The sequence below is a fragment of the Bufo gargarizans genome, chromosome 10 (genome assembly GCF_014858855.1).
Source record: "Bufo gargarizans isolate SCDJY-AF-19 chromosome 10, ASM1485885v1, whole genome shotgun sequence".
NCBI lineage: Eukaryota > Metazoa > Chordata > Amphibia > Anura > Bufonidae > Bufo > Bufo gargarizans.
The window spans coordinates 94,752,143-94,824,231 of record NC_058089.1 but is presented as its reverse complement, the minus strand read 5'-3'; the positions used below and the strand labels follow the sequence as shown (position 1 = coordinate 94,824,231).

The window sequence follows — 72,089 nt, the reverse complement described above, 5'->3', positions numbered from 1 at the left end:
CATCGTCATATAAAGTGTATAGCGTGATCAATGCAGTGATAATATCAATATAAATGCATGATTACCAATCAACATATAAAGTGTACACAGTGCATATCAATCACAAGTTGATTAAAACCTTAAAAAACGTCGGATGAGTCACGTTAAGTCGTAGAGACATAGTGGAGTCTGCTGGCGTCTGGAGAGAATATGGGAACCACCGTAAAGATGGCCGCTATCTATCTTTCTTGCAGGGCGCATGCTCATGCCCATACAGGCCGGCAAGTTCCCTATACAGAATTACAGAGACACACTCATAGTGTTCAAAGCTCCACAGTTTCAGCAGACAAAAGCTGATCCGCAAACGGAAGATCAGCGGGCAACCACCAGTCTCCATGCCGAAATGTCTGTATCAGGGGGGCATCACGGAGTGTCAGACCGCATACACCTCCCTCTCCAGACCTGTCAGCATATCCGCTCCATGTCATAATCCCACTGCACAGGGGCGTAGCTAGAACTGACTCGGCCCCACAGCCAAATTTTGTATGGGGCCCCCCCTCCAAGACTATCCTGGCATCCTATATGTTCATATGTAAGGGAGAGTTCACATCACATTTTTGCCATCCGTTTGATGTTTACATTGGAAAATGGGATACAAAAGCGCAGCACACTACGCTTTTGTATCCTGCAAAGTCTGTTAAAAAAAACGTATACATTAACGTGTAATATTTTTGGATGGTGTCAGTCTGAGTCACCTGTTAACATATACATTTTATGTATACATTACCAGGGGTCAATGTCAAGTACTAGAGACAGAGAAGGGAGGCTGCAATGTACAGGGCACAGTATAGTATAGGGGGTACAGTACAGGGCAAGGGGGGGGACGCACAGTGCAGCATAGGGGGTACACTAAAGGGCAGGGGGGACAGTACAGCATAGTGGGCACAATACAGGGCAGGGGGCACAGTGCATTATAGGGGGTACAGTGCAGGGCAGGGGGCACACACAGTGCAGCATAGGGGGCACAGTGCATTAAAGGGGGTACAGTACAGGGCAGGAGGCACACACAGTGCAGCAGAGGGCAGGGGGCAGAATACAGCATGGGGATCACAGTACAGGGCAGGGGGCAAAATACAGCATAGGGCAGGGGTGGCCAACCTTACATACACAAAGAGCCAAAAAAAACTAAACGTATGACTACCAGGAGCCACAAGCTATACATTTACACACAGTCACCGTATTTTTCGCCCTACAAGATGCACCTAGGCTTTAACAAAGAAAAATAAGATAAAAAACATATTTTTCATCTGATCTGAGGTTTGCTAAAAATATTTTTTTCTTATTGTTCGTTAGCAGAGAAAAAAATAAAAAATAAATAAATATATATATATATATATATATATATATATATATTTCATCAGACCTCAGATCAGACTCCTAAATCAGATCCCCAATCCTCATCTGACCTACAATAAGATCCCCAAACCTCATCAGACTTCCAAATCAGACCCCCAATGCTTGGATCAGACAACACAAATCAGACTCCCAGTGTCAGACCCTCAGTGCTCAGATCTCCCCCCCACATACTCAGACCCCCCCCCCCATGCTCAGATCTCCCCCTTCTCAGATCTGACTTCCCCCATGCTCAGACCTGACCTACCCATGCTCAAACAAGACCCCCATGCTTAGATCTGCCCCCATGCTCAAATCTGAACCCTCATGCTCAGATCAGACCCCCATTGCTAAGATATGGACCTCCCCCCCCCCATGCTCAGATCAGACCCACATTCTCAGTTCTATAATAAAAAACAAATCTCTTCCCTCTCCTGATCAGGCACTGGGCTCCTGCTCGGGCACCTGCTACTCTGCAGGTCTGACACGCTCTCCACTGTGACCTGATGAGCACAATGTCAGGTCATAGTGCGTGTCTCCACATACTACGTTCTCACACTGTGTGCATCAGGACGTAGTGGAGAGCGAGCTGGAGCTGCAAAGTAGCAACGGTGCCCAATCAGGAAAAGAGATCTGAGCCTGGGGTGGAGAGTGCTTCCTGGCTTCACAGCTAGAGCCTCACTTGAAGAAGCAAAGAGCCGCATGTGGCTCAAGAGCCACAGGTTGGCCACCCCTGGCATAGGGGGTACAGTACAGGGCATGGGGTATACACAGTGCAGCATGGGGGGTACAGTACAGGGCAGGAGGCACACACAGTGCAGCATAGGGGGTACAGTACAGGGCAGGGGGCAGAATACAGCCAAAACATGCACCTAGAAATGCTCCATTCACATGCCCTACCTCAGGAGACGATAGTTCCTAGTGGGCAAAAGGACCTTTCATGATGTCAGGAGCACATGATCAGTCACATGAGTGGGCGGAGTCAGGCTCCGGGCTGTGCAGGAGATTGTGTGGATATGACTGCGCTGGCATGAAAAACTGCATTAGATAATCAAGACACTTGGTGTCAGGCTGCCGGGTGCCGGGCCCCTTGTCAGCTCGGGCCCCGAAGCAGCCACTTCCCTGGTAGTTACACCATTGCTGCCAGCATAACATTCGGGGCACTGGTCAAAACATCCGGGGCTCAAGCCCTGAATGTTTTGACCTAACGACGCCCCTGCACGGTATTAAGAACTTTTGATCAGGGTCATTTGGGTAGTTTGTGTTGTGATTATGATTTAAAAAGAGTAAACACAGTTGTTTGACAATAAATGGCTTCAGCCAACCACTGACCATGAGTGAAAGGAAAGTTTTTGTGCTATCATTCATATTCTCTGAACAATGGTTAAGAATTCATAAATTCTTCAAGGGTATGTAAACTTATGAGCACAACTGTACTAAGATAAAGTAAGTAACAGTCACCAAGAGTCGTCAAACAGATGGGCCAGCTCCATATTGACCAGCACCCAAGATGGCACTCGGCTGAAACCCATACGATACAAAGAGAGGTGATGGTAGCAAGACACCTTGCCCTGATGATGTCTTACATGGAGCTCTTTCTTCCATAGCTGTGTTTTCTAGTCTCTTGGCCCCTCCTAGCCCCACCTAAAGGTCAGTATGAATGTACAGTTACTTCATACTTCAGGAAGGCAGCCAGGTCTCGGACATCTCTAACCATTTACATTACAAGGAATTAAAGAGGAAGAACCAATTAAAACCTTGCTTTACACTGGCTATACAAATTTTTTAATTACATGCAATTACAAAAGTATTTAGATTCAGGTGCTGGTTTGAAAAATGTAGAATGTGTTTTGTGACACAACATCTTTAAGTCTGAAGAGCATATTAATAAAGAACTATACTTAGAAACCTGATTTTATGAAGACATTTCATATATAAGTGTGTGATAATTATTTCGCAACACTTGGAAGCTAACCCAAAGAATTCGTAAACACATAGTAGTGCTCTTATAATGTACAGGCATCTAATATCTAGAAGCAAGCTTTTCACAGACATGGTCTGATACTGATATCAAAGCAGGCTTCAGCATATCCTACCACTCCTCCTTCATAAAGGAACTGAACAGGTAAACCATAGGTGACTGGACGGCATCTTCTGATACTGTTGTTCTTCTGTCTTTGCTGAGGTAATAACTGAGGCTCACCTCGTGTTCGCAACTTTTTGAACACTACATGCACCGGCCTCGACACTTTCCTGAAAAGGGGGTATATGACAAGAGCGGGACAGTGCAGGACCAGTGGTCTCGGCACATTTCTCTTCATTTGTGCCGGTTCTGAGCTGCTGTAGATTTCATTCAGTCGCAGAGACTGTCGGAGGATATGCCTAATATATGACAAGGCCTAGACCTCATCATAAATTAGGCTCATTCTCTGGGTGCGCAGGAGATTTCAAAGAACGGTGTAAAATGCCAGTCTTTGATAAATCTCCCCCTTTGTGTTTAGTTGATTTTCTGTTCATTTTTGTTCATGGCGTGACGAGAAAAGTTTTTGTTCTGTATGTTATAAGATGTTGATTGTTAAAGGTCTCCAGAGTAAGGGCTCATGCACACGAACGTATTTTCTTTCCGTGTCCGTTCTTTTTTTTTTTTTGTGGACCGTATACGGAACTATTCATTTCAATGAGTCCTCAAAAACAAAACGGAAGGTACTCCGTGTGCATTCCGTTTCGGTATGTCCCTATTTCCGTTCTGCAAAAAAATAGAACATGTCCTATTATTGTCCGCATTACGGACAAGGATAGTACTGTTCTATTAGGGGCCAGATGTTCTGTTCCTCAAAATACGGAATGCACATGGACTTCATCCGTATTTTTTGCTGATCTGTTTTTTGCGAACCGCAAAATACATACGGTCGTGTGCATGAGGCCTAAGACGTATCAACCATTCAACTCACACAAAGGACGCTGGTTGTTTGGATAAACTCTGCTCTAACTGATGACAATATTTTGGAGGTTTCTCAGGCAGCGAAGCAAGTCTCCATGTTGTAAATGAGCTTCCACCCCCAGTGTACATAATTCCCATTGGATACGGTATATTGAAAGATGTTTCCACTCTGTCATATGAAAAAATCCTTCAACAAAACCCTCATTGTTCCAACCAAACCCTAATCTGCTGTATCTACTTGAGGCCCACCTGCATATACTCCACACAACTGCCTTTCTATTACTATCATATGACATTGTATGTCCGGTTCTTTTAAATCTTTTTTCTTTTTTGGTGGAAGGAGTAGTATATACCGTATAATTGGTGGTCACATGCTAGTGAAAGCCCCTGATTGAATGCCCGAATGTCTAATGGAAGATGGAATATAAAATAAGAGAAGTTAAACTGACCATGGAAAAAAATTAAAGTGGTCCCATGTGGTGGTCCAAATTAAGAGATGTTGGGGCCAACTCAGGTAGGTGTTGCCAACACAATTAGGTAGGGTAGGCATTAACATAATGCAGCATAAAATACCACCCCACCAGAACCATATACCACGGTACAGCACAAAATACTGCCCCAACAGCACTAAGTAGCAGCACAAATTACCTCCCCAGAAACTGCCCCCTCTGTGATGGCCAGTGCCAGCTGCCACACTCTGTCCTCCTCTTCCTTCTCTAGTTGTCTCTAATTGAGATATGAAGAAGGGGGCTGAGGAGGTGAGTTGTGGGCCACAGCGATGAGCCATTCCTACCCGCAGCATACTGCCTGGTTTTATAGTGCTACTAAACATACAGGAAAATAGAGCACTGTATACCTAGTACATCCAGTGATGTCTCTTCTGATTGAAGCTGTTCTCTATCCTCATATTCTCCATTTAGACCAGATCTTCATGACTACTTCTTTCAGCTGTATCTCGCAGTTTGCCACACAGACATCTTAGGTTCCTCACTTTTCCATCACCTTCTACCTTCTCAACACAAAATCCCTGTCTTGGTGCCCCAAGAGTGTCATCCTACTGCTACCACCAATACTGTGCCCACTATTCTCCTCAGTGCCACATATGCTATACTGCCATACAGATAGGCTCTGGCCCTAGCTGTAGTGCCATATAAAATAGTTGTGTCCTCAGTATAGTTCTCCATTATAGTGCCCCAGGGGTAATAATGCCCCCATAGTACACCAGTAGTCATAGGCGGATTGGTCAAAGACCTTACAGGGAAATTTCCCGGTGGGCCGATGCCCAGGTGGCCACCCAAGCCCTGCTCTCTGCCTCTGTCCGGGTACATAATGAGCTCTCAACAGTAATTAACCCTGTGAGAATCAGGTACTCATGTGCCCAGCCAGCGACCGCACATACCCTTCTGAATTGAACTGCTGTGGCCCACATCTCACCTCCTAAGCCCCCCTGCTCCATGTTTTAACAGAGACAACTGCGGATTTAGGACAGAAAATGGCATCTATTTATAGACAACTCGGTGGGACAGCTTTTGGGGCAATATATTGTGCTGCACTGTGGTATATAGTCCTGCTGGGATAGACCTACAACATGGGGCCACTTTTAGTTTTTTTTTCCAGGGCCATTTTAAGTTCCCAGTCCGCCTCTGTCAGTAGTAACATACTCCCTAAGTGTGGCTTCAGTAGAAATAAATCCCCCTATAGTGCCCCCAGTAGTCATAAAGCCCCCTATATTGGCACTAGCAGAAATAACGAGTGCCCCCCAGTAATAATAAGGCTTCCTTTAGTACCCCATGTATAATAATAATGCTTTATAGGGCCCATAGTAGTAATAATAATAATAATGCTTTAGTACACCCAGTATTATTAATGCCCACAATAGTACCTCCAGTAATAATAATACCCAATATGCAGGCTGAGATGCCTACATCCCAACAGAGGTAGTCATGATGATGTCATCGATTTGCAACCGCTTGCACCATTCTTACACAGCCTCGTAAGTTTCAGGCCTAGTGGCCTGTTGTCCTGCTCCACTCACTGTTCAACTGTATCGCTGCCCTCTGGGCACTGACTGGGAACATAAGTGCTTGATGCTCCCACATTTAATAAATGGTGGGTGTGTCAGGTTGTTATGCACCTGGCCGGCTGCCATGAGAAGGGTCCAGGCATCCAAAGGTCTATGGTTTATGGACAGTCTGGACCTGGATGTAGTTTGCAGGGTGGAAATGTAATACATTTCAGCCTCATTCAATGTGCTCAATATTAATTCCCAGGACTCGTGGCTGCAATTAATTCCAAGAGTTTTAATCCATTAAAATGTTAGAGATTGGTAATCACCAGCAAACAGCCACCGAATATTATTTCTCTTGACAATGGTGCAGCAATCCAATATGTCTAGGTCTATTCAGTTTTTCTGCCAAAAAATACAAAACTTGGAAAAATCAAGCAATGACTATATTTTAGTGATTTCATTGTGATTGTTGAGATTGATTTTAGAAAACTAAGACGCCAAGAAGTAATTGCTGGCACTTGTTACAGGATGTGTTAAGACATTATTGCTAAGGAATGTTATAATTCATGAAGTGAGACAATAAATTAGACACATCAGAGCAATCTATCCATTATCCATCCATGTATCCATTGTACTGTCTAGTCTAGAAAAGATAAACCTTAACATTAAGGACTTAACTGTAGTGATTAAAGGGGCTGCAGGTACATCTGGTCCCTGGAACCAAAAGGGCCTGAACCGGAACCAAAACGGCCTGAAAAGGTCCTTCCATCTATGTGAAGAGACCAGGTCTACTATAGATATGTGATACAGTAGTTTAGGGGCACTGGGGTCAATTACATTGCCATAAGGTGCCCAAATAACACTGTCCAATAGATAAACTGCCATTCAGTTGACTACAAGCTACCTGGTATCGCTCGAGTTAGGCCTGACAATTGTAGTTTTCATTGACATCCAATCCGCATCTTTTGCGGATCGATTCCGGACCTATTCATTTCAATATGGCTGGAAAAGGTGCAGACAGCACACCATGTGCTATCCGTATCCTGATGTCTGTTCCGTGGCCCCGCAAAAAAATAAAATAAATAGAACATGTCCTATTCTTGTTCGTTTTGTGGACAAGAATAGGCATTTGAAATATACTGCAGGACCTGTGGAAGGAAGAAGCTGTGGTGCTCACTAGAACTCCAATGAGCACCACAACCTCTTAACAGCTTACAAAGCACAGTACTGTCCATTTGATATCAGCTGTGCTTGGTACGAAAGGTCAGCCTCATTTACTTGAGCTGAGCCTAGACCATGTGACCGATGAACATGACATCACATGGCCTAGAAAGAGGCCTAAATGCCTCTTGGAACAGCTGATCGGCAGGGGTGCCAGGAGTCGGGCTCCCGCCGATCTCATATTGATGACCTATCCTGAGAATAGATCATCAATATGAAAATCGGAGAAAACCCCTTTAAAGATTGGCTAAGTTGTCCCAATGTTCACCTCTAGTGTAACCATTGTCAGACTAGGGTTTTTTGGGTCCACCAGAGAAAATGACTTAGAGTACCTTCTTATGTCCTATCATATGCCATACATTATTAGCTAGGCATTATCAGACTAGGGTTCCTTGCGTCCACCAGAAGGAATGATTCTGAGGACCCACTTGGGGCCTATAATATAAGGTCTAGAAAGGTTGTTTATAAATCGACTCCTAATCATTAGACCCTGAATGTGGTTGTCTTCTGCTTGACCCTTATTCCGTCAGAGACCAGGTCCACAAGGCCAATCCAACCCTGACTGTAAATTTTGGATATCTAGTTACAGGGCCGGCATCAGCACCCGGCAGACCTGGGCAAGTGCCGGGGCCCACTGCTCCTGTGGGGGGCCCATTGTGCCTGCTCACTCCTGCAGCTGTGTCCTGCTCTTCATTAAACTGCCTGTTCTGAATTCTAGGGCAGCTTGCGCCAGCAATGCAGACAATTTTTTCCACGTGCACTACTGGGGTGAGTGGCCCCAAGACTCAAAACAGGGTAGATGGAGTTTCCTACCAGGCTAAAGGACCTTCCTGATGTCATCCGCCCACGTGACCAGTGGGGGAGGAGCCAGAGGAGCAGAGAGCTGTGTTCCTGTACGGACAGGAGCCTGGCTGGAATGTGGTGAGGCCTAACTGTGTGTCTGTTCCTGTGTGTGTCTGTCCCTGTGTGTGTGTCTGTCTGTCTGTTCCTGTGTGTGTCTAAGGCATTGCTTAGATTCCATACCACAGTCTAGCCAGTGCCTAATTGGTTACAGTTTAGACCACTTTCTGGTACATGTTAATAATTCTGTTTTAAACCCCAGTCCATGTCCCCTCTGTACTGGGAATCAGTGGGAGTCATATTAGAAGGTAACAAAAGGTTGGAGCATAACTAAAGATGGAATTCCCTTTTAATGTCCCCTAAAGGTGGCCACACATTAGATAGAAGTTGGTTGACAATCTCACCATTGCACAGGTGTCTGTCCATATGTATGTGTCCGTCCCTGTGTGTGTCTGTCCCTGTGTGTATTTGACCGTCCCAGTGTGCGTGTCCTTGTGTGTATGTGTCTGTCCTTGTGTGTATGTGTTTGTCCTTGTGTGTATGTGTCTGTCCCTGTGTCTGTGTGTGTGTCTCTTCCTGTGTGTGTGTCTGTCCCTTTGTGTGTGTGTGTGTGTGTCTGTCCCTCTTTGTGTATGTGTGTGTCTATCCCTGTGTGTGTGTCTGTCCCTGTGTGTATGTGTGTATCTGTCCCTGTGTGTGTGTGTCTGTTCCTGTATGTGTGTGTGTCCCTGTGTGTGTGTCTGTTTGTGTTAATGTCTGTCCCTGTGTGTATGTGTGTGTGTCTGCCCCTGTGTTTGGGTCTGTCCCTGTGTGTGTGTGTGTGTGTGTGTGTGTGTCTGTCCCTGTGTTTGTGTGTCTGTCCCTGTGTGTCCGTCCCTGTGTGTGTGTGTCCGTCCCTGTTTGTGTGTCCCTATGTGTGTGTGTCCCTGTGTGTATATGTGTCCCTGTGTGTGTGTCTGTCACTGTGTGTGTGTGTGTGTCTGTCCCTGTGTGTCCGTCCCTGTGTGTGTGTCCGTCCCTGTGTGTGTGTGTCCCTATGTGTGTATCTGTCCCCAGTGTCGGACTGGGGAACCTAGGGCCCACCAGTAAAATTTATTTTGGGGGCCCAGCATATGAATACATTCAAATATAATAAATAATCTAACAAGTTTTTTATATGAACATAGGCTGTTTGAGGTGCTGTACATTGAATATATGTATGTAGTGCAGTAAGCCTGTTGTGCTTTGTACCACATGTGCAGGGGGTGGGAGACTAGGGGCCCACCTTGCTCAGGGGCCCACCGGGGGATTCCCCTGTACCCCTGTGGGCCAGTCCAAGCCTGTCTGTCCCTGTGTGTATTTGACCGCCCCTGCGTGTGTGTCTGTCCCTGTGTGTGTGTCTGTCCCTGTGTGTGTTTCTGTCCCTGTGTGTATGTGTCTGTCCCTGTGTATCTGTGTGTGTGTCTGTCCCTGTGTATCTGTGTGTGTGTCTGTCCCTTTGTGTGTGTGTGTCTCTGTCCCTGTGTTTGTGTCTGTCCCTGAGTGTGTGTCTGTGTGTGTCCCTGCATGTGTGTTTCGGTCCCTGTGTGTGTGTCTCTGTCCCTGTGTTTGTGTCTGTCCCTGTGTGTGTGTATCTGTCCCTGTGTGTATTTGACCGTCCCAATGTGTGTGTGTCTGTCCCTGTGTGTGTGTCTGTGTGTATCCGTCCCTGTGTGTGTGTGTGTATCTGTCCCTGTGTGTGTCTGTCCCTGTGTTTGTGTCTGTCCCTGTGTGTGTCTGTCCCTGTGTGTATTTGACCGTCCCAGTGTGTGTGTCCTTGTATGTGTGTGTCTGTCCCTGTGTGTGTGTCTCTCTCTCCCTGTGTGTGTCTCTCCCTGTATGTATGTGTGTCTCTCCCTGTGTGTGTGTCTCCCTGTGTGTGTGTGTCTCCCTGTGTGTGTGTGTGTCTCCCTGTATGTGTGTGTCTCTCCCTGTGTGTGTGTGTATCTCTCTCTCCATGTGTGTGTGTGTCTCTCTCCATGTGTGTGTGTGTCACCATCACCATGCCCACAGCGTTCCTATGCCTTGACGCCACTGCATCAGGACGTTCTATGCGGAGCAAGAAGAAGAAGATGGAAGAGGAGGCAGCGTCGCCAGCATGGAGTCGGTGGGATAGACACAGGGAGGCACACTAAGGATGTAGGTAACACTACTACATGAACTACACTAGTGTTATCTATGGTTTTACATAGGACTGCAGGTAACATTTGCACATTATTAGCACTAGTGTCACCTGTGGTTTTACTACTACATTTTCTGTAATCAGACTGCTGTTACATAGGACTGCAGGTGATATTGCAGTGGCTGGGTTTGGGGTGGCCCCAACGCTACGCTGGGTCCCCTGGACACTGTCGAAGTGTCACCATGTGTTGCTGCTCTCCGGAAGGGATGATAAGGCATGGTGCACCCCAATGGGAAAGAAGTCCAGAGAGTCAGGGTCTGCAGTAAATCAGGGTGCTTCTTTACTGGAGGAATCCAGGTACAACATAATACAGGCGAGGCACAGGGCTGGCTTCTCCAGTATCCTCCCTGGTAGAAGAAGGGTTTGATGCTGAGGAAAGGCCAGAGCTAGCTGTCCCTCTTTCTCTTCAAAAGGTTGGTACCCTGATCAAAGGCTGGTGATCCATGGTCTGTGGCAGGTTATCCTCGTCTCAGCGTCTTCTTCTGGTCACTCAGTAGTCTGGCAGAGTCTCCCCTCCAAGCACTGGTCCCTAACTGCAGCACACTAGGGGCTCTGACTGCTTCTCCTTTTATACAGTTTTTTCTAGACTAGAACCTTCTAGTAGGAGGGTGGAGTGGAGAAGCTCAGATAGCTTGTTTCAGCTCCTGTCTGGTATAGACTTACATTAAAGGCCCATGTTCTAACTTCTCAGCTCTATACCCAAAATCCAGGTGACAGGTTCCCTTTAAAGCTTCAATGATACTCAATGGTAATGACACAGCAGGTTTTTCAGACAAAATCAAGTTTCTAGACATAACAACAGAGCTAAAACCAGACATTTAAAAGGTCAGGCTGTCTGCTTTTTGGTGGTAAACAAGTCTGTGTTTTTCCCTCCAAAACATGGTCTTCTTTAACCCCTTATTGCCCAGCGCCGTACATGTACGGCGCAACCGGACGTTACTTAACACCCAGCACCGTACATGTATGGCACAAGGTCTCTGGGAAACGATCGGGGGGAGCGGCGGTACCATGCCTGCTCTTACCGGCAGGCAGCCATGCATGCTGCTGCACCGCTCCCCTCCAGCAGCTACAAGCGCTGCGATTGGCCGATCAATTAGACCGCCACATTGCAGTGCAGGAAGCTGTCAGAGGCATCGGGGAGGGTCGGGAGGAGGTCAGGGGGAGGTGGCAGGTGCTGAACAAGTCAGCATTGGTCACCTTCGAGGTGAGGCAGGGGACACCAGTGTTTTGGTTCCCCTGCTAGCGCTCCAGCCAATGGCAGCGCTATAGCTGCACAGGAAGAGGCAGAACTTTTTTTTTATTGCAGAAAATACTATTTTTTGTGCAGCAAAGACTTTTTTTGTGCAGAATACTTTTTTTAGTGCAGAAAATACTTTTTTGTGCAGAAAATACATTTTTTTACAGAAAATACTTTTTTTGTTTACAACTTCTAAATGTAATTTCAAATTTATTAAAAGCCCATTCATGTGTTAAACCCTACATACACACCCCACACTAAGTAAAGGTTAACACATTTCACACATCGCACCCCAATAAAATAAAAATGGCCCGTCTGTCCCAACGTGTATCATCCGCTGATGAGGGACCCTCTAGAAGGCACCCCAGGGTAGCAGAGGAGGCAGCCCCCCCAGAGTGAACCCTTATCAACCCCACCCCCTGACGAATATCAGCCCCAAATTCCAGAGTTTGTGGGAAACTCTGGAATCCAAATTGATTGCACGGGCTTCACAGAAAGATTTTCTCAGAAGATTTTATAAATATGATGGTGACCAAAACTAATTTATATGTCCAGCAATTTATTTCCCTGAACCCTACTTCGCCATATGCTAAACCCCTAGATTGGACCCTAGTAAGTGCAGCAGAGATTATGACATTTTGGGGACTTGTGCTGCATATGGGCATTGTAAAAAAAACAACCATTAGGCAATATTGGAGTTCGGACATTTTCTACCAGACTCCAATTTACAGTCAGACCATGACCCGGAATCGATTTGATTCAATTTGGAAATTCCTACACTACAATGATGATGCACAGTGCCCACCCCAAAACGACCCAATATTTGACTGTCTGTTCAAAGTTAGGCCTGTCATTGACCACTTCAGCACCAAGTTTGCTGAGGTGTACAACCCCGATAAAAATGTATGTGTAGATGAGTCCCTATTTCTGTTCAAAGGGAGGATTAGATTCCGCCAGTACCTGCCTAGCAAACGGGCAAGGTATGGCATAAAGATATACAAACTTTGTGAGTGTAGCTCCGGGTACACCCACAAATTCCGCGTTTATAAAGGAGGTTAGTGGGGAGATTGTGTGGGAGCTACTGCACCCACTGCTGGATAAGGGTTACCACCTCTATGTGGATAACTATTATACCAGCATACCCCTATTCAGGTCCCTAACTGCCAGAGATACTGTGGCTTGCGGCACAGTGCGCAAAAATCAAAGAGGCCTCCCTAGATCCCTGGTAGGGCAACCACTGAGAATAGGTTAAAGTAGGGCTCTCCTCCATGATAACATGCTGATGGTTAAGTACAAGGACAAGAGGGACGTCCTTGTACTGACCAACATTCACATTAACGCCAACTCCCCTGCCCCTGTAAGTGGTACCACAACCACTACCCCCAAACCAGTTTGCATCCTGGACTACAACAGGCACATGGGAGGGTGGATCCATACAGTGACACACGAAAAACGTGGAACACAAAGCTGGCCTTACACATTGTACAGGTGGCAATGTGCAATGCATACGTGCTATTTCATTCTGCAGGCCACAGAGGAACTTTCCTTCAATTCCAAGAGGTTGTAATCAAGGCCCTAATTTTTTAAACCCAGGCCGGGGAGGGTCCCAGTACTTCAGGAAGTTACGGTGCCCTTGTTGTACCAGGGCAACATTTTCCAGGTCAAGGAAGGTAAGGACCCAAAAAAGATGCAGGGTGTGTTCGAAAAGGGGGATAAGGAAAGACACCATTTACCACTGTGAAACCTGCCATGAAAGACCTGGCCTGTGCATGCAGGAGTGTTTCAGAATTTGCCACACATCCATGGAGTATAAATTTAATTTCATCCTTTATGCTCCCTGTAATATTTCCACTTTATATCTCTGATTTAGTCACCTCGCTTGCATATCCACTTTCCAACAACCACTACATATTTTTTTCTGTGAGACAACCAAGCCCTTTCCACCCCTTAAAATGTTCGTACAGGGATGCACTTTCCAAAAAGGGGTCACTTCTTGGGGTTTTTTAATTTCTGGGGACCTCAGGAATTTTTTAAAATCCAAGTCTGTTTATTCAGGCCAGCAAAAACCATATATTGCACTTTGTCTCTAGAGCCCTGCTGTGCGCCCATACAGCAGGCTACAAGCACAAAAAGGGGAGAAAATGGGGAACATATACTGGGGTGCATTTTCTCCTTTAACCCCTTGTGAAAGTGAAAAATTGTGGTCTGCTAGTAATTTTTCATTTTTACATATGTGTGCTTAGAAATCCTTTCTCTAGTATTTCTGCCTTCTGTAACACCTGTTTGCTGAAAAGTACCCTTTCCAACACTTACAATGTTCGTACGGGGGTGCTCTTTCCAAAATGTGGTCACTTCTTGGGGTTTTTCATTTCTGCGGACCTCAGGAACTTTATTTAATGTTACATGGCACCTAAAATTCATGTCTGCCAATTCAGGCCTGTCAGCAAAATTTATATATTGCTGTTTGCCTGCTGTGCGCACATACAGCAGGCTACAAGCACATATGGGATGTTTCCTGAATGGGGAGAAAATGGGGAACACAACCTGGGGTGCATTTTCTCCTTTAATCCCTTGTGGGGGAAAAATTGGGGTCTGCTAGTAATTATTATTTTTTGTCACAAATATGAGGTTTGAAATTCTTTCACAAGTATTTCTGTCTTCTGTAAGACACCTGCATGCGAAAAAGTACCCTTTCCACCACTCAAAAAGTTCGTACGAGGGTGTTCTTTCCGAAATGGAGTCACTTGTTTGGGTTTTTCATTTCTCGGGACCTCAGGAACTTTATTTAATGCGACATGGCACCTAAAATCCATGTCTGCCAATTCAGGCCTGTCAGCAAAATTCATATATTGCTGTTTGCCTGCTGTGCGCCCATACAGCAGGCTACAAGCACATATGGGGTGTTTCCTGAATGGGGAGAAAATGGGGAACACAACCTGGGGCGCATTTTCTCCTTCAACCCCTTGTGAAAGTGAAAAATTGGGGTGTGCTAGTAATTTTTCATTTTTACAAATGTGTGCTTTGAAATTCTTTCACCAGTATTTCTGCCTTCTGTGAGACACCTGTTTTCCGAAAAGTACCCCTTCTACCACTTGTTCGTACGGGGGCGCTCTTTCTGAAATGTGGTCACTTGTTAGGATATTTCATTTCTGGGGACCTCAGGAATTTATTTAATGCGACATGGCACCTAAAATACATGTCTGCCAATTCAGGTTAGCAAAATCCATATTTAGCTGTTTGGCCATGCGCCTATACATAATTTTTTGAGCACATATGGGGTGTTGGCGTGCATTATGTCCTGTTACCCCTTGTGAAAGTGAAAAATGTGGGTGTAAAGCAACTTTTTCTGAAAAAAAATTGTAATTTTTCATTTTCACAGCCAAGCGTTTCCTAATTCTGTGAAACGCCCAATGGGTCAAAATGCTCACTACACACCTTAAAATATTCCTTGAGAGTGTAGTTTCTGGACTGGGGTCACTTTCTGGGGGTTTTCATTGTAGGGCCACGTCAGGGTGTCTTCACATTCGACATAGCTCCCAAATACCATTCCAGCTAAATCCGCTCTCCTAACACCATATGGTGCTCCTTCCACTCTGAAGCCTGCTGTGCGCCCATACATCAGTTTTTAAGCACATATGGGGTGTTGGCGTATTCGGGGGGAAATGGGAAAAAAATGTGGGGTGCATTTTGTCCTGTTACCCCTTGCAAAAGGGAAAAATGTGTGTGTAAAGCAACTTTTTCTGGAAAAAAAAAAAATTTCATTTTCACACCCAAGCGTTTTCTAATTCTGTGCAACACCCGATGGGTCCAATTGCTCACTACACACCTTGAAATATTCCTTGAGGGGTTTAGTTTCTGGAATTGGGTCACTTTTGGGGGGTTTCCACTCTAAGGGTACCTCAGCGTGTCTTCATATACTACATAGCTCCCAAAAGCCAATCCTGCAAAATCTGTCCTCCAAAAGCCCTATGGCGCTACTTCCCTTTTGAACCCTGCCATGCACCCATACATCATTTTTTTAGCACATATGGGGTGTTTGCATAATCGGGGTAAATGGGGAACAAAATGTGGGGTGCACTTTGTCCTGTTACCCCTTGTGAAAGTGAAAAATGTGGGTGTAAAGCAATTTTTGGGGGAAAAATGAAAATTTTTCATTTTCACAGCCAATCGTTTCCTAATTCTGTGAATCGCCCGATGGGTCAAAGTGCTCACTACAAACCTAGAAAAATTCCTTGAGGGCTGTAGTTTCTGGAATGGGGTCACTTTTTGGGGGTTTCCACTCCAGGGGTACCTCAGGGTGTGTTCAGTTGCAAGATTGTAGTTTCCAGAATGGGGTCACTTTATGGGGGTGTCCTCCAAAAGCCTTATGGCGCTACTTCGCTTTTGAACCCTGCCATGCACCCATACATCATTTTTTGAGCACATATGGGCTGTTGGTGTATTTGGGGGGAAATGGGGAATAAAATGTAGGTTGCATTTTGTCCTATTTCCCCTTGTGAAAGTGAAAAATGTGGGTGTTAGGCCTCATGCACACGACCGTTGTGTGCATCCGTGGCCGTTGTGCCGTTTTCCGTTTTTTTTCGCGGACCCATTGACTTTTAATGGGTCCGTGGAAAAATCGGAAAATGCACCGTTTTGCAGCCGAGGCCGTGATCCGTGTATCCTGTCCGTCAAAAAAATATGACCTGTCCTATTTTTTTGACGGACAACGGTTCACAGACCCATTCAAGTCAATGGGTCCGTGAAAGAACACGGATGCACACAAGATTGGCATCCGTGTCCGTGATCCGTGGCCGTAGGTTGCTTTCATACAGACGGATCCGAAGATCCGTCTGCATAAAAGCTTTTTCAGATCTAAGTTTTCACTTCGTGAAAACTCATATCCGACAGTATATTCTAACACAGAGGCGTTCCCATGGTGATGGGGACGCTTCAAGTTAGAATACACTACAAACTTTGTACAAGACTGCCCCCTGCTGCCTGGCAGCACCCGATCTCTTACAGGGGGATATGATAGCACAATTAACCCCGTCAGGTGCGGCACCTGAAGGGGTTAATTGTACTATCATATCCCCCTGTAAGAGATCAGGGCTGCCAGGCAGCAGGGGGCAGACCCCCCCCTCCCCAGTTTGAATATCGTTGGTGGCACAGTGTGCACCCCCCATTGGGCCCCCCGTCCTCCCTCTAGTGTAATAAATCGTTGGTGGCACAGTGTGCGCCCCCCATCGGGCCCCCCCTTCCTCCCTCTATTGTTATAAATCGTTGGTGGCACAGTGTGCGCCCCCCATCGGGCCCCCCGTCCTCCCTCTAGTGTAATAAATCGTTGGTGGCACAGTGTGCGCCCCCCATCGAGCCCCCCCTTCCTCCCTCAATTGTTATAAATCGTTGGTGGCACAGTGTGCGCCCCCCATCGGACCCTCTCCCTCTATAGCAGTAACAACATTGGTGGCAGTGTGCGGCCTCCCATCTCCCCCCCCCCGATCATTGGTGGCAGCGGAGTTCCAATCGGAGTCCCAGTTTAATCGCTGGGGCTCCGATCGGTAACCATGGCAACCAGGAAGCTACTGCAGCCCTGGTTGCCATGGTTACTTAGCAATAGTACAACAGTAGAAGATTCATACTTACCTGCTTGCTGCTGCGATGTCTGTGACCGGCTGGGAGCTCCTCCTACTGGTAAGTGACAGTTCTTTAGCAATGCGCCGCACAGACCTTTCACTTACCAGTAGGTGGAGCTCCCGGCCGGACACAGACATCGCAGCAGCAAGCAGGTAACTATGAGTCTTCTACTATTGTACTATTGCTAAGTAACCATGGCAACCAGGACTGCAGCAGCGTCCTGGTTGCCATGGTTACCGATCGGAGCCCCAGCGATTAAACTGGGACTCCGATCAGAACTCCGCTGCCACCAATGATGGGGGGGGGGGGAGATGGGAGGCCGCACACTGCCACCAATGTTGTTACTGCTATAGAGGGAGGGGGGCCGATGGTGGGCGCACACTGTGCCACCAACGATTTATAACAATTGAGGGAGGAAGGGGGGGCCCGATGGGGGGCGCACACTGTGCCACCAACGATTTATTACACTAGAGGGAGGACGGGGGGCCCGATGGGGGGCGCACACTGTGCCACCAACGATTTATAACAATAGAGGGAGGAAGGGGGGGGCCTGATGGTGGGCGCACACTGTGCCACCAACGATATTCAAACTAGGGAGGGGGGGGGGTCTGCCCCCTGCTGCCTGGCAGCCCTGATCTCTTACAGGGGGATATGACAGTACAATTAACCCCTTCAGGTGTGGCACCTGAGTAGTTAATTGTGCTGATCACGGCCCCCTGTAAGAGATCGGGTGCTGCCAGGCAGCAGGGGGCAGTCTTGTACAAAGTTTGTAGTGTATTCTAACTAGAAGCGTCCCCATCACCATGGGAACGCCTCTGTGTTAGAATATACTGTCGGATCTGAGTTTCACGAAGTAGCTCATATCCGACAGTATATTCTAACATAGAGGCGTTCCCATGGTGATGGGGACGCTTCAAGTTAAAATATACCATCGGATTGGAGAAAACTCCAATCCGATGGTATAAAAGAACTCCAGACTTTACATTGAAAGTCAATGGTGATGGATCCGTTTGAAATGGCACCATATTGTGTCAACATCAAACGGATCCGTCCCCATTGACTTGCATTGTAATTCAGGACGGATCCGTTTGGCTCCGCACGGCCAGGCGGACACCAAAACGACTTTTTTTTCATGTCCGTGGATCCTCCAAAAATCAAGGAAGACCCACGGACGAAAAAACGGTCACGGATCACGGACCTACGGACCCCGTTTTTGCGGACCGTCAAAATAGAAAATAGTGTGCATGAGGCCTAAAGCAACTTATTCTGGAAAAAAATGAATTTTTTTTTTTCACAGCCAATTGTTTCCTAATTCTGTGAAATGCCTGATGGGTCAAAGTGCTCACTACACACTTTGAAATATTCCTTGAGGGGTGTAGTTTCTGGAATTGGGTCACTTTTTTTGGGTTTCCACTGTAGGGCCACCTCAGGGTGTCTTCATATGGGACATAGCTCCCAATTACCATTCCAGCTAAATCCGCTCTCCAAAAGCCATATGGTGCTCCTTCCACTCTGAAGCCTGCTGTGCGCCCATACATCAGTTTTTGAGCACACATGGGGTGTTTCTGTAAACTCCAGATTCAGTGTAATAGATGTTGAGTTTTTTTTTTTGGGTGTTAACCCTTGATGTGTTGCAGAAAAAATAGATTACAATTTAAACTCTGCTAAAAAATGTGAAATTTTATTCCCATCTTCCTTTAATTCTCGTGGGGCACCTAAAGGGTTAACAAAGTTTGTAAAATCAGTTTTGAATAGCTTGAGGGGTGTAGTTTCTAAAATGGGGTGATTTATGGGTAATTTCTAATATGTAAGCCCCAGAAAGTGACTTCATAACTGAACCGGTCCTTAAAAAATTGGGATTTGGAAATGTTCTTAAACATTTTAAGATTTGCTTCTAAACTTCTAAGCCTTTTAACGTCCCCAAAAATTTAATGTCATTTTCAAAATGATCCAAACATGAAGTAGACATATGGGGAATGTAAAGTTATTTAAATATTTTTGGAGATATTACTATCTATTATAAAAGTAGAGAAATAGAAATTTTGAAAAAAAATTATAAATAAAAATGCAATTTTACCCCTGTCATGAAGTACAATATGTGACGAGAAAACAATCTCAGAATGGCCTGGATAAGTAAAAGCATTTAAAAGTTATCACCACATAAAGTGACACATGTCAGATTTGCTAAAAATGGCCTGGGCAGAAAGGTGAAAAATGGCCCGGTCCTGAGAGGGTTAAACACTATGGCAGATGTGGAAAATTAGAATTTACTAGAATTACAGTGGCTCTACCAACTTTGACCTGTGGTGTAGGTGCACTCTCCTCGACACACCCACCGTCGATTTGAAAAAATGATTATCGAAAGTATATTTATAAAGGTATATATTATCAGGTGTTGCATAGAAATGAATATAAAATTGTTTATTTCCTAAAGATAAAATGAAAACTAATCTAAAAATGTATTAAATCTAAAAATTAAATCTCCATATGTGTCCAAAATACTATAAGGTAATCCTATATACCCTATTGGGGTCCCAGATTCTGGTTGGATGCCCAGAAGGGGAGATCGAGGTGCTGGTATAACAGCCAGACCTCGATGTCCCGTCATAATCACCCCATCTGCCAAAGAGAAACAGAAAATGAACAAAACAGAGAAAGACATAATAAAATCAATCACAATGTAGAATAATAAAAGAAAAAATACATACTGTATAAAGCTAAAAAATAAAAAAAAATGCTAAATACGGTAAATTATTTATCATACAGTAGTATTAGGGTAAATTCATAGTAGGAAATAAGCAGCCGAAATAACATGGCGAATATTACCCAATACATACTAAAATTATACATATTTCATTGAAATGGGTGATTGTGATATTACATCATACAAAAATGAAACATAAAAATTGTGAAATCCACTTGACTATTTATCCTATGCGTGTATATAGTATAATACCAAAAAACGCACTGATAACGCAGGTGCGTTCTTTGGTTTTAAGTTGAGATTCGTGTGTTTTTATGTTTCCTTTATGCCCATTTTATCATGTTCTTTCTATCTCAACTAATGTTGACTGTATTATGAGTCTATAAGAAATCTATACGTTTCAGAGTTGGGGATATATGTGTATATATATATATATATATATATATATATATATATACAATTACACATTATAAGAGACCCTTAAATAGGGAATCAATGTACTGGAGTACTCCAGTCCAGTTTTTTGGACCAGATGGCTATGGTGAAAATCACTGCCCCTTAATTAAGTAGTTTTATTTAAAAGGATTTAAAAAATGTCCACTGCTCCCCACTCAAGAAGGAGCTACTGTAGATGCTCCAAAACGCGTCTGGTGAGACCACTATGGGCAGTGAATACAAGGGCAGCTAAGGATTGACTCCAATCGTCCACTGTCAAGACCGGACATCTAACAGCATAATTTAATGTAACAACAAGCCCTTCATACCAGTTACGCATACACTGGTTTGTCTGCGATAAAGAAATTCCACACCAGGCAGCATACGCACCGGCCTCTCCGCGGTAGATCAAAGTAACAGCTCCCGATCATGTGGGACGCCACGAGGGATGCTGTAGAAGTAAGCAGATCAGGCTTGCCGGGCCTGGCGATTCAACTGCTTTCCGGATATAGAGACGTCTCCCTATCAGAAGGAGTGGTAATGTAACCTCAAGTTCGGTAAACTTATACAAGTATTGCATGTTGTATCTAAGAAAAGCTGCCACAAATATACGAGCAACACTAGGATGGTATAGAAGAGACGTCTATTGCATTTGAGTTTACTTTATTCCTCTATACCCTACCTATATATATACCAGCGGATTTTCATTACAACGGCCGGCGACTTACACACCGCGATCAATAGCGGCTATGGCCATACAAGGACTATGATAGTGGTATAGAGGAGTCCATCTACTATTTCCTATACCGTTCCAACTCCCTTAATACACAGCATTGGTATACTTTTATATTTGGACCAGGTATATTATTGGTCGACCCAATTACATTGACTGGATTGCTATTGAAAACATTGGGTTCCGGTTACTATAAGCCCCCCTACATCACCACAAGTAATACTGGTCTATATACACTATAATCCTCACCTGTGTTTGGACATTTTTATTTCTATTTATTTTATAGTATATATATTTTTTATCCTATGTTTATTATCACTTTTGGACCAGAACTATCTGCATATGGTGATTATATTCAGCTAACGTGGTCAGAGTTGAATAGGATACTGCATTATATATGAACAATAAGGACATTTCCTGTATGATATAATACTATTCATGATCATGAATATGCACAAAGAAAAGTCCAGCTCACCCAATTGTTCAAACACCTGCGTGCACGGAAAAGGCTGGTGAGCCTGTATATTCTTGATATGAAAGCACAATGAAATTCCAGCACTCACGATTTTGGTAGCTAAAATCTTCGTCTTTTATTCAGGCAGTAGACATATAGACAGGACATCCACCCACAAGTGTAGCACACTTGTGGGTGGATGTCCTGTCTATATGTCTACTGCCTGAATAAAAGACGAAGATTTTAGCTACCAAAATCGTGAGTGCTGGAATTTCATTGTGCTTTCTTATTCATGATCATAATGGATATCTGATTACCTGCCACTAAGGTAATGAGTATTTTCTGCAAATACATACTCATCCTTAATTACTGCATAATATTAGGGGTTAAGGGTATCATGTGCATGCTGATCCGGCACCCCACGACACACCTACGATCCTGCGGTCTTGGATTACCCTAATAGTATTTTTGACACATATGGAGATTTAATTTTTAGATTTAATTCATTTTTAGATTTGTTTTCATTTTATCTTTTGGAAATAAACAATTTTATATTCATTTATATTGGAGTATTCTATGCAACACCAGATAATTGAGTGCCCTGCTTTATAAATAAGCTGGGGAAAAATATCAGCTTCTCAATCAGCCCTAACAGTCTCTGAGTATTCATTAACCCTTTCCACAGAGCCATGTAAATACAGTGATAATGAACAGGATATATATCACCACATATACAGTCAGGTCCATAAATATTGGGACACAATTCTAACATTTTTGGCTTTAATTTGAGGGTATTCACATCCAAATCAGGTGAACGGTGTAGGAATTGCAACAGTTTGCATATGTGCCTCCCACTTGTTAAGGGACCAAAAGTAATGGGACACAATAATAATCATAAATCAAACTTTCACATCTTAATACTTGGTTGCAAATCCTTTGCAGTCAATTACATCCTGAAGTCTGGAACGCATAGACATCACCAGACGCTGGGTTTCATCCCTGGTGATGCTCTGCCAGGCCTCTACTGCAACTGTCTTCAGTTCCTGCTTGTTCTTGGGGCATTTTCCCTTCAGTTTTGTCTTCAGCAAGGGAAATGCATGCTCATCTGTCCATAGGATGTTGTTCCAGAACTGTGAAGGCTTTTTTCGATGTCGTTTGGCAAACTCTAATCTGGCCTTTCTGTTTTTGAGGCTCACCAATGGTTTGCATTTTGTGGTAAACCCTCTGTATTTACTCTGGTGAAGTCTTCTCTTGATTGTTGACTTTGACACACATACACCTACCTCATGGAGAGTGTTCTTGATCTGGCCAACTGTTGTGAGGGGTGTCTTCTTCACCAGTGAAAGAATTCTTTGGTCATCCACCACAGTTGTTTTCTGTGGTCTTCCGGTTCTTTTGGTGTTGCTGAGCTCACCGGTTCCTTCTTTTTAAGAATGTTCCAAACAGTTGTTTTGGCTAATGTTTTTGCTATCTCTCTGATTGGTTTGTTTTGTTTTCTCTCAGCCTAATGATGGCTTGCTCCACTGATAGTGACAGCTCTTTGGATCTCATCTTGAGAGTTGACAGCAACAGATTCCAAATGGAAATAGCAGACTTGAAATGAACTCTGGACCTTTTATCTGCTCATTGTAATTGGGATAATGAGGGAATAACACACACCTGGCCATGGAACAGCTGAGAAGCCAATTGTCCCATTACTTTTGGTCCCTTAACAAGTGGGAGGCACATATGCAAACTGTTGTAATTCCTGCACCGTTCACCTAATTTGGATGTAAATACCCTCAAATTAAAGCTGACAGTCTGCAGGTAAAGCACATCTTGTTTGTTTCATTTCAAATCCATTGTGGTGGTGTATAGAGCCAAAAATGTTAGAATTGTGTCAATGTCCCAATATTTGTGGACCTGACTTTATATATATAAATAAAACGCAGATACACAGTATTAAACAGTGCAAGTTGACCCTTATAGGTGAAATAAATTAAGAAGTTTTAACTCTGCATAGGGGAAATGAGCAGATGTCCACAAATGTCCAAATGTCAAAGTACTCCCTGGTCTAGGGCACCACAATATCTACTATATTATCTGTACTCAGAGAGTTATCACTGTGTAAAGGGGCCCACTGAGACTTTATCGCCTAAGGGCCCACATGAACCTGGAGCCGGCCCTGTCTAGTTAGTCTAATAGTTGTAAGGAACTTCCTCCTAATCTTCAAAGTGGTTGATGCAACCTTTAATATTTTGTTTTTCCTTACATGCTGAAATATGACAGACAGCTTGTCTTCCTTCTTCTCTCTTCCTCTGGGTGGGGTAAGGATAATTCAGAGATGTAAATATGATGAAGGTCCTGTCAGTTTAAGGTCATGAAAAGTGGAGTCGAGACTTTTTTGTCATGGCAACTGAAACACAGTCAAATACACTGAAAACACCTGGTGGTAACAATCTTCATGTTTTTGTTACCAAAACATGGGGCCTCATGGCAACGCCTGTATGTTCTCAAAACTTAACTGCTCTGCTGCCAGATGCCATGACTATGGAGACTTCCCGGGTAGTCAACTCTAGGGCTAGGCTACTATGCATCAGAACTATTTTTTTATTATTATTATTATTTAACCCCTTCAGGACCCTGCAATATTTCACCTTTCTGCCCAGGACATTTTTAGAAAATCTGACATGTGTCACTTTATGTGGTAATAACTTTAAAACTCTTTTACTTATCCAAGCCATTCTGAGATTGTTTTCTCGTCACATATTGTACTTCATGACAGTGGTAAAATTGAGTCAAAATATTTTATTTGTATTTTTTTTTAAATACCAAAAAATAGCATATTTTCTAATTTCTATTTCTCTATTTTTATAATACATAGTAATACCTCCAAAAATAGCAATTACTTTACATTCCCCATATGTCTACTTCATGTTTGGATCATTTTGAAAATTACATTTTATTTTTTTGAGACGTTAGAAGGCTTAGAAGTTTAGAAGCAACTCTTAACATTTTTAAGAAAATTTCCAAAACCCAATTTTATAAGGACCAGTTCAGTTATGAAGTCATTTTGTGGGGCTTACATATTAGAAAACACACATAAATCACCCCATTTTAGAAACTACACCCCTCAAGCTATTCAAAACTGATTTTACCAACTTTGTTAACCCTTTAGGTGCCCCACAGGAATTAAAGGAAAATGGGAATGAAATGTCAAAATTTCACTTTGTTTAGCAGATTTTAAATTTGAATCTATTTTTCTGCAACACATCAAGGGTTAACAGCCAAACAAAACTCAAAATCAATGACACTGAATCTAGAGTTTACAGAAACACCCCATGTGTGCTTAAAAACTGATGGTATGGGCGCATAACAGGCTTCAGAGTGGAAGGAGCACCAAATGGCTTTTGGAGAGCGGATTTAGCTGGAATAGTAATTGGGAGCTATGTTGCATATGAAGACACCCTGAGGTGGTCCTACAGTGGAAACCCCCAAAAATGACCCCATTTTGGAAACTACATCACTCATGGAATCTTTCAAGATCTGTAGTGAGCACTTTGACCTCAAAGGTGTTTCCTAGATTTAGGAAACATTTGGCAGTGAAAATTAAAAAAAAATTCACAAACAAGTTGCTTTACACCCTTTTCACTTTCCCAAAGGGTAACAAGACAAGATGCACCCTACATTTTGTTCCCTATTTCCCCCGAATACGACAACACTCAGTATGTGCTCAAAAACTGATGTATGGGCGCACAGCAGGCTTCAGAGTGGAAGGAGCACCATATGGCTTTAAGAGAGCGGAATTAGCTGGAATGGTAATTGGGAGCTATGTTGCATATGAAGACACCCTGAGTTGGCCCTACAGTGGAAACCCCCAAAAAGTGACTCCATTTTAGAAACTACACCCCTCAAGGAATCTTTGACGCTGGGTTCAGACCTGAGCGTTCTGAAAGGAGCGCTCTGTATGCGCGATTGTACCGGCGTTTTGCAATCGCGCATACAGAGACAAGCGAACGCCCATTGTCGCGCTGTTCCCGAAATTCTATGTACAGGAACGCGCGACAAGACGCCCCAAAGAAGCTCATGTACTTCTTGGGGCTGTAAAACGCCCAGGTGAGAACCATTCCCATAGGGAATCATTGGTTTCTCCTTGTTGAGCGTTTTACAGCGCGTAGGAACGCGCTGTAAAATGCTCAGGTGTGAACCCAGCCTCAAGGTGTGTAGTGAGCACTTTGACTTCAAAGGTGCTTCCTAGAATTAGGAAAAACTTGGCAGTGAAAATTAAAAATTGCATTTTTTTTCACAAAAAAAGATGCTTAATACCCAAATTTCTAACTTTCCCAAAGGGTAAGAAGACAAACTGCACCCCACATTTTGTTCCCCAATTCCCCCCAAATACGACAACAGCCCATATGTGCTCAAAAAATGATGTATGGGCACATAGCAGGCTTCATAGTGGAATGAGCACCATATGGCTTTAGGAGAGCAGATTTATCTGGAATGGTAATTGGGAGCATATGTTGCATATGAAGACACCCTGAAGGTGGCCCTACAGTGAAATATCCCCAAAATTGACTCCATTTTGGAACCTAAACCCCACAAAGAATCTTTCAAGGTGTGTAGTGAGCACTTTGACCTCAAAGGTGTTTACTAGAATTAGGAAACACTTGGCAGTGAAAATGAAAAATTGCATATTTTTCACTAAAAAGATGCTTTACACCCTCATTTTTCACTTTCCCAAAGAGTAACAAGGCAAAATGCACCCCACATTTTGTTCCCCATTTCCCCCCCCCCCCCCGAATATGGCAACACCCCATATTCAAAAAATGATGTATGGGCACAAAGCAGGGCTCTAGATATGGATTTTGCTGATCTGAATTAGCAGACATTAATTTTAGGTGCCGTGTCGGATTTAAAAGATTCCTGAGGTCCCCAGAAATTAACAACCCCCAAAAAGTGACCCCATTTTGGAAAGATCACCCCCGTACGAACATTTTAAGTGGTGGAAAGGGCACTTTTGACCTTACAGGCGTTTCACAGAAATGAATATGTAGTGGTTGGTGAAAAGTGGATCTGTAAACTATGTGGACTAAATCAGAGATATAAGGTGGTAAAACTACAGGGTACATAAAGGATGAAATTAAATTAATACTCTATAGATGAGTGGTCGATTTTAAAACACTCCTGCAATGCACAGGCCAGGGTTTTTTAGGGCAGGTTTCACAGTGGTAAATGGTACCTTTCCTTATCCTCCTTTTGGAACACACTCTACATCTTTTTGGGCCCTTCCCTTCCTTGCTGTCTAGGGGACTTGACCTGGAAAATGTTGCCCTGGTACAACACGGGCACCATGACTTCCTGAAGTACTGAGACCCTCCCCGGCCTGGCTTTTGTTTTTCGTGTGGCACTAAAAGATCCACCTCTCCCATGAACCTGTTGTAGTCCAGGATACAAACTGGTTTGGGGGTAGTGGTTGTAGTACCTCATACAGGAGCAGGGGAGCTGGTGTTAGTGTGAATGGTGGTCAGTACAAGGACGTCCCTCCAGGGACAGAGACTGATGGTGGTTTAGGGATTTGGAACAGCTGTAAATGAAAAATAAAATCAGTGCAGCAATTCCAGATATTCTTCTTCTTTTCTTCTTTCAGCAGGAAAAGCTGAAATCACAGTGGTGGTGCACCACAAGTCCCAGCAAGCCAACAAGCAGCACAGAAAAGCACAGAACCTCTCTGCATGCAGTCACCAGCTAGAATGGCTGCCTGCAGTGAGGTTCAGCCCTTTCCTGTGCAGCTATAGCGCTGCCAATGGTGGAGCGTTGTTCCAGCCAACGCTGGCAGGGGACGCTAAACACTGGTGGGGGGTGGAGACACCATGCTGCCCTTTCCCAGCATGGATGCCTGCCAGTAAGAGCAGCCATGGTTCCCCGATTCCCCCACGATCCTACCCCAGCACCTGGCGGATCTTGCAGGTCCTTAAGGGGTTGAGGTTTTCTTATTTTCTACTATAAGTAGGATGAAGTCCACACAAGAAAAACAGTGATGTAAAAAAGATATATTTATTGCAGAAAATGATTTTTTTTTCGTACACATATATATATATTTATATAGACAGAAAGACATTTTAATACATTAACCGTTCACTTTCAGAAGGGGGTAATAATATACAACCAAATATTGCGCTCTCTGCACTGGGAAAAACAGGATTAGCTTCATTAGTGTGAACTGCTATGAAATAAGTTAAGTCGTAGGAAGATCAGATGATGCCGGACGCCTGTAACAATGGTATTGACCCTTCGAAATAAATAGATTGACGGATACAGTATAATGGAGCCATTTGCTTGGACTGTTACTGGCATTTACAATGTACATTGCTTTAAATGTAGCTTTCAATAGCATAAAATTGCGATGGTTTAGTATTTTTGTACGTTTTCTTCCTCGCCAGCAGGTGTCAGTATCACAGGACTCTCCGGTAATGATAAATTCTAATAAACAAGCCAAGCCATCAGAATAATAATCTATGCGTATATAGCAATAGCAGATTTTGCGGTCAGTAGAGCATTGCACTATGGTGTTAGCATGCAGGTGAAGTCTCCTAGACGGGCGTGCCTTAAGGATTAAGGACATCTTGGTCAGAGAGGGAAAACATTTTTAGTTTTTTTTTCGTAATTGGCACCAAATTGATCGAATGCTGCAGATTATTTAAACAAAGCACTTTTGTCAGCAGATGTCACTCCAGTTCATTGGTGAGTTTGAAATTTTTTGACATGCATCTCATTAACATACCTGACCACGCTCAGGGGCAAGAGCAATGTAAAATCACAAAATGTTGCAAGCTTGACAGATAGCGAGAGATTTATCAAACTGGTGTAAAGTAGAACTGGCTTAGTTGCCCATAGCAACCAATCAGATTCCACCTTTCATTTTTCACAGCTCCTTTGGAAAATGAAAGATGGAATCTGATTGGTTGCTATGGGTGACTAAGCCAGTTCTACAGTTTTACTTTACATCAGTTTGATAAATCTCCCCACTGTGTAGTGTCTAGGTTGTGTACATTTATATGTATTTATAAAGGGGTTTCCAATACTGATGGCCTATGGTCATCAATACCTGATTGGTGGGGATTTAACTCTCCATACTCCCGCAGCAACCTCTTCCTAGACCAGTGACGTCATTGTCATCAGTCACATGGCCTATTTACACCACAGTCCCATTGAAGTAAATGGGCTTGGGCTGCAATACCAGGTGCAGCCACCATGCAATGTACGGTGCTGTGCTGTAATGAATCCGCAGCGATCACCGGAGCACCATGGCCTCTTCAAACAACTGATTGGCGGGGGTGTCCCCACCCATCAGATACTGATGACCTATCCTGAGGATTGGCCAGGGATATTGAACTCCTGGGGAACCCCTTTAAGAGAGGAATAAGGTGGTGGTGCTGGTTTAGTACCAGCTGACAGCTTCTCTTACTGGTGTAAAGTAAAACTGGCTTAGTTGCCCATAGCAACCAATCAGAGTCCACCTTTCATTTTCCAAAGGAGCAGTCAAAAATGAAAGGTGAAATCTGATTGGTTGCTATGGGCAACTAAGCAAATTTTACTTTACACCAGTTTGATAACTGACCCCCTTAGTCTCTTAGCTTCATAGTATATTACTGAACTGGTTCTTGTAAACTGAACCGGCGCAGTATGTCAGTGCTAACATGACATCATTCGTTCACATACATCATCTGTTATAATGCACCTGACCCCTATACACACATCGGCATCAGTTTATATCAGAAGTAGCAATGATCTGCTGCCTGGATAATTAAATCCACAGAACGCATGGTATACACCTGCTACATACGTATAGCCCATGATAGATCAGAATGCATTATGGGAAGACGCTGAGATAGCAAATATTCGAATGTAATCCAAGGCATTATACATTACGTTGCGCACAGCATGGGGCGACGTATATATCATAAGGCAAATGACTAGGCACAACTGGTAGTGACTGAACATAAACAGTTAAATACCGTACACAATCCTGCAGTCTCATTGGGGCATTTTCTACACTTGGTATATAAGTGGGATACGCTGCATCGGTCACGGTAGGTTCGTGATTTTGTTGTGATCCATGTTTGGAACCCCTTTCTCTCTCTTGCACCAGTGATGGCATAATCATCTCTTTTTAGTGCCAAAAATGATTTAACAACTGTGCAACGGCTCAATTGTTTTACATATTTGGGCAATATTTGTCTAGCCAAAAATGTCTGCAGTTGAGGGACAGGAAGATGATCTCATATGGACGCTTTGCAGAGGTGGTGTCATCTCACTCAGTTTCTTATGTTGCTTTTAATATCGCTTTATATTCGATTTGCAATGGTGTAACGTATCTGGAATGTATAGGTTAACAAGAACTTAAAGGGCACCTGTCACCACTACCAGCCTTATTAAACCGGCATACTGCCTAGTAGGGTTGATCGTACTGAATTTAATGAGCCCTCTATTGTTGCAATCGGGTATACTGTTGCAGCAAAATTCTTACATTTATTTTTATGTAAGTGTGGTACTAACTCCTCGGAGCACCCCTTCACCTCCACCTCCACCTGTCGCGACTCCCCCTCATGCCCTGATTTCCAGGACCAGGCTTTCTCACTATTTGGATTCATGGACCTGAAATCTCTCGAATGCAGCGGCAAAAAGATTTAATCAGCGCTTGTGAAGTAAAGATCTCAGAGCGGGGAGAGCCCCGTGAGATCAACTGCGCATGTGCCGATTGTACTATCACTGCCCCATGTGAAATATTTTAGGGCCAGTCATCCAAACAGTGAGGATGCACATGTCAGTCAGGACATGAGGGGAGTGGTGAGGTGGAAAGAGGAGGAGGTTAAGTGGTGCTCCGAGGAGTTAGACCAGCCCCTCAACGTTCCAGGCACTACATTTTGCAGCAACGGAACACCCGATTGAAACAATAGAGGGCTAATTTAATTCACCATGATCAACCCTACCGGGCAGTATGCCTGGTTTCATACGGTTGATCATGGTAACAGATGCCCTTTAAAGGGGGGTTTTCCTGTTTTAGGCTAATAATACTTAAAGGCTATGTACACCTTTGGTGACAATTTTTTTAATTGTTGCATTATACTTATTTTGAGCTAAACATTTTTTTTATTTGGTCTTTATGAACAATATGGAATCCTTTTTTCTGTACAGAGCTGAGATGCTATACTAGCTGCCTGTGGATTTTTTGTCCTTTCCGTCATCTGAGGAGCAGACGGACTCCTTATCTTTGCTCTCTCACATCATAAACACTCATTAAAAGCTCAATCCTTATCTTACTGATAAGAATGTGGCTTAAATGAGTGTTTATGACCTCTTAGTAGTTTAGAAATAAGGGTAATTAGATGACCAGCACAAAGTGAAAGTGAAAGTACCAGTCACACAGTTAGAAAAACAGTTAACCCTTTGTGACTGAACAGCTCAATATTTTTAATAAAGGCCAATTGAAAATATGATTTTTAGCCAAAAATAAATTAAATGCAATCATTAAAAAAATTACTCCAAAGGTGTACATAGCCTTTAATCATTATATAAATTAAATGTTTCCAATGTTCTAATATGCTTCATGTTTCAATTTCTCAGCATTTTCAATGTATTAATGTACTGTGGGTGAGTGAGAATGCTGCTGTTTATATGCAAAGGTTGAAAATTGTGCATCTAGCCCTGCTAGACCTGAAAAGTTGATGCTATTGTTCAAGCCTACATATTGTTCTGTGAGCTACATGTATGATTCAATTTTTGTTTAAGGGCTCCAATTTCTCATGAAACCAATTCAGTATAATGTGTGAGATCCTAACAAAACCCTTGAAAGGCTGCAATACACAACACAACCACTGGGTGGCCGCATAGATGATAGACATCTTGTGATACAATATCACAAAATCATGTTGTTCTAAAAAGCTAGTCTTCACGTATCAGGAAATGCCCAGCTAAGAGGAAAGGTAAGGAGGATCCCATCTGTACATTGTACAGTATCTACAGCGCTTCTTAGCTGAGAGCAGGACTAGCTTTGTAGGAGTTTCAAGCCTTTGAATGTATATAACAGTGATCTCATTCACTGACAGCACAAAATATATTAGACAGTTATAGAACTTTTCATCTATACAGTGATTACACATCATTTATATAAAACCTGGAAAACCTCTTTCAGGGTATGTTCAGACAGTAAAAATACATGCTGGAAATAAAAATCTGATGTGTAGTTGCTGTGGAATCCACAACACATATCTGAGGCCTTTGGACTTCTGCTGCAGATTTGTAGTTTGAATGCCGTGGACACCCGCTGTAGTGTTAGCGTGATATCCATGCAGATCCCATGCCAAGAAGGGACATGTTCCTTCTTGACATGGTTTTGGAATCTGCACAGCACTAAAAAAATGGAGGGCAGATTATGTGCGGATTGCATAGAAAAAAGGTGGTGTGAACATAACCTGACATATATTTAAGACTCCCAGCAAGTTTTGAATTATTGCAATTTTCAAAAAGTCAAAGGAACTCTTCCATTTGCGTAGAAGGATGGGGTTGCAGACATCATGCCATACAGGATCTGTATTTACTCTGTTTAGCGTGATAAGATCATTGTTCTTGGCATGCTGTTTTGTGTCCATACTGACTAGTATCTGCCATCTATATATTAAACCAGCTGGTGACGTTAACCTCTTCTAGACTATTTTGGGGAATTATCAGAGAGTGCCACTGAAATACTCTTGACATAAATGACAACACGACTTTTTTTGTCGGGTGACAGTTCCACTTTCCATGTGGCAGGCTTGGAAGACATATAGTCCTTCTATGTTATAATAGATCCTGTAGTTAATGGATTAGGATATAGCTTATCTAAAATAGACCAGAATTTAGTACATGTCAAGAACAACGTCTTAACGGTTAGGACAATAGTAAGAAGGAGCCAAACGTAGGCACCACCATCAATTCAACCATATGCACCATTCATCTCATATTCTGGGCAGGGTTGGATTGGCCCACCAGAGAACCAGAAGACCCTCCAATGGGCTCAGGCACAGATGCAATAGTGGGCCCCAAAGGATCTTGTTGAGAAAAAAAAAGCCATTTGGAGCTGCCATTAGAGATAATCACTTGCCACTGGGGTCTACTTCCATCATTTAAAACCTAGTAGACATTATTGATGATATAGGGAGAATAATTTCCTCTGTTGGGCCCAAGGAACCCCAGACCGACACTGATTCAGGGCCAATATTAGTAGGACTCCTTGGACAAAATCTTCCTACTCAACTCAGATGAGGTGAGGTGCTTACCATAGACCTCAATAAGAGCTCAATATTCATGGTATATCCTCAGGATAGGTCATCAATATCTAATAGGTGGGGGTCCAACTCCTAACACCCCCCAATCAGTTGTTTGGAGAGGCCTCAGCGATCTAGTAGGTGCTGCAGCCACTTTCTTGGCCCGTGATGCTACGTTTGTCATTCAGATGGCCTGATTGTAGCTCAGTCCCATTCAAGCGGATGAGCTTGGCTTGAAATACGAAGTACAGCCACTATACAGTGTACAGCGCGGTGCTTGGTATGCTCTGAAGAGCACCTCTGCCTCTTCAAACAGCTGATTGGTGGGGGTGCTGGAGTTAGATCCACATGGATCAGATCCTGGGGATGGGTCATCAATATTGTACAATCCCTTTAGCAACCAATTTAGAAAGCCAGAATTGTGAAGGCACTGTACACAAGAATTGAGTTATTACAGAGGGTTTGGTGGCATTTAACTTATACACAAGTATGTGATATTTCTTATAGCAAATAATTATGTGTATACGAGAGATTATGAGATACATGCACAGTTACTATCATCAAGACATGCTTATCAACGATATTGTATGTATACCTCCAATCCGATACTAATTTGCTGACAATTGTATTCTGCTACAGATATTCTTGACTCTTATACCGCATTAATCATCCACTTTTAATATTATCTTCATCACTACCAGAATGACTTCCTTACTTCATTGGGAACACTGAAGTTAATTATGCAGGAGCTGAGGAAAGTTGTATCCTCTTCTGGTGTCTATTTCTTCACTTTAGCATCATAGGTGCCTGCGTTCTTGTAGGAGGCCACATAGCCAGTGTTTTCTACAATGGTCTCTCGACCGCTTTTGCCTTTGCCTTTCCCACTCGGATCAAAGCGTTCCTTGTGGGATCCGGTGTACTTGGCTGTATCTGTCAGACGATCCACAGCTCCGGTTGTTGCAGCCTTCTATAGGAAGGAAAGAAAAGGAGTCATTATGCTGCTGTCAGCAAATATTAAATGGGTTATCCCATGAAAAGTATCACTAGGTAATGAATAGGACATTGGATATTGTAGGTGCTTTACATGCCTTATGTATCTCTAGGTCTACATGTGAACAAAAGCTAATTGCAATGCATCCTTTGAGAGGCAGGTGCTGGATGAGCTGCTGCCCACCCACAGAAAGGAAAGCAAGTCTTCCAAATAAATGAGTAAAAAACTGTTCTAAATGTGTGGATAACTCTTAAAGTAACCTTCGTAATATCTGATGCAGAGAATCATTATTATTCCCTTTACACATGATTTAGTTCTCCTTTCTAGATTACAGCCTGACTTGTTTTTGTCTCGCAGAAGGTACAAAACAATGCCAGAGTAAAGGTCATTAAAATTTTCATTAAATCGTACTGGTATGTGAAGGTCTGGTGTTTTCCTATTGAACTATCCCTTAAAAGGGTTGTCCAGCTTTCATACACTTTTGGGAAGCCCCACCCTCCCGCCAGACCTATGGAGGGAAGTGTACTTGCCTGCTCCCAACCGCTTGGTTCCAGATCCTTTGGTCACTGCCACTGGCGGCTAATGACTGGTTTCAGCTGGGACATGTCTCCTAACTTCCATGTCACCCTAGCACAATGATGGCTAACCTGCGGCACTCCAGCTGCGGTGAAACTACGACTTCCAGCATGCTCCATTCATTTCTAAGGAGTTCTGAAAACAGCCAAGCAAGTGTACATATTGGGAGTCGTAGTTTTACCACAGCTGGAGTGCCGAAGGTTACCATCACAGCCCTAGCATATGTGACCTCTTTCCATTCTCGAAGTTGACAAACAATGACCAGAGCATGGTGGTCGAAGGACCTGTAACTGATCATCGGGGAGCAGGCAACTATGCGTCCCTTCACAGTTTCGGCAGAAAATGACAGGTTTGACGAAAAGCTTTTGAAAGCCAGACAACCCCCTTTAAACTTGCTATAGAGAAGCTGAGGTTATAATTTTTTTTTACATGGTATCATAAATTATAGTCACTGTTGAAAATGTGCAACCTGTTAATTCTCATAATGAGCCCACAATTGTGATTGACTGATGGCTATGAGATAGCTTCTCTAACTGCCTCCGATCAGTTGATATTGCAAGAGGAAGCTTTGTCCACATTTTCTCTAAAGTGGCAATGAAGTAGTAGTGGCACCAACTGGGACAAATGGCTGCTAATGTAATATATGTTTGCATGGAATCATCAAGATCATGAGCGGTCCAGTGGCTCATACAGGTTGTCTCTCACTGAGCTAAGCTAAGGAGTATCTGACTACAAGCTTGTCGACTGTTTCCATTGACAACCAACCAACATACAACTGAGAACTATAATATCGGCTGTAATGCAGGATCAGGGCACAATAAGAGATATACTGTACTTGTAAAGATTTCCTACTATAGAGATGATATCGGTATATAGACTGTAAAATGGTGTTCGACAGACCAAATATATTGGGCGTATTCTCTTACCGTCACTCCGGAGCTTACAGGTTCTTTTCCAGCCACAAGTTCGCAGATGGCGTCATATGATTCTTCTTTACTCTTTCCTTTAAACCTTTTTGCTGACAATTCCTCTAACGCCTTTCTAAATTCTTCATAGTTGATGACCCTTGCTGTCTTCGCTCTGCAAAACAAACATTAGGGTCACCGTACAGAAAAAAACTGTGCAACCTATCTTTACTTATCTGGCTTTGCTTGTATCTACCGGTTGGAGGCTAATTTCTCTGCTTGGTCTTAGGGTCTGTTCACACCTATATTCATATTGGACCCATGACCAATGTATCTTTGAACAGATCCAAATGAATTGTGATGAACGCTATTGAGTTTTCGAGGGTCTGTCTAGGTTTTTTTTCTAATGTACTGTATATTATGCCACTTTTTAATTGATTGTTGTCCTACAATATTTTAGAGCCCATGACATGATCAGCATCGACTTAGATAATATATGTATTGGCATACAAATAGATTTCACATACTTTACTTTGGAGAACACAATGTCAACATCGGTTCCGGTCACACTTTTCCCATCGATGACTTTGCATTCTTTACAAAGCTTGGCCCAGTTTTTGCCAGTCATTTCTTGACCAGTTGCCTTTGTATCACCATAGATGGCAAACTTTTTGAAGCTTTCTTCCAGAGAAGTAAGATCTGCGTTTTCTGCCATGTTTTCCCTGGTTAAAAGAAAGACACATACAAAAATGAAAATCCGATAAACCTGGAGAACATCAGCAGGTTGGGTTCTGGACGTTTTTATCTATCTACTGTAATTCTGCTCAGAATGTATGCCGTGTATGCAGCCGGTATGGTGGATTTAAAGAGGAGGACCATAGGCCAGGTTTGTTGCATTTAGACTAAAGATGCAAAGCTGCACAGGGTTTTCTTGTCACCAATCTAGCACTGTTATAAAACATGGGGAACTGACCTGGAGTCACACACTTATCTACTACATGTAAGGAAAAGGTTGGTATCTTAAGCCTCCCAGTACTGGGAGAAGGGACCACTTTGACATTTGCACCATTGGGTGTCCTTCTCTTTCATCAATTGCCTAAGAGAAGGAAGGTTTTGCCCATCTCAAAAAGTTAGAAGGACCTGCAATATTCAATAGGTGATGCACAAACTGTTCAATATTTCACCCCACTCCATCATAATATGCACACTTGGATTAGCCTGCATTTGTATACTAATGGTGGAGGTCTATAAGCTGGTGCCAGGCCACGACAAGGTATCCTGATGCAGTTTCCGAACCCAAAATCAGGAGTGGATCATAAAAGGAGAGAACGTATGGAAGACAAATACTACTTTTCTGCTTTTTTAAATTCACTTCTGGTTTTAACTTCCAAAACTGCATCAGTAATGCTAATTGTGTGCCCGTACCCTAGGCCATCCTGTGGTATAAAGGACCCAATCCTTATTTCCCCAGATTTTTTAAGAGGTGATTGGGAAGATGACTAATATGTATGGACAGCTTAAAGGGGTTTGCCATGATATCAACTTAACTTCTGTGGGATAAGTATCTAATTGGCGGGGGTCAGACCACTAAGACTGATCATGAGAATGCTGGGCCATGCAAGCGTGCTGCCTTTATTCATTTTCTATGGGACTGTTGGAGATAGCTTAACGCTGAACTAGGCTCATTGGTAATTCTATAGAAAATGTATTGAGTGACAGTGCACATGCTCGACCAGCTGCTCTATTGATATGGGCACATGGGACCCTGTTCTCATGATTGGTGGGGCTCCCAGTGATCAGACCACCACCGATCAGATGCTTATGTTGATGTAATGGCAGATTGCTAGTGGAAGAAGCCCTTAACAAGCATGACGTACAGGGACAGACTGTCCATAGTCCAGACAGGGAATTTTCCAGATGGGCTGATGCCTCACTGCTGCTGACAGGGTACATACTACTGGTGTAACTATGGGAGTCGTTATTAGAAGAAGTCCAGGCAGCATGCTGAAGGTAGGTCTTGCTTAGTGTTGTGGCCCACATTTCACCTCTTAAGCCTCCTGCTCCATATCCACATTAGAGACAATTTGAGGAGAAAGAGGACAGAACATAGCAGCTATTGATGGCCACCACAGAGGGATAGCTTCTGGGGAGGTATTTTGTGCTGCACTGTGGTATTGGTTCTGTGGGATGGTATTCTGTTCTGCACTATGGTGTTACTGACCCAACTTATATTGGCCTTGGCCCCATCTACTTGTGTTGCCCCACCTTCTGTCAAATTGGACCCACCTACAACATTGAGGCCACTTTTAGTTTTTTTCCAGGGCCACTTTAAGTTCCCAGTTTGCCTCTCATATTGTAAAACTACCAAAGCATGAAACAAGATTACCACCATAGCATCTACCAAATAAATTACATGGATTGCTAATAACCCGATCTCTAGCGTACATTGCATGCATCATTTGCCCTCTTGATGTCCTTTGTCATATTGACTTTATAACTCCCCAAAGCAGATTTGAACAGAGTCCAGCAAAATGTGGAGTCATAGAGCACAAGGAAGAGGATTCACTGTCTATGCCGGGAGAAGTTTTGTTTTGCTGTGTATTTAGTAGCAACAAGGAGTTGCTATTTGGCATCCAGCATTCAGTTTACTGCTCGGTATTTGCACTTACACCTTGTTGCTATGTGGCCTCTCTATGCATTCATTTATGTTGAGGAAAGTTCCTCCTATGTTCTCATACTGTATTACATGTTTGTTCTTTGCTAGCTTCATTGGGAATTACACTTTCTGGCATGAAAATGCAATGGAGCTGCATTTGCAGGAGACGGACCATATTTTAATTTGTAATTACTGAAGTGTTTTTGAGGTCACTTGTTTAAGTCACTGAACAGGTGAAGGGCATTTATAAAGTGCTCTAATAATACTACCCAATGGGAAAAAATGAAGCAGTCCCTATGAGAAAATATGATACACTGCCCAGTTCGCCATATACGTTAGTAACAAGTGCCCGGAGGGCACTGAACATCAGACTCACTAGGACAAAATAATCCCTTGACATATTCTCTATTCAGGCATATGGAAGTGCAGAAAGCCGCTGAGGAACCAATGCGGAGCATGGGAGTGGTAGTGGCCCTAGTGAGATCATGTATCACGGTGTACTCCCTCAGGCCCTTGCTCCCTGGGGTGAAAAGGTGGTATAAGGGATCAGGCCAGAAGTAGAAGAAAAAAAGTCTCTCTTTACTAAGTGCAAAACAGAATCTGCAATACTGTACATCTAGCAGTAGTTTGTACACAGTGCAGTTTCCTTTCCCAGATAATGAGGTATGGTGACTGGCAAAGTGGCAGACAATGGCACCTCTGGTATTCTATCTTGCTGATGTCTCTTCCCTGAACTTCTGGCTAACAGCTGTAAGCTGGCACATGTGGCTGTAGGTATCCACTTGGAGAAAAAATAGAGGCTTGTATGAGTTGGTCTGGCCTGGATGTGATTTAGGTAATGGGTGACTGAGCCATAATCCCTCACCTGCAGCAGGGTCTGTATAGCTATGGTAGTGGGTCACTCTGCTTAATGTAAATATTGTAGCTTGTGGATCATTTAGTCTTTCTGTAGTAGTGGTCTCACATATGAGCTAGTTCTCTGGCCCTAGGAGCACGTGCTTCCTCACTCCTCACTTTGTAGCTAAGACTCCCCTCTCCTGGCAGGAAGTAGGGCCAACCCACTCCTACCAAGGAGGGAGGGATGTGGTGGTTAGCGCCATCCCTGGTGTACAGTGCAAACATGACATAGCAATGCAAACATTACATGACAAACAAAACTTTGCAGATAGCCCCCAGGACTGGGGTACTGCAGATTTCATAGATGAGGTCCCTGCTCAGTTGGAGACTGTCACTACGCTTTTGAACTATTATCTGCAGGACTATATGAGTAGTACTGCAGAGAAGGAATCTAGATTGCTAGTTTTAATCTTACTACTTTTCCTATCACAGGGCTTTTAAACTTAAAAAAGCCACAACAAATAGTGTAATATTAGGACAATTGAAAAAAGTTAAGTTAGGCTGGTTTCACTGTGTCATTTTCAGTTTTTCTGATCCATCAGAAGAACAGAAGGAAAAAAAACAAACAGATTCTGTTAAGACCTCATGCACATGACCGTAGCATGTCTCGTATTGCAGCTCACAAAAAGTGGGTCCACAATATACGGGCACCGCCTTATGTGCACACCGTATAATGGATGCAGACCCATTCACTTGAATGGATCCGCAGTCCAGAAGATACGGTGCGGTGCAGAACAGAGGAGCAGATCGGAAGCCCACAGAAGCACTACAGAGTACTTCCGTGGGGTTTCTCTCCACGCCTCTGCACCGCCAAAAAGTAGTGTATGCAGGACTTTTTGTCTAAAAAATCCGTATCTCAGATGGAAATGGCTAAAACGGATGCAATAGGATCTGTTTATTAACGGGATCAGAAGAATGGAAAATGAAACGGTGATGTGAGACCAGCCTTGGCGGGTCTGTAATACCGTAGATGGGTCAGTACACTGTCTGTTGCATAGTTAGTATGGTTGAAAAAAGATGTAAAGTCCATCAAGTTCAACCACAAGATGGAAGATGTGAGCCAAGTATCCCTAAAAGGGAAAAATTTCCCTCCTAATAGTGCATGTCGATGATCAACATTCTAAACCAATGAGTCCTGTCTCCTCTCGGCTACTTTCACATTTGTGGCACCAATTCCTGGCAGGCTGCTCTGGCAGAGAACATCCTGCTGGAGTTCTCCAGATCCTCGGAAGGCGGTTTCAGCAGCCTGCCAGAGTTCTCCGGATACGGCACTACTGGTTGCAACCGGAATGCCCGCAGACCCCATTAACTGTAATCAAGTCTGGTGGAGATGCTTTGTGTGATGTGCTTTGTGTCCGGCTGATTCCGGCCATTCTCTGCCAGAACTGGCGGCTGGATCACCCTGCTGCAGATGTGAAAGTAGTCTAAGATGCCTCTTCTCCAAACTAGATCATACTTTTAATTTTCCTTATTTCACACGGGCCGACAGAGTAGGCAATGATTAGGAATGAAGACCATTCTTTCTAGATCATTGCCCACTCGTTAGCCACATCTACATGCAGCAAAGATCACTTCAGTATGGGGATGAATGATCGTTACTACATTTTTAGTTCCCTATGCAGTTTCCTTGTATGTCAGCAGCACATCCCTATTTACACAGGTCAATGGGAGTCATATACTAATGTACTATGCCAGTTTTTGACATAGGAAAGTCGCACATTTTGTTAAAATAGGTGGGGTGCGGGTGGGAGGAGGCGGGCCTCAGGCAGAAGATCCGTGACCCGACTCATTTAAGAACATGTCAATCGGTTTGCACATTTCAGCAGAAATCTATTCCAGCGATAAGGCATTTTTTAGGAACTAGCATTCGTATGAACATTTGCTCCTGAAAATTGGCCAAGTCTTCGGCCTGTGGACAAGAACCCTGAGAACCTCTGTACATCTAATCAGTTTAGTTATTCCTCTTTGTATCTCTTCTAACTTCAGGTCCTCCGTTCTGTAAATCAAACTGCATATTCCAGATGAGGCAACGCCAAAGCTTTGTGAAGTGGTGATATTACATCCCTGTCCTACGGGTCCATGCCTCCTTTAATTTAGAAGCAGCTGATTGACATTGTGCTGGTATTTAGTCTATGATCTACAAATACACCCAGATCCTTCTCTACCTGTAGAGATGTTGCAGTTCTAAACTTCAGCGTGAAATCACATGTCACCATGATATCATGGCCAGGGGTGCCCCTCCAATGAGGCCAGGCGAGGCGGCTGCCTCAGGCGGCGAGACCTATAGACAGGCCGGGCAGTGACATGGCAATGAGAAATGAGGAATCGTGGAAGTGCTTGTTTCTCCATATTCCCCCGTATCACAGTATGCCTTTAACAGTAGGGTCGGAGGGGGGGGGGGGGCGTTCTTTCCATTTTCGCCTCAGGCAGCAGAAAGGCTAGGTGCACCCCTAATCATGAATGACACAAATGCCATTCTTTACTTAAAGGGCTTGTGCAGGGCTTTTATATTGATGTCCTATCCTCAGGATAGGTCATCAATATCTGATCGGAGGGGGTTCCACACCCAGCACCCCTGCTGATCAGCTGTTTGAAGAGGAGGCTGGCTCTTCATCCAAGCTGTGCTTCCTCGTCATTACACTGCCCGTTGTCTCCATGTAGCGCCGGTGCAGTGCAATTACAAGTACTTGCTCAATTCAAGCAAAAAGCGCGAGTACTTGTAATTATACTACGCTTCCAAGATGACGCGCAGTGCAATGAAGAGGAAGCAGAGCTCGCATGGAGCATCACCTCCTCTTCAAACAGATGATAGCTGGGGTTGTAAGTTGTTGAACCCCCTCGTCTGCATATTGGATATTGATGACCTATCTCTCACACTGTTTAGTCTGTCTGCGCTGTTAATGGCGGTGCGGCATTCGCCATCCCATGCCGCCATTAACAATGCAGACCTACTAAACAGTGTGACCGTGCCACGTGGTCACACTCTAACTCTCCCAGTTTTACTAACATAGACAATGCATGCAAATGATAAGTATTCTGGTTTCATAAACTGGTTTAAAAAATTAAATTTTTGAGGGATTGCATAAGACCATAGAGTCGATATTAGGAATATTTGTTAAAACTTAATTATTGCCCCCCTTTAGTTGATGAATTATTTTTGCATACACATATGCACCCACTCGACAGGCGTCATGGCTGCTGTACAAGCCAGGGCGACAAGAGGTTTATTTATTCCTCTCCATATTGGCAAACAGTTTTATCGCTAGATATAGAGGCTGAATGATCTCACAAATTAGACAAATATTGGTTTAGGATAGCAAATGATTTCAATGTGCCCCTATCTGCTTGTATGTCAATTATCTTTTAGGCATGTATGCTGTCAATGAACTCGTAACCTGTTCATAGGCACAATTCCATCCGAATGATCGTCCCTGGTCTTAGCTGGCTCATATTTTCTAATAACGACTTAGGCTACTTTCACACTAGCGTTTTTGCTAAGTCCAGCAAAAACGCTTCCGTTACTGATAATACAACCATCTGCATCCGTTATGAACGGATCCGATTGTATTATCTTTAACATTGCCAAGACGGATCCGTCATGAACTCCATTGAAAGTCAATGGGCGACGGATCCGTTTTCTATTGTCAAAGCAAGGAAAAAAAAAAAAAGGAGACAGCACGTCCAAGGTGGAAGTTTAATCCAGATGCAACGTTTCGGCCAGTATGCCTTTGTCCAGCATGCATCTGGATTAAACTTCCACCTTGGACGTGCTGTCTCCATTTTTTTTTTCCTTGCTTTGATTGTTATACTATCTTGGGGAACTTACCAATCCCCAGTGAGACGTGCACCCAACTCTGCCAAATCTAAGGAGTGCTGTTCTTCTACTATTTGACTGTTTTCTATTGTGTCCCCATTGACTTGCATTGTGGGTGATGACGGATCCATCTTGCTCCGCATCCCTGCATGCTGCAGTTTGCTCTCCGGTATGAGAACGGAATGCATTTTGGAGCACTCCGTTCTGTTCAGTTACGTTTTGTCCCCAACGACAATGAATGGGGACAAAACTGAAGCGTTTTGTCCCTTATGATGGATCTTAATACCGGAAAATATTAACGCTAGTGTGAAAGTAGCCTTACTCTATGTAATAATTGGTGGTTTGCGGGTGACATTATGTCAAATGTAGCAGTACTGGTAGGAGGAAAATGTCTCCATTTCTAATCAAGGATAAAGCAATCGCTCTAGCTTAAAGCGGACTTGTTCCATGATAAGAATTCTTTACGTGCAGCTTTTAAATGCATTTAAATGGCTTTTCCAGGAGTAAAATATTGATGACCTATTCTCAGGACTCCCGGCACCCCCACGATCAGCTCTGGCCAGCTCACAGCATACCAAGGACAGTGCCATACGTTGTATAGCGGCTGTGCTTGGTATTTCATCCCAGGCCCATTCCCTTGAATAGAACTGAGCTACATATAGCCCATGTGACAGATGAACTTGAAGTTACTGGTCTAGATGTAGACATAGGTGGTAAATGTTGGCGAGAAAGAAGGATCGGGTTGGATTTTAACATACCTGATCCTTTTTATCAGTGTAGGTAGGATGATTATTCCTAATTTTCCAATGAGAACACATGCACTGTTGCATTTTTATGAAGGAGTTGGGAGGAAAAGCTGACAACAATATAAAACGTATGGCCAGCTGGCCAACTAATAACTTAGATTTGGAGTTTGGACCTCCTAACTCCATTTAGTAAGAAGTTCAATAAACATGGATTATGTCCTGCAACTGGGACCACTGGTCTACCTGCATACACTAAATTGTACCCTCCATCCCATGATTTTAGAAGTTTGGGATCCTGGAAAGAAGGAATCCATGGAAAGGGAGTGGGTTGTGGCTGGAGGGTCACTCTTCAGACAATACTTGGTTTTCACAACTTCATGTTTCTTAGATGGCACTTCAACCTCCTTCACTTGGTATCCCTGGTTTCGTTATCAGACTTTTATTCTCTAGGTCAATCACAAGTTTTTACATGTGACAACACTGAACAACAAAAAGGACATAGACTGTTCTGAATGACTAAAGGCCGAAATGTCTCGAAAGAGACTACTCTAGAAACTGTTCTTTTAGCCGTAGACCAACAGGGTCATTATTCTATATCACCATAGAACAAGTCTAACCGTTTTAGCCAGCTAATCTATATGGACCACTATCATGTGGTGCCATAGAGAGTAAAGGGTCTTCAGAAAAAACACGCTTCCATGAGTGAGTACGAGTTTCAACATGTAAGACTCCAGAGGTCTCAACTATTCCATGGCATTTTAGCTAATATAATGATGAAATCAATTCAATATAGGTCAATGCTCAAAAAGTGTTATGTAAACTGGTCACTATAAATTCGACAAAGGAGCCTACCAGCAGGCTGATTTTGTGCTGTCACCTGACCATGTTGACCACAGCTGGTCCAAGTAGTCAATATAGTTTGGCAATCCTTTTCAAGTTGCAAAGTTGCGTAGATTTATAACTATATATAACATTCAGATAAACCAACATATGGATATTGCTTTATCATAGAATTATACTTATTAAGCATTATAATTATTCTAGTTTTAATGTAGTAGAAGATATACATCATCGATAGATGTGAGAAGATCATATTGGTAAAGTCAGATTGACCACCATTGATTTCCAGAGTGAAAGGACATTATAGAATCTCAAACACCTCACATCATTGTAAACAGAGGACCAGAAATCCATTAAAGGGGTTCTCTGGGCTATATATATTGCTGACCTGAAACTACCAGTGTACGGAACAGAAGCAGTAGGCTCCGCGCACTGTCAGCTCCCATTCACTTGAATGGGTGCTGAGCTGCAGTACTCCTGCACGGCCACCACACTGTGTATGGAGCTGTTTGGCTCCAGCTCTGTACACTGTATAGTTCACAGCACTGCGGTAACCCAAAACAGCTGATCAGTGGGGTGCGGGGTTTTGGATGACCATCAATCTGATATTGATGTCCTCCTACCCTGTCGATAAACCATCATTATTAGAGTTGAGCGAACACCTGGATGTTCGGGTTCGAGAAGTTCGGCCGAACATCCCGGAAATGTTCGGGTTCGGGATCCGAACCCGATCCGAACTTCGTCCCGAACCCGAACCCCATTGAAGTCAATGGGGACCCGAACTTTTCGGCACTAAAAAGGCTGTAAAACAGCCCAGGAAAGAGCTAGAGGGCTGCAAAAGGCAGCAACATGTAGGTAAATCCCCTGCAAACAAATGTGGATAGGGAAATGAATTAAAATAAAAATTAAATAAATAAAAATTAACCAAAATCAATTGGAGAGAGGTTCCATAGCAGAGAATCTGGCTTCCCGTCACCCACCACTGGAACAGTCCATTCTCAGATATTTAGGCCCCGGCACCCAGGCAGAGGAGAGAGGTCCCGTAACAGAGAATCTGTCTTCATGTCAGCAGAGAATTAGTCTGCATGTCATAGCAGAGAATGAGGCTTCACGTCAGCCACCACTGCAACAGTCCATTGGCATATATTTAGGCCCAGCACCCAGGCAGAGGAGGGAGGTCCCGTAACAGAGAATCTGTCTTCATGTCAGCAGAGAATTAGTCTGCATGTCATAGCAGAGAATGAGGCTTCACGTCAGCCACCACTGCAACAGTCCATTGGCATATATTTAGGCCCAGCACACACACAGGCAGAGGAGAGAGGTCCCGTAACAGAGAATCTGTCTTCATGTCAGCAGAGAATTAGTCTGCATGTCATAGCAGAGAATGAGGCTTCACGTCAGCCACCACTGCAACAGTCCATTGGCATATATTTAGGCCCAGCACACACACAGGCAGAGGAGAGAGGTCCCGTAACAGAGAATCTGGCTTCATGTCAGCAGAGAATCAGTCTGCATGTCATAGCAGAGAATGAGGCTTCACGTCAGCCACCACTGCAACAGTCCATTGGCATATATTTAGGCCCAGCACACACACAGGCAGAGGAGAGAGGTCCCGTAACAGAGGATCTGGCTTCATGTCAGCAGAGAATCAGTCTGCATGTCATAGCAGAGAATCAGGCTTCACGTCAGCCACCACTGCAACAGTCCATTGTCATAAATTTAGGCCCAGCACCCAGGCAGAGGAGAGAGGTCCCGTAACAGACAATCTGGCTTCATGTCAGCAGAGAATTAGTCTGCATGTCATAGCAGAGAATCAGGCTTCACGTCAGCCACCACTGCAACAGTCCATTGGCATATATTTAGGCCTAGCACACAGGCAGAGGAGAGAGGTCCCGTAACAGACAATCTGGCTTCATGTCAGCAGAGAATCAGTCTGCATGTCATAGCAGAGAATGAGGCTTCACGTCACCCACCACTGCAACAGTCCATTGGCATATATTTAGGCCTAGCACACAGGCAGAGCAGAGAGGTCCCGTAACAGACAATCTGGCTTCATGACAGCAGAGAATCAGTCTGCATGTCATAGCAGAGAATGAGGCTTCACGTCACCCACCACTGCAACAGTCCATTGGCATATATTTAGGCCTAGCACACAGGCAGAGCAGAGAGGTCCCGTAACAGAAGATCTGGCTTCATGTCAGCAGAGAATCAGTCTGCATGTCATAGCAGAGAATGAGGCTTCACGTCAGCCACCACTGCAACAGTCCATTGGCATATATTTAGGCCCAGCACCCAGGCAGAGGAGGGAGGTCCCGTAACAGAGAATCTGTCTTCATGTCAGCAGAGAATTAGTCTGCATGTCATAGCAGAGAATGAGGCTTCACGTCAGCCACCACTGCAACAGTCCATTGGCATATATTTAGGCCCAGCACACACACAGGCAGAGGAGAGAGGTCCCGTAACAGAGGATCTGGCTTCATGTCAGCAGAGAATCAGTCTGCATGTCATAGCAGAGAATCAGGCTTCACGTCAGCCACCACTGCAACAGTCCATTGTCATAAATTTAGGCCCAGCACCCAGGCAGAGGAGAGAGGTCCCGTAACAGAGAATCTGGCTTCATGTCAGCAGAGAATCAGTCTTCATATCATAGCAGAGAATCAGGCTTCACGTCACCCACCACTGTAAGAGTCAATTTTCATAAATTTAGGCCCAGAACCCAGGCAGAGGAGAAAGGTCCCGTAACAGACAATCTGGCTTCATGTCAGCAGAGAATCAGTCTTCATATCATAGCAGAGAATCAGGCTTCACGTCACCCACCACTGTAAGAGTCAATTTTCATAAATTTAGGCCCAGAACCCAGGCAGAGGAGAAAGGTCCCGTAACAGACAATCTGGCTTCATGTCAGCAGAGAATCAGTCTTCATATCATAGCAGAGAATCAGGCTTCACGTCACCCACCACTGTAAGAGTCAATTTTCATAAATTTAGGCCCAGAACCCAGGCAGAGGAGAAAGGTCCCGTAACAGACAATCTGGCTTCATGTCAGCAGAGAATCAGTCTTCATATCATAGCAGAGAATCAGGCTTCACGTCACCCACCACTGCAACAGTCCATTGGCATATATTTAGGCCTAGCACACAGGCAGAGCAGAGAGGTCCCGTAACAGACAATCTGGCTTCATGACAGCAGAGAATCAGTCTGCATGTCATAGCAGAGAATCAGGCTTCACGTCAGCCACCACTGCAACAGTCCATTGTCATAAATTTAGGCCCAGCACCCAGAGGAGAGAGGTCCCGTAACAGACAATCTGGCTTCATGTCAGCAGAGAATTAGTCTGCATGTCATAGCAGAGAATCAGGCTTCATGTCAGCCACCACTGCAACAGTCCATTGGCATATATTTAGGCCTAGCACACAGGCAGAGGAGAGGTTCATTCAACTTTGGGTAGCATCGCAATATAATGGTAAAATGAAAATAAAAATAGGATTGAATGAGGAAGTGCCCTGGAGTCCAATAATATATGGTTATGGGGAGGTAGTTAATGTCTAATCTGGACAAGGGACGGACAGGTCCTGTGGGATCCATGCCTGGTTCATTTTTATGAACGTCAGCTTGTCCACATTGGCTGTAGACAGGCGGCTGCGTTTGTCTGTAATGACGCCCCCTGCCGTGCTGAATACACGTTCAGACAAAACGCTGGCTGCCGGGCAGGCCAGCACCTCCAAGGCATAAAAGGCTAGCTCTGGCCACGTGGACAATTTAGAGACCCAGAAGTTGAATGGGGCCGAACCATCAGTCAGTACGTGGAGGGGTGTGCACACGTACTGTTCCACCATGTTAGTGAAATGTTGCCTCCTGCTAACACGTTGCGTATCAGGTGGTGGTGCAGTTAGCTGTGGCGTGTTGACAAAAGTTTTCCACATCTCTGCCATGCTAACCCTGCCCTCAGAGGAGCTGGCCGTGACACAGCTGCCTTGGCGACCTCTTGCTCCTCCTCTGCCTTGGCCTTGGGCTTCCACTTGTTCCCCTGTGACATTTGGGAATGCTCTCAGTAGCGCGTCTACCAACGTGCGCTTGTACTCGCGCATCTTCCTATCACGCTCCAGTGCAGGAAGTAAGGTGGGCACATTGTCTTTGTAGCGTGGATCCAGCAGGGTGGCAACCCAGTAGTCCGCACAGGTTAAAATGTGGGCAACTCTGCTGTCGTTGCGCAGGCACTGCAGCATGTAGTCGCTCATGTGTGCCAGGCTGCCCAGGGATAAGGACAAGCTGTCCTCTGTGGGAGGCGTATCGTCATCGTCCTGCCTTTCCCCCCAGCCACGCACCAGTGATGGACCCGAGCTGCGTTGGGTGCCACCCCGCTGTGACCATGCTTCATCCTCATCCTCCTCCACCTCCTCCTCATCCTCGTCCTCCTCGTCCTCCAGTAGTGGGCCCTGGCTGGCCACATTTGTACCTGGCCTCTGCTGTTGCCAAAAACCTCCCTCTGAGTCACTTCGAAGAGACTGGCCTGAAAGTGCTAAAAATGACCCCTCTTCCTCCTCCTCCTCCTCCTCCTCCTGGGCCACCTCCTCTTCCATCATCGCCCTAAGTGTTTTCTCAAGGAGACATAGAAGTGGTATTGTAACGCTGATAACGGTGTCATCGCCACTGGCCATGTTGGTGGAGTACTCGAAACAGCGCAACAGGGCACACAGGTCTCGCATGGAGGCCCAGTCATTGGTGGTGAAGTGGTGCTGTTCTGTAGTGCGACTGACCCGTGCGTGCTGCAGCTGAAACTCCACTATGGCCTGCTGCTGCTCGCACAGTCTGTCCAGCATGTGCAAGGTGGAGTTCCACCTGGTGGGCACGTCGCATATGAGGTGGTGAGCGGGAAGGCCGAAGTTACGCTGTAGCGCAGACAGGCGAGCAGCAGCAGGATGTGAACGCCGGAAGTGCGAACAGACGGCCCGCACTTTATGCAGCAGCTCTGACATGTCGGGGTAGTTGTGAATGAACTTCTGCACCACCAAATTCAGCACATGCGCCAAGCAAGGGATGTGCGTCAAATTGGCTAGTCCCAGAGCTGCAACGAGATTTCGCCCATTATCACACACCACCAGGCCGGGCTTGAGGCTCACCGGCAGCAACCACTCGTCGGTCTGTTGTTCTATACCCCGCCACAACTCCTGTGCGGTGTGGGGCCTGTCCCCCAAACATATGAGTTTCAGAATGGCCTGCTGACGTTTACCCCGGGCTGTGCTGAAGTTGGTGGTGAAGGTGTGTGGCTGACTGGATGAGCAGGTGGAAGAAGAGGAGGAGGAAGCCGAGAAGGAGGAGGTGGCAACAGGAGGCAAAGAATGTTGCCCTGCGATCCTTGGCGGCGGAAGGACGTGCGCCAAACAGCTCTCCGCCTGGGGCCCAGCTGCCACTACATTTACCCAGTGTGCAGTTAGGGAGATATAGCGTCCCTGGCCGTGCTTACTGGTCCACGTATCTGTGGTTAGGTGGACCTTGCCACAGATGGCGTTGCGCAGTGCACACTTGATTTTATCGGATACTTGGTTGTGCAGGGAAGGCACGGCTCTCTTGGAGAAGTAGTGCCGGCTGGGAACAACATACTGTGGGACAGCAAGCGACATGAGCTGTTTGAAGCTGTCTGTGTCCACCAGCCTAAATGACAGCATTTCATAGGCCAGTAGTTTAGAAATGCTGGCATTCAGGGCCAGGGATCGAGGGTGGCTAGGTGGGAATTTACGCTTTCTATCAAATGTTTGTGAGATGGAGAGCTGAACGCTGGCGTGTGACATGGTTGAGACGCTTGGTGACGGAGGTGGTGGTGGTGGTGTTGGTGGTACATCCCCTGTTTGCTGGGCGGCAGGTGCCAACGTTCCTCCAGAGGCGGAGGAAGAGGCCGAGGCGGCAGCAGCAGAATAGGCCGAGGCGGCAGCAGCAGAAGAGGTAGCAGGGGGAGCCTGAGTGACTTCCTTGGTTTTAAGGTGTTTACTCCACTGCAGTTCATGCTTTGCATGCAGGTGCCTGGTCATGCAGGTTGTGCTCAGGTTCAGAACGTTAATGCCTCGCTTCAGGCTCTGATGGCACAGCGTGCAAACCACTCGGGTCTTGTCGTCAGCACATTGTTTGAAGAAGTGCCATGCCAGGGAACTCCTTGAAGCTGCCTTTGGGGTGCTCGGTCCCAGATGGCGGCGGTCAGTAGCAGGCGGAGTCTCTTGGCGGCGGGTGTTCTGCTTTTGCCCACTGCTCCCTCTTTTGCTACGCTGTTGGCTCGGTCTCACCACTGCCTCTTCCTCCGAACTGTGAAAGTCAGTGGCACGACCTTCATTCCATGTGGGGTCTAGGACCTCATCGTCCCCTGCATCGTCTTCCACCCAGTCTTGATCCCTGACCTCCTGTTCAGTCTGCACACTGCAGAAAGACGCAGCAGTTGGCACCTGTGTTTCGTCATCATCAGAGACATGCTGAGGTGGTATTCCCATGTCCTCATCATCAGGAAACATAAGTGGTTGTGCGTCAGTGCATTCTATGTCTTTCACCGCTGGGGAAGGGCTAGGTGGATGCCCTTGGGAAACCCTGCCAGCGGAGTCTTCAAACAGCATAAGAGACTGCTGCATAACTTGAGGCTGAGACAGTTTCCCTGGTATGCATGGGGGTGATGTGACAGACTGATGGGGTTGGTTTTCAGGCGCCATCTGTGCGCTTTCTGCAGAAGACTGGGTGGGAGATAATGTGAACGTGCTGGATCCACTGTCGGCCACCCAATTGACTAATGCCTGTACCTGCTCAGGCCTTACCATCCTTAGAACGGCATTGGGCCCCACCATATATCGCTGTAAATTCTGGCGGCTACTGGGACCTGAGGTAGTTGGTACACTAGGACGTGTGGATGTGGCAGAACGGCCACGTCCTCTCCCAGCACCAGAGGGTCCACTAACACCACCACGACCATGTCCACGTCCGCGTCCCTTACTAGATGTTTTTCTCATTGTTATGGTTCACCACAACAACAAATATATTATTTGGCCCAATGTATTGTATTCAAATTCAGCGGGATATAAATTTGAGGCCTAGTATTTAGGCGCTGGGTGACCGGTATGGATTTAGTGACAGAATTAGACTTGGAAATGCACAGAAGCGTGTGTGTGAAGTTATTCTGAATGACCCTATGTGCACCTTCAATATGATCTACCCTTTTAGGGATAGATTTCAAATAGCTCTGATATAGCAGAAACGACTAAATTATGAAATTGCTAAATTGGGAATTGTATTTCAACCCAGAACAAAAAATGTGCTTTGACGGACACTAAATAACTTTCCCAGCCACAACAGGACAGCGGTAACGAGAGATTTAGCGGGATATAAATTTGAGGCCTAGTATTTAGGCGCTGGGTGACAGGTATGGGTTTAGTGACAGAATTAGATTTGGAAATGCACAGTAGCGTGTGTGTGAAGTTATTCTGAATGACCCTATGTGCACCTTGAATATTATATACCCTTTTAGGGATAGATTTCAAATAGCTCTGATATAGCAGAAACCACTAAATTATGAAATTGCTAAATTGGGAATTGTATTTCAACCCAGAACAAGAAATGTGCTTGAACGGACACTAAATAACTCGCCCAGCTACAGCACTAGGGACAGATTTAGCGGGATATAAATTTGAGGCCTAGTATTTAGGCGCTGGGTGACAGGTATGGGTTTAGTGCCAGAATTAGACTTGGAAATACACAGTAGCGGGTGTGTGTGAAGTTATTCTGAATGACCCAATGTGCACCTTGAATATTATATACCCTTTTAGGGATAGATTTCAAATAGCTCTGATATAGCAGAAACCACTAAATTATGAAATTGCTAAATTGGGAATTGTATTTCAACCCAGAACAAGAAATGTGCTTGAACGGACACTAAATAACTCGCCCAGCTACAGCACTAGGGACAGATTTAGCGGGATATAAATTTGAGGCCTAGTATTTAGGCGCTGGGTGACAGGTATGGGTTTAGTGACAGAATTAGACTTGGAAATACACAGTAGCGGGTGTGTGTGAAGTTATTCTGAATGACCCAATGTGCACCTTGAATATTATATACCCTTTTAGGGATAGATTTCAAATAGCTCTGATATAGCAGAAACCACTAAATTATGAAATTGCTAAATTGGGAATTGTATTTCAACCCAGAACAAGAAATGTGCTTGAACGGACACTAAATAACTCGCCCAGCTACAGCACTAGGGACAGATTTAGCGGGATATAAATTTGAGGCCTAGTATTTAGGCGCTGGGTGACAGGTATGGGTTTAGTGCCAGAATTAGACTTGGAAATACACAGTAGCGGGTGTGTGTGAAGTTATTCTGAATGACCCAATGTGCACCTTGAATATTATATACCCTTTTAGGGATAGATTTCAAATAGCTCTGATATAGCAGAAACCACTAAATTATGAAATTGCTAAATTGGGAATTGTATTTCAACCCAGAACAAGAAATGTGCTTGAACGGACACTAAATAACTCGCCCAGCTACAGCACTAGGGACAGATTTAGCGGGATATAAATTTGAGGCCTAGTATTTAGGCGCTGGGTGACAGGTATGGGTTTAGTGACAGAATTAGACTTGGAAATACACAGTAGCGGGTGTGTGTGAAGTTATTCTGAATGACCCAATGTGCACCTTGAATATTATATACCCTTTTAGGGATAGATTTCAAATAGCTCTGATATAGCAGAAACCACTAAATTATGAAATTGCTAAATTGGGAATTGTATTTCAACCCAGAACAAGAAATGTGCTTGAACGGACACTAAATAACTCGCCCAGCTACAGCACTAGGGACAGATTTAGCGGGATATAAATTTGAGGCCTAGTATTTAGGCGCTGGGTGACAGGTATGGGTTTAGTGACAGAATTAGACTTGGAAATACACAGTAGCGGGTGTGTGTGAAGTTATTCTGAATGACCCAATGTGCACCTTGAATATTATATACCCTTTTAGGGATAGATTTCAAATAGCTCTGATATAGCAGAAACCACTAAATTATGAAATTGCTAAATTGGGAATTGTATTTCAACCCAGAACAAGAAATGTGCTTGAACGGACACTAAATAACTCGCCCAGCTACAGCACTAGGGACAGATTTAGCGGGATATAAATTTGAGGCCTAGTATTTAGGCGCTGGGTGACAGGTATGGGTTTAGTGACAGAATTAGACTTGGAAATACACAGTAGCGGGTGTGTGTGAAGTTATTCTGAATGACCCAATGTGCACCTTGAATATTATATACCCTTTTAGGGATAGATTTCAAATAGCTCTGATATAGCAGAAACCACTAAATTATGAAATTGCTAAATTGGGAATTGTATTTCAACCCAGAACAAGAAATGTGCTTGAACGGACACTAAATAACTCGCCCAGCTGCAGCACTAGGGACAGATTTAGCGGGATATAAATTTGAGGCCTAGTATTTAGGCGCTGGGTGACAGGTATGGGTTTAGTGACAGAATTAGACTTGGAAATACACAGTAGCGGGTGTGTGTGAAGTTATTCTGAATGACCCAATGTGCACCTTGAATATTATATACCCTTTTAGGGATAGATTTCAAATAGCTCTGATATAGCAGAAACCACTAAATTATGAAATTGCTAAATTGGGAATTGTATTTCAACCCAGAACAAGAAATGTGCTTGAACGGACACTAAATAACTCGCCCAGCTACAGCACTAAGGACAGATTTAGCGGGATATAAATTTGAGGCCTAGTATTTAGGCGCTGGGTGACAGGTATGGGTTTAGTGCCAGAATTAGACTGGGATATGGCCAAAAAATAAACAGACTATTGCTGGTTAAATGCACTTGGTGTGACAGCTTCACCCTGATGTAGGCTTTAGCCAAAAAACAACCACACCATTGAGGGTTAAATGCACTTGGTGACAGGCGCAGCTTGCCCCTGATTTAGTATATGGCCAAAAAATGAACAGACTATTGCTGGTTAAATGCACTTGGTGTGACAGCTTCACCCTGATGTAGGCTTTAGCCAAAAAACAACCACACCATTGAGGGTTAAATGCACTTGGTGACAGGCGCAGCTTGCCCCTGATTTAGTATATGGCCAAAAAATGAACAGACTATTGCTGGTTAAATGCACTTGGTGTGACAGCTTCACCCTGATGTAGGCTTTAGCCAAAAAACAACCACACCATTGAGGGTTAAGTGCACTTGGTGACAGGCGCAGCTTGCCCCTGATTTTGTATATGGCCAAAAAATGAACAGACTATTGCTGGTTAAATGCACTTGGTGTGACAGCTTCACCCTGATGTAGGCTTTAGCCAAAAAACAACCACACCATTGAGGGTTAAATGCACTTGGTCGCAGCTTGTGCTGGCGCACCACAAGACACAAAATGGCCGCCGATCACCCCAGAAAAATGTGACTGACAAACGGTCTGTGCAGCCTAAAAACAGTGAGCAATTGAGGATCAGCAGCTCAATGATCCACAGCTGCAGATCGATCAGTTAATCAAGTCCTTTGGAGGAGTTAATCTGCCTAATCTCGCCCTACTGTCGCAGCCGCAACCTCTCCCTACGCTAATCAGAGCAGAGTGACGGGCGGCGCTATGTGACTCCAGCTTAAATAGAGGCTGGGTCACATGGTGCTCTGGCCAATCACAGCCATGCCAATAGTAGGCATGGCTGTGATGGCCTCTTGGGGCAAGTAGTATGACGCTTGTTGATTGGCTGCTTTGCAGCCTTTCAAAAAGCGCCAAGAAAGCGTCACAAAAGCGCGAAGAAAGCGACGAACACCGAACCCGAACCCGGACTTTTACGAAAATGTCCGGGTTCGGGTCCGTGTCACGGACACCCCAAAATTCGGTACGAACCCGAACTATACAGTTCGAGTTCGCTCATCCCTAATCATTATCTGTAGCTTGGATAACTCTTTTAATAGTAAACTCTGAACACTTAATGGAGCCCTCTAAATTTCAAAATGAATGATGATACAAGCTCACAGGATCATCAGTCTGATCTCCTCACATGTATCAATGACATATCAGAAGAACATTTTGTCTGGAATTCTCACCCTTCCAAATCCTTGCCTGAACTTTGAGCCATGATGCAACCAATATCTGTTGACACCAGTAGTCAGTGAACAGGGGCTGAAGTAGATGTGGGGTGGTGAGGTGAGAAAGTCACACTACTACTGTTAAGTCCAGAAGTCTAGTTTGAAACTGTTAGGTCCTGGTCCCATCCACTGACCTGAAGTGATTTACTCTATCATGGTATTTCATTGCATCACACTGTACAGCAGTGGTCTCCAACCGGTGGCTCTCCAGCTGTTGCAAAAACTACAACTCCCAGCATGCTTTGACAGCCTACAGCTGTCAGGGAATGCTAGGAGTCAGGCTCGGACTGGGCCACAGGGGTACAAGGGAATCCCCCGGTGGGGCCCTGGGCAAAGTGGGCCCCTAGTCTCCCACCCTCTGCACAGGTGGCACATAACACATTAGACTTTTTGCACTACATACATTTAATCAAAGTACAGCACCTCCACCAGCCTATGTTCATATAAAAAAACTTTTCAGATTATTTATTATATTTGAATGTATCCGTATGGTGGGCCCTAGGTACCCCAATCGGACACTGCTAGGAGTTGTCGTTTCATTCATTCGTCCCTACAGCTAAATTCACAGAAATGTATAGCTATATTTCTCTCTAGACAGTGGAGAAAGACATTTTGAGGGGCATCACATACCATATGTATCTATAGGGGAACATGTGCAGGATTGTGATTATGATTAAAGGGTTTCTACCACTTAGGTGTCACATATTTAGCTGTCAGACACTAGCGATCCGCTAGTGTCTGCTCTGGCCAACCATCCTAATATAATTGCTTTTGGGGCAGTGGTTTGGCTAAAAAAACTACTTTTATTAATATGCTAATGAGCCTCTAGGTGCTATGGGGGCGTCATTAGCACCTAGAGGCTCCGTCTACCTTTAGAAACTGCCGCCCCCAGCGCGTCCCTCCAGCCCGCCCATCTCTTCCTGAATGCGATCCTCGTATGTATTCTGCGCATGCGCAGTAAATGTCTGACAGCTTCCCTGCTCAGACATCTCCACTGCGCCTGTTCCTCGGAGCACTATGGCGTCATCGCGCAGGCGCAGTGGAGATGTCTGAGCAAGGAAGCGGTCAGACATTCACTGCGCATGCGCAGAATACATACGAGGATCGCATTCAGGAGGAGATGGGCGGGCTGGAGGGACGCGCTCGGCGGCGGCAGTTTCTGAAGGTAGACGGAGCCTCTAGGTGCTAATGACGCCCCCATAGCACCTAGAGGCTCATTAGCATATTAATAAAAGTAGTTTTTTTAGCCAAACCACCGCCCCAAAAGCAATTATATTAGGATGGTTGGCCAGAGCAGACACTAGCGGATCGCTAGTGTCTGACAGCCAAATATGTGACACCTAAGTGGTAGAAACCCTTTAATTGTCTCATGTGAGCTGCTGCCCACCCACAGAAAGGAAAGAACGTTGGCCAGATGAGTGAGTAGAACAGTTTTAGAAAGAGTTTTACTTGGATAAGCCTTCCATTTCAAGTGAATTCCCGCTGTGGATCTTTTTGTTTTGCAGCATGTGGATGAGGCTTTGCAAGATCTATTTCACTTTGTAATATGATGTAGATGTCCACCCCCCCCACGGTGGAAAATCAGCATAGTATCCGCCACATGTGAATATACCCTAACAGCTGCCAAGAGAGAAGGCCGTATAAATCAAACAGAAAATAAATCATGGAATGTTCCATCAGATGCCGGATGTACAGAAGCATTGCTTCTAGGGTCGAGAGAGGTGGTGGGAGAGTGAGGAGGAGAGAAATAATTATTAAAACATTTTTTTTTCTAAAGTGAGAGACTAAGAGAGAAAAACTATGGGAGGGATTTATCAAAACTGGTGGAACGGAAAACTGTCTTAGTTGCCTATAGCAACCAACTTGTCCTTTACACCAGTTTTGATAAATCTCCCCCTAGGTGCCCTCAGAGCATCAAACACAAATTTTCAGACTAAATGGAACACTTTCGATTGCATGGAGTCCATTTTGGCACAAATCGAGTCGGTCACCCAACTCGAGCTGGAATTTAATTTTGAGTGATTTGCTCTTGTCTAGTTACTACAGCGCAACGTTATAATGGCCGTCTTAGACTACTTTCACATCTGCATTTTCGCTGTCCCGTTTTGAGATCCGTAATACAACTGGCTGCATCAGTTCAGAACGGATCCGGTTGTATTATATTGAAAATGAAGAAATCGGATCTGGCACTAAAACTATTGTAAGTCAATGGGCGCCAGATCAGTTTTTTTCATGTCCAAAAAAACCCAGATCCAGCATCTTTGGCCGGTCCACATCACGTTTAAAATAAAAAAACAACCTAACAGAGGTCTAAACTCGTGTTGAGCGAGCATGCTCAGCCGAACACTAGTTCGGCTCAAGCATCGCTATGCTCGGCACATTGCGGCGTTCGGCCGAAATATCGTGCGTGCTCGAGCACCATGCTCGAATCAGTGTATTTATCAGTGTATAAATCTAATTTAGCTTCTATTTCTGAAAAGTTTCTGGCGGGATTTGAACTCACAACCTTCTACATTACAGCCAGAAATAGAGGCTAAATTTAATTTATATATTTTATATATCTTTTAGTAATTGTAAAAAATGTATGGTACAAAATAAATGTGTAATTACAAAAAAATATATAGATAGATAAAATAATACTTCTGATATACTGTATATGAATGCATACTATGTGGGAAACTACTACTGATGTTTTAGCCATAATATATTTACATATATTATAATTTATTATATATTCTAAATATCTACTAATATATGTAAATATATTATGGCTAAAAACGTGTATATATATATATAAATTTTATTTAGCCTCTATTTCTGAAAAGTTTCTGACAAGATTTGAACTCACAACCTTCTGGATGGGCAGTTATTAAAAAATAAAAAATAATAATATATATATATATATATATATATATATATATATATATATGAGACTTTTGCTGTATAGGAATACTTACTAGTAGTAAGTATTCCTATACAGCAGAAGTCTCATATATATTTTTCTTGGGGTAACTAACTGGCCATCCAGCTCTATATGAGACTTCTGCTGTGTATTATTATTTTTTTTTATTAATTGGCCATGCAGCTCTAAAGTGTAGTGGTTAAGGTTCTTGGCTGTAATGTAGAAGGTTGTGAGTTCAAATCCCGCCAGAAATAAAGGCTAAATTAGATTTAAATACACTGGGTGTCCCAAAGCACTGACTCCATATATGGACATAGCTATATATGGAGTCAGAGCAGGGACTCCTAAGCTGAACTAGAGTCCCGACACCGTCCCCAGGGGGTGCCTGGTTTAATGCTCAGGTTCTCCCATTGACTTCCATTGTGCTCGGGTGCTCTGTAGAGCACCAGAGCATCGGGAAGTGTTCTACACGAGCACTTTGGTGCTCGATCAATACTAGTCTCAATAAATACAGTTTATTGCTGGTACTGGCAAGGGTCTTGGTGGTGGAAATGTCTTTTCTGTCTTATGAGACAAGACGTCGCCACAGTTCGCTTTCGAAAGACGTCTCCACCGTTCGAAAGTATTTGACCCCCTTGTGGTATTCTAGTCCCCCCTATGATACACCGAAACACTTGTCATAAGTGTGAAAATGTTTTCATAGAAGTGAGGGATCAGTTACTGCACATGTATAACCTGCAGATCCTCTCCTCCTACAAAATAATTCCTCGCCAATGGGTGAAATCTGCGGCAAATATCAGCAACATAAGATAAAATGCTGCTAAATTCCACACCGTTTGGAAATTTCGAGGAATGAGATTTATCAATCAACTATTTCGCTGCTGCAGATTTCCCACAAAAACAATTATGCCGTGTAGCCATTCCCTAAGGGTAAGTTGTTGAAACACTACGGATTTTCTGCAGCCGAAAGGGTAGGTTCAGACAGAGGACTTTGGGCGTGGGTTTCGGAGCAAACTCTGCCGAGAACTGGGAGATTTTTTGCTACACAGTTTTCAAGACCGCATCAAGAATGTGCAGGTCCATTCTTGGAATGGTTACCACCCAGACCCCTCGCAAAGCCGAAGCAGGAGCATGCTCATGGCTTAGCCCCATTCAATGGAGCTAAACCTTGAGTGGGTCTGTATGAAAACTCATGGCAAAAACAATCCTCCGTAAGAACCTACCCAAAATCCGGAAATCGGAAATCCGCAGCAGAAAAAAAAGACACACCAAATGGTACTGAGTGGAAGCAGATTTCAATCCGCATCATAAATTGGCACGTTGCAGATTTCCAATCTGGACCACTGGTCAGTTTCTGCTGCGGATTTTTTTTTTCTGCCGGGCGTGGATGAGAATTACTAAAAACACATTCACATTTCTGGTGCTGTGAAACACTGCCGATATTCTGCATGCAATTCCGCGACAGAAAATCTGTAGTGTTTCAGCAATGTGTGAACATACCCCCAGGGTATGCACCTCTCATCTCCTCTGAGGATCAGGCAATTATCAGGCATGAATGGTTTGTTCCTGATAATTGCTTGTAATATCGGTCCATATCAAAGGACCATCACACCTGTGCCTTCCACCTATCTATGTAGAGAACCACATTACTATGGCCTCTTCTTCATTTTTAGAAAATTAGGCTGCAGCATTTGCTCATGTATCAATTGTCCCAATATCCTGCACTAATTTCGGAGGGTGTCCCAATATCCTGCACTAATTTCGGAGGGTGTCCCAATATCCTGCACTAATTTAGGAGGGTGTCCCAATATCCTGCCCTAATTTGGAGGGTGTCCCAATATCCTGCACTAATTTCAGAGGGTGTCCCAATATCCTGCACTAATTCGGAGGGTGTCCCAATATCCTGCACTAATTTCGGAGGGTGTCCCAATATCCTGCACTAATTTCGGAGGGTGTCCCAATATCCTGCACTAATTTCGGAGGGTGTCCCAATATCCTGCCCTAATTTTGGAGGGTGTCCCAATATCCTGCACTAATTTCGGAGGGTGTCCCAATATCCTGCACTAATTTCGGAGGGTGTCCCAATATCCTGCACTTATTTTGGAGGGTGTCCCAATATCTTGCACTAATTTCGGAGGGTGTCCCAATATCCTGCACTAATTTCGGAGGGTGTCCCAATATCCTGCACTAATTTCAGAGGGTGCCCCAATGTCTTGCACTGTTTTTTTTTTTTTGTTTCTTTGGGGAGGTGTCCCAATGTCTTGTACTGTTTTTGGAGGATGTCCCAGGTACAATGTCTTGTACTGTTTTTAGGGGATATCCCAATACCCTGCACTGTTTTGGGGGGTAACCCGATGCCCTGCACTGTTTTTTTGTGTGGCGGGTATAAGAAGTACATACCATAAGACAGGGGTTAGGGGTTTTCCCTACAATGGATTGGGATAACGGACTGTGTGGATACACACATTACATCGTGTCCTTGTCACGTATACATATATGCAGAGGATATTTCTGATGGCTATTTCTCACCATAGACCTACAAGCGGTGAAGCCAACCTTCTGCTCAGCTGGTTCATGTTCTTAGCTGCAGATTCACCACCCTTCTCTGTATCCCTGTGGGCCCTGCAGGCAGATCATGTCACTGCTATTTCTCATCCCGCAGATCGCCATGACAACAGTATGTAATGGTGTAAGCAAAGCCTAACAGACAGCACTGGGAGCACTGGGCGGGAGGCAGCCGGCTCCTTCCCATAGGGATTGGATTGAAATGCTGTAATTCTTATTTCGAGTCATTCATTCATTTAAGTGCATGACTGTCATAGGGGACAGCATGTCCTCACTGTAATACAACCTCCATCCTCTAGCGCTGCTTTGCTTCTCCTACCAGCACGCACAGGGGCAAGGACGCCCGTAGCTGTCCGTCTTGTATGGACTCACAATTCCTTTCGGGGTGCTGTCATTTCTATGTGCATTGTTGCATTTTTATCCTGTTGTGGTCATTATTGAATTTTTATACTTTTATACTTTTTTATACTATTTAATACTTTTTTGTACAATCACCAAAATGAAGGACTATATCCAGGGCGGGGTCGGACATGGAAAGAATCAGTGTATGATATCATAGACGTGATAATTACAGTATATGAATGCATGTCTAACGTATTCGCTATGCGCTGTTGCTCCCTGTTTTCATCCCCTTTTTGGGGGTTCTATATAGTTTTTTATTTACTCCCTATTTTTATATATAGTGCCTATTGATGTGACCAGATTGTGGTTATTCCATACTAGGGTCTCTAATGTCACCCTAAGGGCCAGTTCATCTAAAGTTTTTTTGCGTTTTTTTTTTTTTGCGCAATTTCTGCACCACAAAATGCCTCTAAGCAGCCTCCCGTTCCTTTTTTCTGCAAGTGTAAAAAAAAAAGCGGGGAAAAAAGAGGCATCCGCGCTGATTCCTCCATTGAAATGACACTGCGCGTTTTTTGGGCGCTAAAAAAGCTGGTTTGTATTGAAGTAAACACCCACTGGTTTAAAAAAAAGACATTAAAACGCATTGAGAAAAAAAACACATGCCGATTCCGCGCTGAGTTTTGTAGGCGGATTTCAAAATCCGTCGTGTGAACATAGCCTTAATCTTGACGGCTGGGAGCGATTTCACGAATGACATCTTTATGGTGCATAGCCGCACCCTATGGAGGTTTGCTAGGGGTACAGCCACACTGTCAGGTTTCTTGATGCGGTTTTGGAAGTCACAATCAGGAGCGGATCCTAAAAGGAGAGGATGTATAAAGGGCGGATACAACTTCTCTTTTTTGAATTCACTCCTGGTTTTGGCTGAAGAAACTTGACCGTGCGCCGTACCCTAAGAACCTAGTACATTGTCCTTCAAGATTCAGCTCCCGCCTGTAGGAGCGGATGCCATCTTCCTATAGTCCATTCTTTTGATTCTCAAGGTCCCAGCGCAGGGATTTATGGCATTTATACCTTTGTTTAACAAGATGTCATGTTTTCCCTTTAAGAAGTGAATTTAGGTTCTGCAGACTCCTACAGTCCCTCTACGGCAGAGAGAAGCAAGGGGACTCCGGCTTACAGATCCTACACTACATACTTTCCTACATGGTGTAGCTGGTTACAGCACTGCTGTACATGCTGATGTGGCAGAGGGGAGTTTGTCATTTGGCACGTCTTGATATTGTGTTACACAGGGCAGCAGTTAGACCCGGGCTGTGTAAACTGAGTTAACAGGACTGATTACCAGAGAGTGACATGATTCCTTGGCTCTGCTACATCTGTTTAGAGCATGCTCACTATAGCAACGCTGAAGTCTAGATTCCTAGTTTAGCATTGTCATCTGCACGGGCTGAGCACTACGAGTATGAATGACGGGAGTAACAGAGCAACATCATACTGCATATTAACTGAACATAGTCATTAGAGATGAGCCAATTTCCGCTTATGAAATTCGTTCTCACTTTGTTTATTGGTAAAATTTGAACTGCGTTATGGATTCTGATACCAAGGACCATAACGCAATTCTATGACGGAATCCATAACGCAATTCTATGACGGAATCCATAACGCAATTCGCCTTTTACCACCAAACGAAGTGTGAACGAATTTCATAAGCGGAAATTCGCTCATCTCTAATAGTCATAACTAGTACATGTACAGTATATGTATACTAAGACAGGACTGGCTGAATTATCTATCTATCTATCTATCTATCTATCTATCTATCTCTATCTATCTATCTATCTATCTATCTATCTATCTATCTATCTATCTATCAATCCATCTGTCTATCTATCTGTCTATCTCTATCTATCTATCAATCCATCTGTCTATCTATCTGTCTATCTCTATCTATCTATCAATCCATCTGTCTATCTCTATCTATGTCTGAATTATCTATCTATCTAGCAATCCATCTGTCTATCTCTATGTCTGAATTATCTATCGATACCTCTATGAAATATCTATCTATCTCTCTATGAATTATCTATTGCTCTATGAATTATCTATCTATCTATCTATCTATCTATCCATCTGTCTATCTCTATCTGTCTGAATTATCTATCTATACCTCTATGAAATATCTATCTATCGCTCTATGAATTATCTATCGCTCTATGAATTATCTCTCTATCTCTCTATGAATTATCTATCGCTCTATGAATTATCTATCGCTCTATGAATTATCTATCTATCTATCTCTCTATGAATTATCTATCTATCTCTCTATGAATTATCTATCTATACCTCTATGAAATATCTATCTATGAATTATCTATATATCAATTATCTCTATTGATCTTTCTATTAATCTATGAATTATTAATCCAATAACTATCTATCTATCTATCTATCTATCTATCGTCTATTTATCCATCAATGTATGAATTCTCTATCTATCTATCTATCTATCTATCTATCTATATCCATCATCCATCTACTGACTATACACAAGTGCAAACATACATAAAATCACTAGACGCAGCACTGAACGTGTCATTTAACTCTTTGCATATCACAATAAGATAAAATAACGCGCTACCTTTACTAGATGAGGAAACCTAAATCACAAATGACAAACCCAGCTCTGCTGCATCTGCACATACGCATAAAGTTGAGCCCATCGATGCACTGATGAGAGCACGCAGCACCATGCACAAAAACCAAATAAACCTTACAAATCCCTATAAAACGACACAAATTGTAAGAAAAGGGTCATCAGGGGCGGTGAGAGGGCCTGGCAGTCCTTTCCCAGGGACAGATGTATGCCCGGTAGCTCAGATAAAAATACCGGAGAGGGGGCGATGTTTATAGCCCAGCATGCCGGAGCAGCGTGCATGGCTATATTCAGCAGAATACACTGCAGTGCTGAATCCAGGGAGGATGGCATGCCAGGCAGGTTTATTGCAGGAGTGAAATGAACTGATTCCTTGCATTCTATTCTTTTTTTCACAATGCACCTGCAGCCAGGGATCAGGGAGGAAAACGAATTGCATTTGTTTAGTGTCAATACTGGGTTTTTATTAGGGAAGGGAAGGGGTCTGTGTTGGGTGACAGGCAGAGTGCTTACCTCCTGCTTCCCTGTGCTCTGCTCCTCCGCCCGGCCCTGTAGAATGAAATGCTGCTGTAAGGACTGTGGGGCTATTATCTGCTGTTTATTCCTGTATCCATAGAGACATCCTGTAAAACATCAAGGGAGTGTAATATAAATATAAGTGACCAAGGTCATTCACAGGCAATGTGCCCTCCTGGCTGCTGGAGATCCTCACTGCAAGTCCCTGGACGGGGATCTGCTCCAGAGGGTGTGTCAGAGCAAGACAAAGGCAGACAAGTAGTCAGAGACCTCCACTCATCAGCTGGCTAGCAGGTTCATCCCCGGGCTACTGACTGCGCTGCGCAGCCGTGACGTCACAGCAGGACTGCAATGAGTCTGTTTATTCCAGGTTTACCAGGGTGGGGTTTACAAATTGTAGATAGAGAGATAATGATATAGATAGATAGATAGATAGATAGATAGATAGATAATGATATAGATAGAGAGATAGATAGAGATAGATAGAGAGATAATGATATAGATAGATAGATAGATAGATAGATAGATAGATAGATAGATAGATAGAGAGATAATGATATAGATAGATAGATAGATAGATAGAGAGATAATGATATAGATAGATAGATAGATAGATAGATAGATAGATAGATAGATAATGAGATAGATAGATAGAGAGATAATGAGATAGATAAATAATAGATAGATATAGTCATGAGATATAACTAGATAGACATTAGATAGATAATAGATGATAGATAGATAGATAGATAGATATATATAGATAATGATAGATATATAATAGATAGTTATAGATAATAGATAGATATAGTCATGAGATATAACTAGATAGACATTAGATGATAGATAGTCATAAAATAGATCTAAATAGATAGACATTAGTTATACAGATCGTCATAATATAAAAATAAATAGATAGGCATGAGATGATAGGCAGGCAGAAACAATAGATAGATAGAAATTGACTGAACTCCACAGCACTTCCAAAATCAAACGTGTGTTTATTCACCACTCAATGGAACCTTTCTCAAGCAGTGATGATTGAGAAAGGTTCCATTGAGTGGACCAAAATGTCGCTGTCACTTGGTGAAAAAACACACGTTTTATTTTGGAAGTGCAGTGGAGTTCAGTCAATTTCTATCTATGGTTGGTGGATCGCCTCTACAGCCGCTGGCACTCCGTTTTTTTCTCTTCTTACTGCTGTGCTGCCTGCCTTTTTGCTTTTTTTGTTTATTAGATAGATAGATAGATAGATAGATAGATATTAGTAGATAGACCTGATAGATAGTCATAAGATACATATAAATAAACATGATAGATAGATGATAGACAGACACAGACAGAAAGACAGGAAGATAGATAATTAGGTAGATATGTAGATAGATAGATATAGATGTACATAAGGTAGACAGATAGATAGACAGACATGAGGAAGATAGATAAATACATTTGGAACGTCTTCAGACCCTTTCACTTTTTCACATTTTGTTATTTTGCTGCCTTCTGCTAAAATAAAATAAAAAAAAGTTTCCCCGAATCAATCTGCACTCATTACTCTATAATAAGTTAAAACTAAATTTTATGATTTTTTTAGTTTATTAAAAAGAAAAAAATATGGACATAAATATTCGGACGCTTTGCTATGACACTTGACATTTAGCTCTGGGGGCCTTCCATTTCTCTTAATCATCTTTGAGATGTTTCTACACCTTGACTGGAGTCACCTGTGGTAATTTCAGTTGATTGGACATAATTTGGAAAGGCACAGCCCTGTCTATATAAGGCCTCACAACTGACAATGCATATCAGAGCAAAAACCAAGCCATAGGGAGGAAAGACCTGCCTGTAGAGCCTAGAGACAGGATTGTGTGGAGGCTCAGATCAGGAGAAGGGGACAAAAACATTTCTTCTGCACTCAAAGTTCCCAAGAGCACACTGGTCAACATAATTCTTATACGGAGGAAGTTTGGAACAACCAGGACTCTTCCCAGAGCTGGCCACCCCAACAAGGGGAGGGGGGCCTTGGTAAGAAAGGTGACTAATAACCCAATGGTCGCTCTGGATGAGGTCCAAAGATCTTGTGTGAAGATGGGAGAAGGTCAACCATCATTGCAATACTCCACCAATCTAGGCTATGGCAGAGTGGCCAAAAAGAAGACACATGAAAGTCCACCTAGAGTTTGCAAAAAGCACCTAAAGGACTCTCAGACTGTGATAAACAAATGTTCTCATGTCCAAGAATGTTTAGTATATCCTTCTAAAAGTGGTCTTCTCAGTGTCTACCACAAGGGGCTCAGTTATGGCAGACTGAAGCCATCTTTGTAATACAGCTAAATGGCTGCTATGTCATTCTACATTTTCCTTGCAGTGGCACCTGTCAAGATCAGCAGATTGCCCCAGAGTCCTCATATTGAAAGGGGATATCTCTGATGAAACAGCCACATTCATTCCTTATGGAAGGAAGCTGGAGTAGACTTAGACTGGCGGTGGATGTGCCGGAGTTATGTAGAGGCCAGCGCATGGGTTATTAGAACCGGCATCTACAACGACGGTCTTAATAAATGACCGCCTATGTCTATAAGCAATTTGGGACATCTGTTTTTCTAAAATCTGTGCCTTACATCTATAATGAAACCTCATACACAAGAAGTTCTAATATCCTTAAAAGGTTTTTCCAGGCTCCTGATACTGATATCTGTTTGGTGAAGGTCCAACACCCCACCCCCACCGATCAGCCGTTCTCTTCATCCTCCGGCACTAGAATTAGCGCTATCAGTGCTACAGGAAGAACAGCTCCGGTCAAAGTGGCTGTGCTCAACTACTATGGAAGTGAACAGGCTCTGTGCTGCAGTTACCCTGCATGGCCACTACACTTTGAACGGAGCTGTTTCCTCCTGAAGCACTGATAGCGCTAATTCTAGTGTAGGAGGCTGCAATAGCTGATCGGTGGGGGTGCTGGGTATCAGACACTCACCAATCAGACACTAAAGGGGTGTCTCACTTCAGCAAATAGAATTTATTATCTAGAGAAAGTTAATACAAGGCACTTACTAATGTATTGTGATTCTCCATATTGCTTCCTTTGCTGGCTAGACTCATTTTTCTATCACATTATACACTGGTCGTTTCCATGGTTATGACCACCCTGCAATCCAGCATTGGTGGTCTTGCTTGCACACTATAGGAAAGAGCGCCGGCCTATGTGCACTCCCATGGTCCCGGCCACCATAAAAGGTCAGCGCTTTTTCCTATAGTGGGCAAGCACGGACACCGATGCTGGATTACAGAGGTCGTAACTATGGAAACAACCATAGGAACCATAGGAATTGCCAGCAAAGGAGGCAATTCCACTTGCGGAAGTGAGAAAACCCCTTTAATGACCTTTCCTCGGTTCACTGCCTGACCCTGTCAAAGCAGCAAGGGAGGGGCTGGCCACAGAAAAGAACGGAGGTTGGGTGCAACAAGAGCAATGGGGATGCTCTCATTGCACCAAAAGCTTAATTTGCATATTAAGAGAAGGCATCATACCTCGGGAGCAGAGCTTTAAATCAACAAAAGGAAAAACAGCGTTTTCATCAGGCAAACCACAGCTATGTGTCTATGCAGACAGCTGGTGACAAATTATCTTTAAATCATTGCAACCCTTCCGGTATTACTGTATTAACCCCCCTTTGATGTTTTAGTTATTTTTAATATTCTGTAATACTTTTTATGAAGTGGAAGCAACAACCAGGGAGATTTCAGGTCATTCAAGCTGAAAACAAAGTTAACATAGTTCAAGTACTAGTCATTTGTCATCTTAATACCTATGTATTTCCAGCAATTGAAGAAACATGTGTCATTTATCACTGATTAGTACAAGAATGAAGCTTTTAAGTGTTGCAGCACTTCACACGGGCTGGATGTCCTGTTAAATGTGCATTTCCGATAAATATAAAACAGAATTCCAGATGATAGAAATCCCATTATGTTGTCAGTAAAATCTTTTGATATTCTATTCAGCCATGTGTGCATTGCATTGATAGACATCCACTAATGGCAGCCATTTCAGTGACTGTAGGGTTTGTATCCTGCTTTCTACAGTCACTGAATGTTCTAGCATAGAGTTCCCCAACCTTTTCTGTGCCACGGACCCATTTCATGCAAAAGGATTTTCCTTTTTTTCCCAGTCCTGCGTAGATCGCCATCATGACGTATCCTAACCACAACTTCTTTCTGCATAATTAAATAATTAATGCTTCCCTATATACCCCTAATTACTAATCATCTCCATTTAGGCCCCAGTAGATATAATGTCTTCCCCCAGTAGTGCCCTTTGTACATATAACTCCCCCCAGTAGTGTCCTCTTCACATATAATGCCCCCTTAATATATAATGCCCCCCAGTAGTGCCCTCTTCACAAATAATGCGCCCTGCAGTGCCTCTTCACATATAATGCCCCCCAGTAGTGCCCTCTTCACATATAATGCGCCCTGCAGTGCCTCTTCACATATAATGCCCCCCAGTAGTGCCCTCTTCACATATAATGCCCCCAGCAGTGCCTCTTCACATATAATGCCCCCTAGTAGTGCCCTCCTCATATAGCATGCTCCCAGCAGTGCCTTTTTACATATAATGCCCCCAGTAGTGCCCTCTTTACATATATTCCTTCCCAGTAGTGTCCTCTTCACATAATGCCCCCCATTAGTGCCCTCTTCACATATAATGCCCCCAGCAGTGCCTCTTCACATATAATGCCCCCTAGTAGTGCCCTCCTCATATATCATGTTCCCAGCAGTGCCTTTTTACATATAATGCCCCCAGTAGTGCCCTCTTTACATATATTGCTCCCCAGTAGTGTCATCTTCACATATAATGCCCCCCAGTAGTGCCCTCTTCACATATAATGCCCCCCAGTAGTGGCCTTTCCACATTCATTTCTCCTAGTATTGCCCTCTTTACATAAAGTGCCCCTAGTTGTGGCCTCTTTAAACATAGCCCCCCCCCCCCAGTAGTAGTCTCTTTAAATATGATGTCAGTAGAAGTAATGTATGCTAATTTACATATATTGTTATCTACAAAAGCACAGCAGCATTGGCTGGACTACTACTCATGCATACTACGAGGTCTCCCAAATGAGAAAGAGCACCACCGAAACCCCTACAAACCTCTCAGCTATCTAGGCCAATTTTATCTTGAGATCAGTTTTCTTTTCCTTTTGGAAGGACAACTGACTTGTACATCTTTTTTCCTCTCCTTTTGATTCGGATGGAATCAATTCATACACAAATCAAATTTACTCATCTCTAGTATAAACTCATCTGATGACTATATGTCCATTGAGATAATATCGGTCAGCCTTTGTAAGTGCATTATATGTTACTATTACCTCCTTTTTCTATCAGATTATTCTGGTAGCAGATCTGCATGATAACATTAGACGTTCTCACAATGTGGATTGTTTAGGACGCTCAATGACTAATCCGTGATCACAGTGGTAAACAGAAGTAGAATAAAAGAATATACAGGAAAGGCCTTGACGGAGCTGGTACCATTCATGTACCATGCAATGACGTTATTGTCACTTCTAGAACAATGCCTATGAACAAATCCGATGTCTGTCTATTCATCCTCTACTTATGACATACAGCCTGCTTGGTGTGATCCTGCTGTCATGATTCTGCCTGTCAATGGAGCTCTTCATTGTCTTGGCAAAGCAGAGGCTCTCCACCCATTGCTTGCTCAAGAATGATGTTACTTTTTGTATTAATTAAACCTCTAATAGCATTAATGTGACCCGCGGATATTTACTGTACAAGGGAAAAAAACATCTCAGACCCTCCTTCAGGCTCCAATCCATGCCTTCACACTAGACCAGAGAGGCTACTGCCTACCTGTTGTCTCCTTCATTGACCTCAAATAGAAAGGTATTGGGATGGGACCTTCACTTGTTATAATGTTGTGGTCCCTGTAGAAAGGGACATCATGATATATTTTTGGGCTTCCTGTATGATAACTGAATTAGTACTTACAGGGGTTGGGTGGGTTTCAGAAGCCCTTTCCTCTTGGGCAGACCTGCGAAATGAAGGCTCCCTGCGCTCCCAAGTAAACCTCCATTTTTACCCTGCTGCAGCCAATTGCTGGCTGCAGAGGTGACCTGCTCTGCTTGCATCATGTCAAATGGTCATGTGACACAAGGGGAGCAGGTCACGGAATCAAAAGGTTTATATCCTTGGAACGCAGCAGAGCCGAAGTGAGGAGAGAAGGAGCGGGGACCCAGTGGCAGGGAGCAGGCAAGTATGCTTCCCAAAGTTGCACAACCCCTTTAATATCATTATGGGAACCTGTCATACTAGAGACACTGTGATGAATTTGGTGCTTCTTTACACTATTTGGTCTAACTTTTGCTAATAAAATGTTAGATAGAATTAGCAAATATTAGACAGGATTAGCATCTACCACTGTTTCTGCAAAATAATATTTTCTGGCATTACTTCTTACTTTACCCTGATCCCCTGTGCGCTGTTGGCAGCCATTTCCCAACATGGTATGCTGTCATACATCGTACAAATAACATCACATATCCATATGCCCCTATTCACGCTTTATTTTTATTTTTTTGCTGTATAGAATAGCAAAGATGGAAGACCATACTATTATATACAGGTAGACCAAGTAAAAAACACATACCACATGTATTTGCAACGTATGTCACTGTTTGCCTCTATAGTGACATAAATACCAGCTTTCCATCGGAGGCACAGGTTGAGAAAATCTCCCAGCATTGGACTGGGAGTTAAATTCAGCCCAGGCATTTTAAACATACAGGCAAATATGTTTGTGGGCCCCCACCCCACCTCAGTGATAATGGCATGTTTGTATGGACGTTACATTCTGCACTACAAAAAATACAGGAGAATACAGCACTACATGCCACTTATATCCAGTCATGTCTCCTATGATGTAGATGTTCTCTTTCCTCATCTTCTCCTTTGGAGGCAGACCCCTATGATGACCTCTTCGAGCCACGTCTCTTCTTTGCAGAGCTTACCACACAGAACATCTTAGATTTCTCACTTTTCCACCATACCCTCCTCCTGGTGCCCGAACAGTGTTATCCTACTGCTACCCCTAATACTGTGCCCACTGTGCTCCCCAATACTCGCAAACACACTGCAGAAAGAACAGTACCATACAGATAGTCCCCCCTATACTAATAGTGCTCCCAGAGTACCCTTATTCCCTACAGTGATAATGCTCCCTGAAGCTGCCCATTAGTAGTGGTTCTCTTCCTATTGTTCCCAATAATAATAATCATTCCCCCAAAGAGCCCTTGATAGCAATGCTCCACAGTGCCCTCAGTAGTGAAAAAGTTCCCCAAAGTACCCCCAGTAGCAATAAGACCCCCTAAAGTTTGTTCAGTGGTAATAAGGCCCCTAAAGTGCCGATGTAGTAATAAGGCCCCCTAAAGTGTCCCCAGTAGAAATAAGGCCCCCTAAAGTGTCCCCAGTAGTAATAAGGCCCCCTAAAGTGTCCCCAGTTG

At 43.8% G+C, this 72,089-nt stretch overlaps 1 protein-coding gene across 1 annotated transcript; it reads right to left on the bottom strand.

Moving 5' to 3' along the window:
* Window positions 1-31,186: 31,186 nt before the first annotated feature.
* Window positions 31,187-64,845, bottom strand: TPPP3 (tubulin polymerization promoting protein family member 3). The gene is made up of 4 exons (XM_044270753.1): window positions 64,564-64,845; window positions 36,045-36,239; window positions 35,539-35,692; window positions 31,187-34,012 (listed from the first exon to the last, which is right to left on the bottom strand). Exons 2-4 carry the CDS (start codon window positions 36,230-36,232, stop codon window positions 33,824-33,826), a joined length of 531 nt encoding a protein of 176 aa, XP_044126688.1. The 5' UTR covers window positions 36,233-36,239; window positions 64,564-64,845; the 3' UTR covers window positions 31,187-33,823.
* Window positions 64,846-72,089: the final 7,244 nt, after the last annotated feature.

Bases quoted from the DNA above. Each gene is read 5' to 3' on its own strand.
- TPPP3 (XM_044270753.1), bottom strand. From the start codon at position 36,232: ATGGCAGAAAACGCAGATCTTACTTCTCTGGAAGAAAGCTTCAAAAAG. The intron at 35,693-36,044 runs GTATGTGAAATC...TTTGTTTTGCAG, and splicing joins ATTGTGTTCTCCAAAGTAAA to AGCGAAGACAGCAAGGGTCA. The intron at 34,013-35,538 runs GTAAGAGAATAC...TCCTTCCTATAG, and splicing joins CTGTAAGCTCCGGAGTGACG to AAGGCTGCAACAACCGGAGC.